At 42.1% G+C, this 72,089-nt stretch overlaps 2 protein-coding genes and 1 long non-coding RNA gene across 3 annotated transcripts; all 3 read left to right on the top strand.

Moving 5' to 3' along the window:
• Nucleotides 1-15,127: 15,127 nt before the first annotated feature.
• LOC117516360 (troponin I, fast skeletal muscle-like) lies at nt 15,128-24,047 on the top strand. The gene is made up of 7 exons (XM_034177324.1): nt 15,128-15,246; nt 16,471-16,503; nt 18,218-18,254; nt 19,186-19,314; nt 20,361-20,450; nt 21,776-21,949; nt 23,830-24,047. Exons 2-7 carry the CDS (start codon nt 16,496-16,498, stop codon nt 23,905-23,907), a joined length of 516 nt encoding a protein of 171 aa, XP_034033215.1. The 5' UTR covers nt 15,128-15,246; nt 16,471-16,495; the 3' UTR covers nt 23,908-24,047.
• A 1,799-nt stretch (nt 24,048-25,846) lies between these two features.
• On the top strand, nt 25,847-38,858 carry LOC117516362. The gene is made up of 3 exons (XR_004562374.1): nt 25,847-26,273; nt 26,657-26,840; nt 38,691-38,858. It is a non-coding gene; the product is annotated as an uncharacterized LOC117516362 (long non-coding RNA).
• A 2,267-nt stretch (nt 38,859-41,125) lies between these two features.
• LOC117516361 (troponin I, fast skeletal muscle-like) lies at nt 41,126-51,132 on the top strand. The gene is made up of 7 exons (XM_034177325.1): nt 41,126-41,270; nt 42,243-42,275; nt 49,137-49,173; nt 49,686-49,814; nt 50,231-50,320; nt 50,391-50,564; nt 50,766-51,132. The coding sequence occupies exons 2-7, from the start codon at nt 42,268-42,270 to the stop codon at nt 50,841-50,843; spliced, it is 516 nt and encodes a 171-aa protein (XP_034033216.1). The 5' UTR covers nt 41,126-41,270; nt 42,243-42,267; the 3' UTR covers nt 50,844-51,132.
• The last annotated feature ends 20,957 nt before the right edge of the window (nt 51,133-72,089 follow it).

Consider the following 72,089-nt stretch of genomic DNA (forward strand, 5'->3'; position numbering starts at 1 on the left):
ATTAAAAAATGTCCTTAAACAGTGGAATGTCCGCATAAAGTCCTCATGCCGGCCTCTTCTGAATCTTCTCTGTTCTCTCATGACGTCCTGGGTGAATTAAGCCTTAAATTAGGATGTTTTCAACTCGAAACTGGCCGACGACGGCGCCTGGAAGTGCTGCACGACGTCCCGCTCCGTGGGAAGTCCTTACACCAACAGAAACACCCCATAATCTCTCATCAGCCGTTAAACTTTTCACCGAAAACCAGCTGAATTTCTTGAATAGTATCCACTTGGATATTCCTCACAGGTCCAGAAAAAATGTTGATAAAGCAACGCGCGCCGTCTCGAGCAGCGTGTGAAACAAAGGAATTCAGCCGAGAGGGCGAGACCACATCTCACCCAAGGCCTGCCCACAGGGAAATGACGTCACCGACACGCGTGAAAAAAGGTTTCAAGCATGATTGGTGTAATCGTACGTCATTCAAATCCATATAGTTTTTTAAAAAAATAAAAAGGTAGGATAGTTTTCTAAAAGACCTCGTACTTAATGGTTTTTATTATGCTGCTGTTCTTATTTTGAAAGTTCAATAAGTGGACTGATATGTTAAACATGGTGTGAATGCCATGTGAAAGACTAAAGTAAGATAATTTTATGTTTACTGAACAAGTAGCAGAATTTTTTTATTTTTTATTTTTGTATATTGTTCTGCCACTTTTAATTACAAATTCATCTGCACACCACCTGAGTTTTCATTATCCTTCATTTGTTTGGCATTTTTTTGTTGAAAATTTGGCAGGTGAACACTGGGTGTGTTTAAAACAATATTGTGGTGCTCTTAATTCATAATGTGAAGTAAAACAGAGCATGTCATGGAAAAGAAACAGTTTGATTTTTGCTTAATAAACAGCAATAACTTGACTACAATAAACAATGTAGTCAAGACTATTTATATTTAGTTTCTTTTGTCTGTATTCTATTTGATATTGGAGTAATCCAGAAGTAATTGAAAGTAATCAAATTACATTACTTTAATATTATGGTACTTGGATTACGTTACTGACCACATTTTTCAACAGGTAATTAGTAACTGTATCAGAATACATTTTTAAAGTAACCCTCCCAACCCTGCTCATAACAATTTACTTTGTTGTGGACATTAAAAGTTAAGTATTTTCTCAGTGATTGTGCATTAAGTGGAGCTAATGGATGAAGCTACTGATAGCTGCTAAAAGTGCTAACACTGTTAACATACAACATTAAATTCGACAACAGATTGACTCAGCATTCATGAATATATTCTAACAGAGACGTCTTAGATGATCCGTTAGGACGTGTGTCCACAACAAGAAGACAGATTATTCCAGGTGTTTGCTATAAAATTCTCTAAACAAAACCAGGCTCAGGTTGCCGCTCGGCTCGTACCCATGTTCTTGTGTCAGCTGTCATGTTGGCTTTAGTTTGTGACAGACGAGAGATCAGTGTGTATCCGATGTTTTATTTGTTAAATAGTTAGCCATCCGCACCTGATCTGTCCACGTTTGCACACACGGACATGCAAGTAAAATTATACAAGATATACAGTGAGGAAAATAAGTATTTGAACACCCTGCAGTTTTGCAAGTTCTCCCACTTAGAAATCATGGAGGGGTCTGAAATTTTCATCTTAGGTTCATGTCCACTGTGAGAGACATAATCTAAAAAATAAAAAAAAATCCAGAAATCACAATGTATGATTTTTTAATAATTTATTTGTATGTTACTGCTGCAAATAAGTATTTGAACACCTGTGAAAATCAATGTTAATATTTGGTACAGTAGCCTTTGTTTGTAATTCCAGAGGTCAAACGTTTCCTGTAGTTTTTCACCAGGTTTTCACACACTGCAGCAGGGATTTTGGTCCACTCCTCCATACAGATCTTCTCCAAATTTTTCAGGTTTGGAGTTTCACCTCCCTCCAAAGATTTTCTATTGAGTTCAGGTCTGGAGACTGGCCAGGCCACTCCAGGACCTTGAAATGCTTCTTACGGAGCCCCTCCTTAGTTACCCTGGCTGTGTGTTTGGGGTCATTGTCATGCTGAAGACCCAGCCAGGACCCATCTTCAATGCTCTTACTGAGGGAAGGAGGTTGTTTGCCAAAATACATGATCCCATCCATCCTCCCTTCAATATGGTGCAGTCGTCCTGTCCCCTTTGCAGAAGAGCACCCCCAGAGTATGATGTTTCCACCCCCATGCTTCACGGTTGGGATGGTTTTCTTGGGGGTGTTCTCATCCTCTAAACATGGTAAGAGGAGTTGATTCCAAAAAGCTCTATTCTGGTCTCATCTGACCACATGACCTTCTCCCATGCCTCCTCTGGATCATCCAGATGGTCACTGGTGAACTTCAAACTGGCCTGGACATGTGCTGGCTTGAGCAGGGAGACCTTGCTGCCCTGCAGGATTTTAAACCATGACAGCATGATGTGTTACTAATGTAATCTTTGTGACTGTGGTCCCAGCTCTCTTCAGGTCATTGACCAGGTCCTCCTGTGTAGTTCTGAGGTTTCTCAGAATCATCCTTACCCCACAAAGTGAGATCTTGCATGGAATCCCAGACCGAGGGAGATTGACAGTCATCTTGTGTTTCTTCCACTTTCTAATAAATAATCATAACAGTTGTTGTCTTCTACCAAGCTGCGTGCCTGTTGTCCTGTAGTCCATCCCAGCCTTGTGCAGGTCTACAGTTTTGTCCCTGGTGTCCTTAGACAGCTCTTTGGTCTTGGCTATGGTGGACAGGTTGGAGTGTGATTGATTGAGTGTGTGAACAGGTGTCTTTTATACAGGTAACAAGTTCAAACAGGTGCAATTAATACAGGTAAAGAGTGCAGAATAAGAGGGCTTCTTAAAGAAAAATGAACAGGTCTGTGAGAGACAGAATTCTTGGTTGGTAGGTGATCAAATACTTATTTGCAGCAGTAACATATAAATAAATTATTTAAAAAAATCATACATTGTGATTTCTGGATTTTTTTTTTTTTTTTTTTTTTTTTTTTTTTTAGATTATGTCTCTCAAGTGGACATGCACCTAAGATGAAAACTTCAGATCCCTCCATAATTTCTAAGTGGGAGAACTTGCAAAACCGCAGGGTGTGCAAATACTTATTTTCCTCACTGTATCCTATTAGTTTTGAAAAGTATTGATGGTCGAAATGTGTAAAATGTGTTAGAAGCTGAACACCTGAACAACAGCAGTTATTCGTTTACTGAATTTTGTGTGAAATATGTTAATCTGGTTATGGAGATTTAAAAATGTTATTGTTACTAACTAAATAACTTAATGATGTGGCGGCTGTCTTACATCAGTGACCATATTTTGTTACCTTGCTGCTAACTAGCATATATCCTATTACCAATGAATAGTGAATGCTGATGTTTGTTTATTTATTTATTTTTTTGTTGTGTGACACGCCCACTCTCCCAGTTACCTGCCGTTTTACAAACAAACAAACCTGACAGAACAATTTATATGTATATAGTTCAGAATCAGAATAGCTTTTATTTGCCAAATATCAACAAGAATACAAGGACTTTGACTTCAGTTTGAGCTGCACTCTCTCTGTACGGCGTGTATAAATATACACTAAACACTGAATAATTCACAGTACAAATGTACAAATGAAATGTGCAATAAAAATGTGTGCAAAGGAGAAACAAACAGATTGAAGTTGTACAAGAGGTATATGAATGAGTGAGTTTTTTGCCAGGTTAAGTTGTTCATCAGTGTGACGGCCTGTGTTGTTCTGACGTACAGAGCTCTGTAACATTGACCAGAGGAGAGGAGTTTAAACAGGGTGTGTCCAGGGTGGGAGAGGTCTGCAGAGATGTTACTAGCTGGCTTCCTGGTCCTGGACCGGTATAAGTCCTGGATGGAGGGCAGGCTGGCTCCCAGACCTGACAGTTCGTTGAAGTTTGTGTCCGTCATGTTTAGAGGCAGAGGGAAACCAAACAGAGATGGAGATGCTCAGAACAGACTGGATGATGGATGTGTAGAAGATGATGAGCAGTTCCTGGGGCAGGTTGAACTTTCTGAGATGTCCGAGGAAGTACATCCTCTGCTGAGCCTTTTCCTGATGGAGTTTTTGTGGGAGGCCCACTTCAGATCTCCAGAGATGGTGGATCCCAGGAACCGGAAAGTGTCCACAGTAGGCACAATGTTATTGAGGATGGGGGGGGGGGGGGGGGGGGGGGGGAGATGGTGGGTTCCTCGTGAAGTCCACTATCATCTCCACAGTCTTGAGCAGGTTCAGCTCCAGGTTGTTATGACCACACCAGAGGACCAACTGTTCCACCTCCTGTCTGTGTGCAGCCTCATCACCATCCTGGATGAGTCCAATGATGGTGGTGTCATCCACAAACTTCAGGAGTTTAACAGAGAGGTTCTCTAAGGTGCAGTTGGTGGTGTAGAGGGAGAAAAGCAGTGGGGAGAGCACACACCCCTGAGGGACACCAGTGGTGATTGTCTGTGTGCTGGATGTGATGCTCCCCAGCTTCACCTGCTGTGTCCTGTCCATCAGGAAGTTGGAGATCCACTGACAAGTGGGAGCTGGTACAGAGAGGTTGGAGAGTTTTTGGTGGAGGATGTCAGGGATGATGGTGTTGAACGCCGAGCTGAACGACATTGATGTTGGTGACATCAACATCGCAATGCATTGTGGCCCTTTTGTAAATGTTGGGTTACAAAGCAAAATTTTTGAAACTGAGAACTCGTCAGAATGGTGAACTGTTGTGTGTTTGAAATGCCACAATCATTCACATGGTCACCATGGGAAACCGTTACAGAACAGTTGGAGTTTTTGGTTTTCCAGCTGGGAAACGGCACCAATGGGCTGAGATCATCAAGCTTACAAAGAGGAGTAAGCTGTGTTTAAAGTGGTTCCAGCAGAGACGACACAGAGCGAGCGGTGACCTAAGTTTGTGTGCACGATGCTCTTCTGGGGGCTGCACTTAAAAATCTGCGGGTCCTGGACTCTGGTGAGCTGAATGTCAGCACTGAGGGATTTAAAATTCCCAAACTGCTTGTATGTGCTGGTGTCGACACCACAAACGATGCAGGAGAAAAAGTCAGGAACATTAGCAGAGGTAGCTGGTGAAAGTCAGCAGCGCACTCTGTGCTCACATGGATTGTCTCCATTTTGTCCAAATAAACTGCTGGAGATCTCAGTCAGCCTTTAATGCAGATACTGTGAGTGGTGTATGGAGAGTCTGTGCCTTCCAGTAAAAAGTGGTGTTCATCAGGGGTGTGTTCTGGCTCCTACACTGTTCAATGCTTGCATGGACTGCGTGTTGGACTGCTTGTTGGGTGTTGGACTGGGTTTTGGGGTGGCTTGTGAAAATCAGTGACTTTGGTGCTTTTGTTGTCGAGGATATGTTTACTGACCTTGACTTCACAGATGATGCTATGATCTTTGCGGAGTCAATGGATGCTGTGGTTGCCATACTTGAGAAGCTGAGTGAGGAGTCAGAGTGTCTGGATTTGAGATGGTCCTGGATCAAAACAAAGATTCAGGCTTTTAATGACTTCCTGGACTTGGCCATCAGAAGTGTCTCTGTATGTGGTGAAGGAGTTTAACTTGTGGAGATATTTACTGATCTCAGCAGTGACCTTCATGTCTCTGGGTCTGCGGCCTTCGAGATTGAGAGGCGCCTGGGAAGAGTTTATAGAGTCATAAGGTCAGAGATGCAGATATCTTTGCAGGTGAATGAAGGTCCACGGTCTTGGTGCTGCTTGTCTTACTGTCTGGTTGTGAGACTTTGACGCTAACCGGTGACCTAAGGTGACGACTGGATGTCTTTGGTGCAAAGTGTCTTTGAAGGATCCTTGAGTACTGCTGCAATGACTTTGTATCAAATGAGTGGTTCCTGAGGGAGACTAGGATGAGGAGGATCACTTGCACTATGAGGGGTCATCAGCTATGACATTTTCTCCATGTGGCCCATTTCTCTGTACATGATCCAGCACACAGGTGCCTGAGTGTTGAGGACCCCAGTGGCTGGAGAAGGCTGAGAGGACGTTCACGTTTCACCTGGCTGTGACAGATAGATGGTTATTTTTTTAGAGATGTGGGAATGGACCAGTTGTCTGCCTGGGTGGTTGCCATCTGGGACCCAGGGTGGTTCTGTGGTGTTGTGGATGCAGCACAGCACCAGCACATGCTCTCAGACTTGACTTGACTGTCAAAATAACTCTTGTGCCTCCTTGTTGAGCTTCTTTCTGCTCTGTAACTTCCTGTGGATTTTCTCACCCAACATTATTACACCCACCAAGGACGTAATAAAATCATCAGCGTTTATTTGTTTGTCTGTCTGTCTGTTAGCAGGATTTCATCAAAACTACACCATGGAGTCTCACCACATTTTCAACACAGGTACATATTAGGCCATGGACGACTCCATAAAATTTTGGAGGTGATCCGGATCCATATTGGCAGATGTCATAAATCTCTTATTGGTCTTGTTTTTTTTTCCGTTTAGAGTTCATTTATTTCATAGCTGATTGTTTATATATATATATATATATATATATATATATATATATATATATATATATATATACACTCAACAAAATATAAACGCAACACTTTTGGTTTTGCTCCCATTTTGTATAAGATGAACTCAAAGATCTAAAACTTTTTCCACATACACAATATCACCATTTCCCTCAAATATTGTTCACAAACCAGTCTAAATCTGTGATAGTGAGCACTTCTCCTTTGCTGAGATAATCCATCCCACCTCACAGGTGTGCCATATCAAGATGCTGATTAGACACCATGATTTTTTGCTAAAGCTTATAGTTAGGGCTGGATCAGGTGACCCTGAACCATCCCTTAGTTATGCTGCTATAGACGTAGACTGCTGGGGGGTTCCCATGATGCACTGTTTCTTTCTCTTTTTGCTCTGTATGCACCACTCTGCATTTAATCATTAGTGATTGATCTCTGCTCCCCTCCACAGCATGTCTTTTTCCTGGTTCTCTCCCTCAGCCCCAACCAGTCCCAGCAGAAGACTGCCCCTTCCCTGAGCCTGGTTCTGCTGGAGGTTTCTTCCTGTTAAAAGGGAGTTTTTCCTTCCCACTGTAGCCAAGTGCTTGCTCACAGGGGGTCGTTTTGACCGTTGGGGTTTTACATAATTATTGTATGGCCTTGCCTTACAATATAAAGCGCCTTGGGGCAACTGTTTGTTGTGATTTGGCGCTATATAAAAAAATTGATTGATTGATTGATTGATGATTAGTGCACAGGTGTGCCTTAGACTGCCCACAATAAAAGGCCACTCTGAAAGGTGCAGTTTTATCACACAGCACAATGCCACAGATGTCGCACGATTTGAGGGAGCGTGCAATTGGCATGCTGACAGCAGGAATGTCAACCAGAGCTGTTGCTCGTGTATTGAATGTTCATTTCTCTACCATAAGCCGTCTCCAAAGGCGTTTCAGAGAATTTGGCAGTACATCCAACCAGCCTCACAACCGCAGACCACGTGTAACCACACCAGCCCAGGACCTCCACATCCAGCATGTTCACCTCCAAGATCGTCTGAGACCAGCCACTCGGACAGCTGCTGAAACAATCGGTTTGCATAACCAAAGAATTTCTGCACAAACTGTCAGAAACCGTCTCAGGGAAGCTCATCTGCATGCTCGTCGTCCTCATCAGGGTCTCGACCTGACTCCAGTTCGTCGTCGTAACCGACTTTAGTGGACAAATGCTCACATTCGCTGGTGTTTGGCACGTTGGAGAGGTGTTCTCTTCACGGATGAATCCCGGTTCACACTGTTCAGGGCAGATGGCAGACAGCGTGTGTGGTGTCGTGTGGGTGAGCGGTTTTCTGATGTCAATGTTGTGGATCGAGTGGCCCATGGTGGCGGTGGGGTTATGGTATGGGCAGGCGTCTGTTATGGACGAAGAACACAGGTGCATTTTATTGATGGCATTTTGAATGCACAGAGATACCGTGACGAGATCCTGAGGCCCATTGTTGTGCCATACATCCAAGAACATCACCTCATGTTGCAGCAGGATAATGCACGGCCCCATGTTGCAAGGATCTGTACACAATTCTTGGAAGCTGAAAATGTCCCAGTTCTTGCATGGCCGGCATACTCACCGGACATGTCACCCATTGAGCATGTTTGGGATGCTCTGGACCGGCGTATACGACAGCGTGTACCAGTTCCTGCCAATATCCAGCAACTTCGCACAGCCATTGAAGAGGAGTGGACCAACATTCCACAGGCCACAATTGACAACCTGATCAACTCTATGTGAAGGAGATGTGTTGCACTGCATGAGGCAAATGGTGATCACACCAGATACTGACTGGTATCCCCCCAATAAAACAAAACTGCACCTTTCAGAGTGGCCTTTTATTGTGGGCAGTCTAAGGCACACCTGTGCACTAATCATGGTGTCTAATCAGCATCTTGATATGGCACACCTGTGAGGTGGGATGGATTATCTCAGCAAAGGAGAAGTGCTCACTATCACAGATTTAGACTGGTTTGTGAACAATATTTGAGGGAAATGGTGATATTGTGTATGTGGAAAAAGTTTTAGATCTTTGAGTTCATCTCATACAAAATGGGAGCAAAACCAAGTGTTGCGTTTATATTTTTGTTTATATATATATATATATATATATATATATATATATATATATATATATATATATACTACTATTCAGTGTTCACCATGTGGAAATACAGTTCACACAGACATAAAACAAATTAACTAATAACACAAACACACCCTGTTTGTTTTGGTGAGTGCGAATTTGGCAAAAGCAATCCCAGAATGCAGTGCGTCATGACTTCGTTGCCTGTTCTCTGTTTGCTGATGCACCACAGTGACTCAGTCTTGCTCCTACTGACTTTCATTCCCCTTCTCTCCAGAGCGTATCTGCATGTCTCCAGGCTAGTCTCAGCCTGCTCTCTATCCTCACTTTCTAAGGTGCAGGTAACAATTGTTACTGCTCCTAGTGGTAATGCAGAACTGAAAACTTGCACACATGCACTTCGGTCCTTCCTGTTTGTCTCGGTATCTACGTCTTTATCAGTTTTGCCTACTTTGACCGCAAGATCGTACTGCTCCTCGTCCACTTTGCCAATGAGCGCACAGAGCACTGTGCAGGTTTCCTGGAAGAACATCCATCCATTTTCCATACCTGCTTACTCCATTGAATGTTCACGGGGGCTGGAGCCTATCCCAGCAGTCATAGGGCATGAGGCGTGTTCACCCTGGACAGGACACCAGTCTGTTACAGGGTCACATACAGACAAACAAGCACATACACACTTGCCTACTGACAATTTAAAATTTCTAGTCCACCTAACCTTCATGCCTTTGGATGTGGGAGGAAGCTGGAGCACCCGGCAAGAACCCGCACAAACACGGGGAGAACATGCAAACTCCACACAGAAAGGCCATAGGTGGGAATCAATCCCATGACCTTCTTCTTGTGAGGCATCAGTGCTAACCACTAAGCCACTGTGCTGCACTCCTGAAAGAAAAAAAGAAAAAATATTTTGCTTTGATTAGAACTTTCACTGGTGACTTCATCTTTCAGTCCTCTTTCAGCTGTTCCCGTTAAGGGGCGCCACAACAGATCATCCATCTCTATCTAACCCTGTCACACACATGTACTCAGTCTTGCTCCTACTGACTTTCGTTCCTCTTCTCTCCAGAGCATATCTCCACTTCTTCAGGCTAAACTCAACTTGCTCTCTACTCTCACTACAGATCACAATGTCATCTGCAAACATCATAGTCCATGGAGACTCCTGTCTGATCTCATCAGTCAACCTGTCCATCACCATTGTGAACAAGAAAGGACTCAGAGCTGATCCTTGGTGTAATCCCACCTCCACCTTCAATGAGTCTATTATTCCTCCTACTGCGTATCTCACCGCTGTCACACTGTCCCTGTACATGTCCTGTGCCACCCTCACATACTTCTCTGTCACTCTTCTCTTGGCATCCTGTCATAAGCTTTCTCTAAATCCACAAACACACAATGTAACGCCTTCTGGCCTTCTCAATGCTTCATCAATACTCTCAGAGCAAACATTCCATTCAGTTTCAATTTTTTAAATTTGTATAGCGCCAAATCACAACAAAGCTGCCTCACACCCCTTAGAGCAAGCACACAGGTGACAGTGGTAATACTATGATGATGATACTGAGGAAGAAACCTCAAGCAGACCAGACTCAGAGGGGGGACCCTCTGCTTAGGACATTCTAACAGTTACATGGTTTTTATAAAGTTTTATAAAGCTGAAGAACTCAAATCAACATTGTATCTGTGGTGCTCTTTCTCGGCACAAAACCATCTTGCTGCTCACAGATCTTCACCTGTTTTCTAAGTGTTTTCTCTAAATCCACAAATGCCCAGTTTAACTCCTTCTGGTCTTCTGCTTGTTTGGTTCTGCAACCTTATGCTAGATGTCCTTCCCGACACAAACCAACTCATTTTTCTGCACATGGGTCGACACTCAAAATGCACATGGCTTTGCACCCCATGAGACAGAAATTTGACATAACTGTGTGCAGTATAAAAAAATCAAAAGGAAAAAAAAAAACAAATCCCTTGTGACCCCTTTTAAAGGTTTGTTTTAAAACCAGCTTCATGTCTTAAATGATGTGAAAGTCAAAAGCAGCCATTTGTGTACTTTTTATAAACACTCTACATGCGTTGATGCCTTTTGATTTGCAAACCGTCACATTAATCACATTTGATGAGAATTTCTTTTTTGAAAAGGCAGTTGTTCCCCAGAGATACAAAAACCCAACATTTTGGCTGAAATTCACTTTGGGTACCAACACATGAATTACACAGTAGTCACTTAAATTTCTACTTATCATTATTATTAGTAGTAGTATTAGTATTAGTATTAGTATTAGTATTATGCATTATTGTAGATAAGAGGGATTGGCTGTTGTATGGCTGGGGTGCCTGGCTGCCTTTTGTTTCTGTCTTCTGTTCTGTCTTTTGTTTTTCCTTCCAGGTGGCATGCGTTCAGGACTGAGTGGCTGTGTGGCTGAGTTATCAGGACCTCACCCTGATCACCTGAAGCTTGTCATGTGCAGCTCGTCAGGACTCACAGCTGTGGTGCATCTTTATGGATTGGGGCATGGTTGCATTTAAGTCTGGAGTACACAGTGTGTATTTGCCAGAGACTCGACCTTGTGACCAGACGGGTGAGATCGTCGTCTAGAGAGCCATCTCATCATCATGGATGCAGAGACCGTACCAGGTTTGATGCCATGGTCTGTGAAAGAGGAGGGGGTGAGGTCTCATGCTCGTCAGCACACTTCCTGAGGTACTTTAGGTTTTGTGACTAACATGAGTACAGTCAGTAGATGTGGTGTCCCTCACACCTTATTATATTGAGCTGTTATGTTAGTCATTTAATCAGCTTCCACTGCAGTGGAGAATTGAACTGGGTGTTCCATGCCTGCAGGGTGGGAAGCTGATTGGTGATTAAGCCAGGAAGTGTTTGCTGTTTATGTACACCTTTGAGTGATCTCTCTGTGTGTGGAGTGGTGGACTCACATGATGGTTTCTTCTTTCACAGACTCGGTTGGTCGCGGCCACCTGGGGGTGTCGGCGGGGTCCTTGGGTCCGAACTGTTCTGGCTCCGGACCGTTTGTGCTGCTGGGAGCGCACCGTCTTTCCACCTCGCCAGACCGCGCACTTATTTGTTTGTAATTTAGCACTCACTGTTATGTTATTAAATTCTGTTATCCTTTGTACCGTGCTCTGCTTATTTTATACTGGCTCCTTCAAACGCTGGCCGGTCCTCCACCCGCGTCCGACACATAACATTGTCCATCCATCCATTTTTCTACACCTGCTTACTCCATTTAAGGGTCACAGGGAAGCTGGAGTCTGGCTCAGTGGTCATTGGGTAAGAGGCCAGGGTTCACCCTGGATAGGACACTGGTTTGTCACAGGACTTCTGACCTTTGACCTCATGACTCCATAAGATTTTCCCAAATGTCTCTTGATCTCAAAGGTCAAGCACCCAGAGACATGGACATCCCAGCTGAGTTCAGTGAACGTCTCTACAAGTTCAACACTTTGACCACACACAGAGACACTCATGATGGACGAGTACTGGCCGTCAATAAAAGTCTGTGTGACCTATGTTGTCCGTTGTGCACTGGATTTGAACTCATGACCTCGGGAATGAGGACGCTAAAATCCACGGGCTCTAGTGCCTGTTGCTTGGACCCTTTTGGTGTCAGGGTGTGAAGTAGAGAAGCTTGAATACTGTGAAAACCACCTGGACAACTGAGAGCCTACACAGAAACATCAGGGAGTGAAATTTCGTCACAGCACCTGCTGACTGCCGTTACACCTGGATCTTACTCTTGATCGAGTACAGTGTCAAACCCACACAGACAGAACCCGGACACAGGAAATCATCCCAATGTTTTCAAAACTTCTTCAGCAGGAATTAGGGCTGGATCATCCCACCCTATTTCCTGTTGAAGAAGTTTTGAAAACAGTGTTTCTCTTGAGCGCTCCTTGAAAATCAAAGCTGAACCCAGCGTGTCCCCATCTGTGTTTCAGACCCAGCAGATGGTGGATGGATATGAACCCACCTCCATAGGAACCTGAGTCCATGTAAACATACACATATAGTTATTCCGGTTTCCACATAGTGAAGGAAACCCACACGGCCGGAACGTTCCACAGCCCTGTGTCGGGTGTCTGCGATGTAAACACCTGGACATCTCTTTGACATAAGTGGACACCGACATGGCGCTGCATGCCCTGCATGCCTCTGATGCCATGACCGTCGACGTCCGTGGCTCAGCCGGCGCTGTCACCACCTTCAGCGGGAGCCTGCTGTCCTGTGGCTAAAAACCTTGCGGCTCTGCTGACACCTTTTTACTGCATTCTGCAGTACTGCTACTCGTCTTACAGGAGGTACTCACCAGTGTTTAGGTTTTTATTACATAGACTTTAAGGCGGTGTGGTTTAGACAAAGAAACACGTAGAACACGTCATATTAAGGACTTCACAGAGTCCTTCTTGCTCTTTACTGCTACTTCTGATGGACCTTCACAGGCTGGTCCTGAACCTGAATCTCCCTCTCCTTCGTCTTCCTTAAGTCTATCCCTCCATCTCTACTTCACCCTTTCACTGTTTTTCATCCACTTGTACTTTTCATCCTCATCTCTCTTTTAGCGACACACTTGACGTCTCTTCTTGTCACATGTCCAAACCGCCTCGACCTCCTTTCCTGGTCTTTCTTAGATGTTTTTGTGGTGCACACTCATTTCTTCTCCTACACTCCCTTCACTGCCCACGTCTTATAAACTTGACCTTTAACCCTCACCTGCACTGTTATGTGTCCCAGTAACTCTTCATGTCCTTGATAAAGTCTGGGTCCAGTTGGCACCATGTGAGGCTGGATTAAGATTCTCATTTTAGTGTTTTTCAGACATGGAGGCTCAAATGTGAGATAATTGATAATAATCAGGTGAGACAGAAAAACAGACGTGAAAAATTGTATCTCAAAAGAAGATGGAAAAAACCCAGGGGCGTATCCAGAAATTTTTGATGGGGTGATGGTGATGGGGGGGTTCCTGATTCATTGCAATTGAGCAATCTGCTCCTTCATGGAATGACAGCAAAATACTGTCACCGATATAAAAATTCTCATTTTTCTACACAACTCTTTCCGTCATGAATACGAATATAAAAAAAGTCAAATTTACAAAATAAAATAAAGATTTTTATTGTAAACCAAATCTTTTATAATCACCAGTGACTTTTTGACAGATTGTCCAGAAATCTCCAAAACCACTTTAATCTATAATCGTATCACACAGATCAGACGTTTATTGTCCCTTTATGGACAGATGATACAGTGTAAAAATGACGTCATAATATTGGACACAGTGAGAATTGTTCCACTTTTTTCATTGGAAGATAACAAAAAAGTTATGGCAAACATTAAATCATCATATTTTAAAGTATTCTCTTTCTTTTCTTTCTTATTTTTTCGTTGCATCTTGGGGTTTTTTTTTGGCTGATGGTGGGAGGGGGATGCCCCCCCCCCCCCGATACACCCTGTGGAATAAAAGACTAATAATTTTTAAAAAAAACGTCAGCTGCGTTCCTTTTTACGTTCTCCTTGACAGGAAGTGGACGCTGTGAGGCGGAAAGCCTTCTTGAGCGGTAACGTTACCCACGTGTTGACGTCTTGTCTGGTGGAGTTGCCATCGTGACCAGAGACCAGAGAGCACCGCGTGGAGCCAGAGAACCATCTGGAACCCATTCTGAGGTTAGATCGACGTCTTGCACTGATATTTTTAGAGGCAGAAATTTAAGCTGCTTAAACACTTTTTTTTTAGAACAATATTAAAATGTGACATCAGAGTTGCTCTGCTGCTTTGTGTCCCGTGGAGTCGGTTTCTCTTCACATGAGTCTCAAACTTTCTCCAGACCCCCAGAAAAGAGTTTTATTTATTTATTTATTCTTTTTGAGAGGAAATACCTTTTTTAATTCATACTATTAATACATCATCATTTTATATAGATAAATAAGATAAATAACAGGTATGTCAGATGTTTTATGTTTATGTGAAGGATTATAAGATTCATTACAGGAGAATACCTTAAAAATACACAGAAATACTGCAGCACCAAACATCTTTTAAATGACACAAACGTCTTTTTAATGACACAAATGTCTTTTTAATGACACCAATGTCTTTTTATGACACAAATGTACAACACCATTTCACAGTTTTCCTTGAAGATTCTTTGGTTGAAACTAATCAGTTTGTTTGGAAAAAGTTGTTGTTTGACTGGATGAGAAGTTTAAATTTTTAATGACTCAGTTAGTGTAAAACCTTGTAAAATGGAGTGAAGTCAGTTGTGAGTAATTGAATCCAGTGAAGCTTTGGACTCACTGGTTCTGGTGAACTTTGTAGAATTTGGACCCCTGATGATTTTATAGCGACCGTATCACCATCCTCTTCCTCCCTTTTATAGTTGAGTCTTAAAACGATCGCGGCCCCTCCTCGAGCTGGTTTACGGTCTGAACTTGGCAGGCTGTGATGATATTTCAGGCGCCAGCCAGCCCATTGGTCTGAGGATTTTCCATAATCAGGATCCGAGCCCTCATATATATCAACCCAGAACCTGTTCTTGCCACAGCTGCCGTCACTGCCGCCCTCCTCTTCCTCACGTTCTCGTCCCGTCGTAGGTGAGCGCTCGTTTTGCTTTTCTCCTCGCTGCCTGCCTGAACACAGCCTGTAAGTGGATCTGACGCTGCTTTTGGACTTTAAGTCTTTTTGTTAAAGTGTTAAGATGATGGGGGTCGTGGCCTCGGGGTTTGTTAATCGCCGGAGGGAAACGTGACCCGGGCAGGTTACGGCGAGGCGGGAAGTGAGTGTGAACCTTGAACCACGAATCTCATCTCACTCACAGACTGGTTCATGAAACATTTGACTTTTCAAGAGTTTACTTTCAACTAAAATTCATATTTATGGGAATAATTTTAAAACAAAGAAATTCAGGGCATAAAAAATTCTCAACATGTTCTTAGAGTTCATTTTAGTTAAAGTTAAAAGTTTACACTGTAAAAAAAAAAATCAATAACTACACTCACCATGTTTGGATTTATTTAATTCATGTTTTGGTGTTTTGAATAAATTAGTGTCTGACTGTTAATTAAATCAGTTTCGTGATAATAAAAATGTAACTTTTTGTGTATGTTGTTATATATTTATTTATAGAATTTTTTTGTATTTTAAAGGACTTTTTGACATCTGATTTTTAAAAAAGTGTTACACTTATTATTTGTCGTATGTGTGGAACGAAGTGAAATAATGGCAAAGATTTTACGCTGAATTTCAAACTTTTATCATAGTTTTTTAAGTAAAGTCTTATTTAGAATTTTTTCTGCTGATAAGGAAGGTTAAAAACATATTTTGTAATATTACCATGATTTATTTTTATTTCTGCAACATTTAGATGAATAAAAATATAAAGTAATGTTTTTGATCAAATCTGTTTACGTATTGATTTCTAAATATTAATACATGAATAAAATAAAGGTTTCTGTTATTTCTAAATTGACGGCTCACTGCACTGTAAAAACAAAATTGTTGATTTCTTTTTGTTTTGGTTTTTTCTTCCTTGTTGCTGTGAGTATTGGCAGCTAACGTGCTAACGCTGCACATTTTTGTCCAGAAATGGAGTTGAAGTGTTAATTCTCGCAGGAGATTGGGTGTTGAACACCTGTAAAGGAGATTACGGCCGCCGGCCTCCGAGCGGTGACATTTGACCCCAGCGCTCCAAACTTAGAGCTGTTGGCGCGCATCAAACACACTCGAACAGATCGCGTTACATCTGAGCGTTGCGATGACATCGGAGCTCTGACAAGCCTTTAAGTTAACATCTGTTTTATTTCCTTCTCTTTAAACAGGCTGTGACACACACAACCCACCAACATGTCTGAGTAAGTGTCACCTACTGATTACTGATGATGGTCAATAATGGAAGAAATATGTCTTTAATATGAGAAAAAATATATTAAATCTTAAAATATTGAAGGCCTTTAAAAAGTGCAGTTAAAGTTGAACGTAAACAAACTAATCAGAGAACAATAACATGTATGTATGTCAGGAAGCATTTACAAAATAAAGTGTTACACAAAGAAGGGAGGAAGACAAAACCACCTGGAAGGAAAAGAAAGAAGAGTGTGATTAAAGGAGGAGAAGAAAGAGGGTTTATTTCTTGACACTAAAATGCTTTTGTGTCTGAAGTTGTTTTTTCTGTCTGTTGAAGTTGTTTTTTTTCCTCTGTTGAAGTTGTTTATTTGTTTTTTGTGTCTGTTGAAGCTTTTTTCTGTCTGTTGAAGTTGTTTTTTTCCTCTATTGAAGTTGTTTTTTCTGTCTGTTGTTTATTTGTTTTTTTGTGTCTGTTGAAGTTGTTTTTTTCCTCTATTGAAGTTGTTTTTTCTGTCTGTTGTTTATTTGTTTTTTGTGTCTGTTGAAGTTATTTGTTTTTTTGTGTCTGTTGAAGTTTTTTTTCTGTCTGTTGAAGTTATTTGTTTTTTTGTGTCTGTTGAAGTTTTTTTCTGTCTGTTGAAGTTATTTGTTTTTTGTGTCTGTTGAAGTTTTTTTCTGTCTGTTGAAGTTATTTGTTTTTTTGTGTCTGTTGAAGTTGTTTTTTTTCCTCTATTGAAGTTGTTTTTTCTGTCTGTTGTTTATTTGTTTTTTGTGTCTGTTGAAGTTATTGTTTTTTTTGTGTCTGTTGAAGTTTTTTTCTGTCTGTTGAAGTTATTTGTTTTTTTGTGTCTGTTGAAGTTTTTTTCTGTCTGTTGAAGTTATTTGTTTTTTGTGTCTGTTGAAGTTTTTTTCTGTCTGTTGAAGTTATTTGTTTTTTGTGTCTGTTGAAGTTTTTTTCTGTCTGTTGAAGTTATTTGTTTTTTGTGTCTGTTGAAGTTGTTTTTTTCCTCTATTGAAGTTGTTTTTTCTGTCTGTTGTTTATTTGTTTTTTCTGTCTGTTGAAGTTATTTGTTTTTTTGTGTCTGTTGAAGTTTTTTTGTGTCTGTTGAAGTTATTTGTTTTTTTGTGTCTGTTGAAGTTGTTTTTTTCCTCTATTGAAGTTGTTTTTTCTGTCTGTTGTTTATTTGTTTTTTGTGTCTGTTGAAGTTATTTGTTTTTTTGTGTCTGTTGAAGTTTTTTTCTGTCTGTTGAAGTTATTGTTTTTTTGTGTCGGTTGAAGTTTTTTTCTGTCTGTTGAAGTTATTTGTTTTTTGTGTCTGTTGAAGTTTTTTTCTGTCTGTTGAAGTTATTTGTTTTTTGTGTCTGTTGAAGTTTTTTTCTGTCTGTTGAAGTTTGTTTTTTTGTGTCTGTTGAAGTTTTTTTCTGTCTGTTGAAGTTATTTGTTTTTTTGTGTCTGTTGAAGTTTTTTTCTGTCTGTTGAAGTTATTTGTTTTTTCTGTCTGCTGAAGTTGTTTGTTTTTTCCTCTGTTGAAGTTGTTTTTTTCTGTCTTTTGAAGTTATTTGTTGTTTTTTTCTGTCTGTTGAAGTTGTTTGTTTATTTTTTCTGTCTGTAGAGGTTGTTTATTTGTTTTTATTTCTGTTGAATGGGTTTGTTTTTTCCTTCTGTTGAAGTTTATTTGTTTTTTTTCTGTCTGCTAAAGTTGTTTGTTATTCTGCTCACAGGAAGAAGATGACTTCGAGCCGCAGGCATCATCTGAAGGTACACGAAGGCTTTGAGACGTGTTTCACAAACTCAAAGGAAATTAAGTGTTTTTTTAGGCCTGATTTGTGTCTTTATGATGTCACTTTTCTTCTGTTTGTTGACTTATTTCAAGAAAGAAACAAATAATTACAAGTCAGTACTTGTAGAAGAGCTGAAGTTTGGACACACAGCAGATTTCATCATCTCAAAAGGAACGCACTTTGACTGCTGTTTATGAATGAATTACATAAACATTTCAAATTCTTTTATTCTGAATAGATCTTTTATTTTTGATTGTGGTTCATGCTGACATTTGACCAGTGGCGTGTCCAGATTGTTTAAACTGGGGTGGATCTAGGGGGCTCTACTGTATGCAGGGATGACTTGAAGTATGAACACACACACATGGACACACGTCACGCTATTCATTCATTCATTAAAACAAAACCTCACATCCAGGTTTCAGAGTGATGATGAAAACACCTCTCTCTGAGCGGGGTCAGAGGTCACTGAGCCACAAACCCAAAATGACGAGTGGCGCCTCGTCACCTACAACTGACAGTTTCTTGTCAGTTCAAGTTAAGTCCCGCCTCTCACTGGCAAGATAGCCAATCATAGTTTACAGCAGTGGAGTGGTATCTGAGAGCAGCCAATCAGTTTCCAGATGCGGCATGTGCCGCCCCCTGTCAGTCCTTCTGTCTGTCCCACCGTCCATTCCTCTGTCTGTCTGTCTGTCCGTCCCTCCGTGTGTCACTCAGTCCTTCTGTCTGTTGGTTTATTCTGTGAACAGTCGACTCTTTTCTTTCAGGTTGTAGTTTTTTTTCCTCAGTGCACTGACCGATTCATTCTTAAATGTCCCTTGTTCATCCTGGTCCTTATGGTCATTGATCTAGAACCTTCTGAATGTCTTTCCACGTGACATGTCTCCTCTTTGTATGCTTTTCTGCAGAGTTTGATGCTGCAGATCGCCTTTGGTTGGATGGAGAATGAGAAAAAGGAAATTGCAGCCGCCAAGGAAGCCTACATGTCTGAGAAATGCCCCGCCCCCAATATGAGTGGAAACCACGCTGCCCTGATGGTGAGAAATATGATCTAATAAATAATTGAGCCTTATGCTACAGATTGGTGTGTGTGATGGTTCAACTCCTTGTTGATGGCACCACTTGGCTAACTTCAGTTCCCGCCCCTTTTGTGAGACCTTAAAGATAAAATTTGATTTGGTTATTCCTCTTGTGATCTTCACTCATCACTTCATCATCTTCAACCACTTATCTGGGATTGGGTCACGGGGGAAACGACTCTTGCAGGGAACCACAGACTTCCCTTTCTCATGCCACATGGAAAAGTGGAGTTGTTGAAGATCTTTATTGTGATTTTCCAATAAAACATAAATTCTCAAATTCTGTGACAGTGCTTTGTGAAAATAACATAAAATAAAGTGGTGCTGTGCTCTTGTTTTGAGTGATTTAAAGGTTTTTATTGAAGGTTAAAGCTCAGATTTGAAAGAGGTGAACATCTGTCAGTAGCAATATGGTTTCATGCTGAGAAAGAACACTACAGATCCAATGTTTGCTCTGAGAATACTGATGGAGAAGTATAGAGTAGTTGTTGTGTGTTTGTGGATTTAGAGAAAGCTTATGACACGGTGCCAAGAGAAGAGTTGTGGTATTGTTTGAGTAAGTCTGGAGAATGTGAGGGTGGTGCAGGGCATGTACAAGGACAGTGCAACAGTGGTGAGTTGCGCAGTAGGAATGACAGACTCATTCAAGGTGGAGGTGGGAGTACACCAGGGATCAGCTCTAAGTCCTTTCTTGTTCACAGTGGTGATGGACAGGTTGACTGATGAGATCAGACAGGAGTCTCCATGGACTATGATGTTTGCAGATGACATTGCGATCTGTAGTGAGAGTAGACAGCAGGTTGAGTCTAGTCTGGAGAGGTGGAGATATGCTCTGGAGAAAAGGGGAATGAAAGGAGTAAGACTGAATACATGTGTGTGACAGGGTTAGCTAGAGACGGATGATCTGTTGTGGTGCCGCCTAACAGGAACAGCTGAAAGAGGGCTGAAGGATGATGTCACCAGTGAAAGTTCTGAGTGGAGTGAAAATTTTGTTGTTCTTTCAGGAAACCTGCAAAGCACTCCATGCGCTCATCGACAAAGTGGACGAGGAGCGGTACGACCTCGAGGCCAAAGTGGGCAAAGCTGACAAAGAGGTAGGTACAGAGACAAGGACCGAAGTGTGTGTCTGCATGTTTTCAGTTCTGCACTGCCACTAGGGGCAGTAACACTTGTTACCTGTTATATCAGACCCATAAAATAAAATTCGACAAATTACACTGGTCAACACGATTTTTCTTGCATGGAGTTTTTTAAGGGATTTTGGGTAATTTGGGGGTGTTGAATCTGAATCTGTTGTTAGTTTTTTGCCAATCACATCACGTTTTTGAGACATGAAAACATATTTCTCATATCATTGAAGTAAAAGCTGCACTCTCACACACTCTTCAGCGCCATAAACGATATTACGACTCATTCACATTTCGTGAAGCTGGTTTAAACCTGGTTTGAAGCTGCTTTTGTGCGCAATCAGTGGTGTCAAACTCGTGAGTGAATCAGCAACTTTTGCATAATCCATCAATACAGATCATGCAGATTGCAAAAACAACATGATGGGATCGAGGAAATCTGAGCTCAGATTCAGACTCAGCACCACAAAATGACCCAAAATCAGTTGTCAAAGTCCATGTAAGAAATTTTGCTGTTGTTGTTGACTGGTGTTATACTGGTGTCTGGGAAAACTGGACTTTACATGTACAGTACCTTAGAAACCAGACCTAATGTTTAGGGGAAGCTGCAGGGGGCGCTGTTTCACCAGAAAAAATAAACGGTTCGGACACCAGGTGAAGCAGGTGGTTTGGCCGCTGATTAAAAAGACTCAGTCTAAAACAGCATGTCTGCTCATGTCATTTACAGTCTGGATCGTTCATTCACTGAACAGGCATAGCTCCGCCCACTCACATGACCAAATCATGTTTATGGTCATGGTTTGAACATTATCTTAATTGTGTAACAGAAAGATCAGCTATTAAGCTTAAAAATGCAAATATTTCGATAAATTTGATTCAACTTACACATTTAAGTGGATTACTGCCACCAAGTGAACTGACGTCTGATTCAGCAGACTGACGGAGATAAAAGACCAATGAGAGATTAGACCACATTAGAAATAAGAAATTAGAAATTATCCTCAGTAATTTATTTGTATGTGTATTTTACATGTATGATTTTTTAATTAAAATAAAACCAAACCAATAACCCTTTAAAATTTATTTTCATTGTTCAAATCTGTGGAAGAGGATTCTAGAACCAGATTTAGTCTGAGCATGCTGCACACAGACACTAGAATTCTTCACTTTATTGATTGTGTAATACTGCAATACTACAGCTGTACTACACCAGAACCAGTTGAAGATGTAGTGTTCGGCACCACACAGCCACCGTGGGAAGATTTGACTTTTACGTGCTTGGTGACCCTCAGATCGATGAGTTGAAGATCAAAGTGATCGACCTGGCCGGAGTGAAGAAACCTGCTCTGAGGAAGGTCCGCATGTCGGCCGACGCCATGCTGAAGGCTCTGCTGGGCTCCAAACACACGGTCAACATGGACCTGAGGGCCAACCTGAAGCAAGTCAAGAAGGAGGTGAAAGAGGAGGTGAGTGGCCCCTAAAAACCCTTTTGGCTCTGGATCCAGTTTGGGTCTGGATCTCTGCCTGATGTGTTCTCGTAGCGTCTTTCATAGTGGCACCGTCATGAGCACTTCCTGTCCTTCCTCCAGCTTTGGGGTTTTGTTCAGTTAAATTTTTGTGTTCTGGAATAAATTGCTTGAAATTCTTCGGATATTAGATTTGTGATTCATATTCAGTTCTGTGCAGTGCAGTGGTGCCTCCTAGTGTTGAGATTAAGTAACTACTGGCACTGATATTTCATAGATATGAATATATGTATATATATTTTGTGTGGTGTTTGTTTTCTTTTTTTTTTTTTTTTTTTTTTTTTTTTGCCTTTAAATAATAATTGACAGTGACATTTTGTTTGGTGTTTTTGAGATTTGTGGGGTTTTTTATTTTTATTTTTTAATAATTCACAGTTATTTTGTGCAATGTTTGGTAGAGTTACATGTTTTTTAATTACATTTTTATTTTTAAATAACAATACTCAGTGATATTTTGTACATTGTTTGGTAGAGTTCCATGTTTTTTTATTATTTTATTATTTTTTAAGTAATAATTTTGCAGTAATATTTTGTGCATTGTTTGATCGAGTTACATGTTTTTAAATTAATTTTTAAATAATACTACTTCACAGTGATATTTTGTACATTGTTTGGTAGAGCTCCATGTTTTTAAAAAAAAAATGTTTTTATATATAATCATTTGCAGTGATATTTTGTATATTGTTTGGTAGAGTACCATGTTTTTAATTTTTTTTTAAATTTTTTTAATAATTTGCAGTGATATTTTGTGCATTGTTTGGAAGAGTTACATGTTTTTTAAGTTTTTTTTTATAATAATTCTCAGTGATATTTCGTATATTGTTAGGTAGAGTTACATGTTTTTAAATATTTTATTATAATAATACTTCACAGTGATATTTTGTACATTGTTTGGTAGAGTTCCATGTTTTTTTTTAAATATATTTAATTTTTTAAATAATAATTTGCAGTGATACTTTGTATATAGTTTGGTAGAGTTCCATGTTTTTAATTTTTTAAATAATAATTTACAGTGATATTTTGTGCATTGTTTGGTAGAGTTACATGTTTTTAAATAAATTTTTAAAATAACAATACTCAGTGATATTTTGTACATTGTTTGGTAGAGTTCCATGTTTTTGTTTTTTGTTTTTTTATTATAATAATTTGCAGTAATATTTTTGTGCATTGTTTGGTAGAGTTGCAGATTTTTAAATACATTTTTAAAATAATAATAAAATAAAATAAAATAATAATAAAATAAGTGATATTTTGTATATTGTTTGGTAGAGTTACATGTTTTTAAATGTATTTTTTAAATAATATTTCACAGTGATATTTTGTACATTGTTTGGTAGAGTTACACGTTTTTAAATAATATTTTTTATAATAATACTTCACAGTGATATTTTGTACATTGTTTGGTAGAGTTCCATGTTTTTTTTAAATATATTGTTTATTTTTTAAATAATAATTTGCAGTGATATTTTGTATATTGTTTGGTAGAGTTCCATGTTTTTTTATTTTTTAAATAATAATTTGTAGTGATATTGTGTGCATTGTTTGGTAGAGTTACATGTTTCTTTTATTAATTTTTTATAATAATTCTCAGTGATATTTTATATATTGTTTGGTAGAGTTACATGTTTTTTTTTTTATAATTTTTTAATAATAATTTGCAGTGATATTTTGTGCATTGTTTGGTAGAGTTCCATGTTTTTTAAATTATTATTTTTTTTATTTTTTAAATAATAATTTACAGTGATATTTTGTGTGATATCTGGGAGAGTTCTGTGTTTTGTGACTTTCTCTCCGTCTCTCTCTCTCTGTCTCTCTCTCAGCCTGCAGATGCTGTCGGCGACTGGCGTAAGAACATCGAGGACAAAGCTGACAGAAAGAAGATGTTTGAGTCATCCTAAAAAATTCTGCTCTGCTCTTGTAGCTTGTCTGAGCTCTTTGCACTTTTTATGGAATTTCTGGGATTTTTCATGGAATTAAGACACTTTTTATTTCATTAAATCTGTCAGTTTCACATTGTTTTTTTTGTTGTTGTTTTTTTGTTTTTAATTTGTGTATTTGACTCGTAACAGTTTACTGTGTTCACTTTGACGTCTTCCTGCTCTCCATTTTTTAAATAAATGTTTTATTTCTTATGTTTTGTGTGGTGAGATATTTTGTCTTTCACTCACTGAGACACGAGCAGCGACGCATCCTCAGGCTTTTTTAAATCTCCAAAACATGTTTGGAACCTTAAAACTTCACTGATTTAGATCTCATTGTTTTTTTAGTTATGTTATGTACTTTTATTACATTTTGTTCATTCTATAAAAATATCACTATTGTTGTTTAAATTTTTATATCATCTATGTTTTTAATCTTTATATTTTCAGTGTTTTAACAGTTTTTGTGAAGCAGTTTGTAAATTTGTTTACTTTTTCAGAAATATCTTGACTATGAAAATAAGATTTAACTGTAATTAAAACACTTAAAACTCAGCAAAGCAGTTTTGCACAAAACATGCACAATAGAGTTACTGAATTTTTTTTGTATAATTTCTAAGTCTTTGAGGAGGTTGTGTTTTGTACTCGTCAGTGAGAGACGCACAAAATATTCTCAAAATTAAAGTGTTCAGGAAGCCGTGAAAAGTGAATATCTGTTATGCTGGACAGGCAGTGGTGTGCAAAAGTTTTAGGCATATTGCAAGTCGCAATTATAAAAGATGTGAAAAAAAAAATTGCATGCTACCAGAAAATCCAATTTAAACTATCCAAACATTCAAACAAACCCATTTTAAAAGTAAAAAAAACAAAACAAAAACAAATAAATAAGCTTTATTTAAAAATATTGGATACTTCATACTTTTCACTATAAATTTTTTTAGGGACATTAAATGTGCCTGAAACTTTTGCACAGTAGTGAATAAAGTGAAACAAAAAGACTGCAGGTTGACCACATGATTGACAGAAGAGGTTTGTGTTTCTAGTTTAAAGATGTTTTAACACGTCAGGATAAATTCTGTTTAAACCAGTTAACAAAGACAAAAGAAAAAAAAAAGAATCGCTGAACTCATTACAGTTCTATTTTTTGTCATGATAAAGTCTACGAAGATGTTTTCACAGTAAAAAAAAAACTTTAAAAAAATTTTAAAACCACTTGAATTACTTTTCCGCTGTAAACTCAACAATTGCCAGTGACAAAAACACATGAATAATTAAAGATTGTATGCTGATAATGAAAAATAATTTTATCATAGAAAGTGAGTTATAATTTATTAGGCTTTAATGTTTGTGTAATTTGAGGTAGTTTAACAACAGTTTAAAAAGAATTAATTATCGATGTTAAATTCCAGCATCACTTATCTTATTGTTTGTATTCATATCTTTTCTGAACTGAATTTGCTCAGATATTTTACATTTCTTTTAAAAAAAAAACCTCTCCCCCTGAATCACGTATTTCTCAAATTTCTTTTTCACAAAATAGTTTGGTTATTATTAATTTTAGATATAGTTTATGAGTAAAAAGTCTTAAATTTCTTCAACATAATTTACTGGTTCTGATTGGTCTGGTCTGATCTGGTTCTTATTGAGTTTTATGTTTACTGTTAAGTACATTTATACAAATATATATATATATATATATATATATATATATATATATATATATATATATATATATATATATATATATAGATATATATATATATATATATATATATATATATATATATATATATATATATATATAAAAAAACAGCAAAACCTTTTTGTGCTTTTATTAAAAATCAGGGCTAAAACTAATTATTCTTCATATATCGATTTTTTATATTAAATTACAGGTGCCTTTGTTTTATAAGTATAGCCACTGATGGCTATATTAATATTACCAAATGTTTACATGTTTCACTTTAATTAGGATAAATAAATATCTGCTCACAGATCAATGAAATTTGACATTCTGATTGTAATTTATGTCTTCAGTACTCACTGACAGATCACATAACATCTGATTATTTGAAAATAAACCCATAACATTATGATTTCCAGTGGATTTCACTTAATGCAGGTGGACCATTAGCACCCCGAGCAGGTAAGCTTCATTTATTTTAATGATTGTTTATTGTTAAGTTAGTCCTGACTGGACCAACCCTGAATTCCAGGGCGATTTGGTTCTTGGACTTTTAGCAGAACTCTGGTTTATTTCTGTCTCTTTTTTGTGTATTTTCAGTTTCTGTGTTTGGAATCTGACATAAAGTGAAGAATGACAAATAAAACTTCAGACATTAAAGGTACGGAGGTAAAGAATGTGTGTGAAGATAATGTGAGTCAGTGTCAGGTCATAAAATTGACCTCTGAGGAGGTCAGGAGGAGATTCAGTACCTCAGCGTGAAGACGAAAAGGACGTCACTATGACCAGAATATTTTATTGAATCTGGATTTTGTTTGCCTGCTCATCTAGAGTCACAGGATGGAATTTTAAAAAAGTTACAGAAAATTACTGAGTTTTAGTTAGTTTTAGTTATTACATTTATTCATTAATATAGATATTGTGTCAAAATGTTTGTTTGAGCTCTAAGAGTTGTCTTGGAGCATCCCGATGTTTCTGGAGTAATCGTGTCATTTTCACAGCGATAACTGATCCACAGCAACTCTGTTCCCTGTTCGCTCTCAGATTCAAACCAAGCAAGGACTGAGGATGACCTTGGACCATTTACGAGGCCAACAGTAAATAAATGAAGGTATTTCAGGACCATGTCCATAAAGAGGGACATCCAAACCCCCGACCAAGCCCATAACAGCCAGGACAGATTTGACTTTTCAGTCAGCCGGGCTCCGTCCTCATCATCATGGCCAAGGTGAGGAACTCCTTCAGCTTTTATTTAACACCAAAACTTCACTGGATTTTTTTCTCATGTTTGATTGGACAAACTGTTCATGAATGTAATGATTTTGAATTAATTTTGAACAAATGAATAATAAACATCTCATGGTCAATAAGAAATAAAGAATGGGGGATTTTAATTCGACATCCAAATGTAGGACAGGACTCCTCTAAAGTTCTTCAGAATGTTCAAAATTCCATGTATTTTTTTTCTTTTTTTTACAAAAACAATCTAAAACAAGCTTGTATTTTCTGCTTTTGTAAGACTTTAAAAATCTTTTTATTTATCCAGTTGAGTAAAACAGAATCAATCAATAAATAAAATTCATGCAAAGGTTTTCAGTTCTCTTCAGGTCCACCTTTGACTTTTGGTTTCTCAGTTGGTCGGTCAAATGACCTTTGAGTGAAAAGTGATCAGATTACTGCTGACAGAGACACCAGTCAGGACCTGAGACCAAAACCAGATCAGAGTCACACGTCTCACTGAACAATCAAATTAAACTTCAGCCCATCAACCAGCTGCCTGAGGGTGAGCTGTCCGTGGTGCTGATCCACACTGAACCCACCTTCAGGTTCCCTTATTTATTACATCAGATTGGCGCGGGTACACCATAACTGATGGTGGTCACCTGCTGACTTTATTTAGTGTGTATGGTGGCTATAAAGTGTTTTTATATATAGAGTAAGCAGGGCCATAAGTATTCGGACAGTGGTGGAATCTTTGTAATGTTGCAAAATCACCATGGAGCTGAAGTGAAAAACAAATCAAGATGCTCCTGTAGGTTTAATGCAGAGTTTAAATAATTCACAGAGCTAACATATCTGGCATTGAGGCATTCATCATGAAGGCCCAGCTCCAATGGGTTGGACATATGGTCCGGATGGACGACACGTGACTTCCGAATGGTTTTCTTCTCTGAGTTGCACTAGAAAGTCTGGACGACCTCTTAAGCACTACAAAGACTGCCTAAAGGCATCTCTTGGGGCCTGTGGCATACCCGATAATGGGTGAGAACCATTTGCCACTGACCGCAGTGCCTGGCGACTTGCCATCTACAAGGGGGTTAAGACCTTTGAAGAAAAGCGCGTGCAGGAACTGGACCGAACACGCCAGGCCCACAAAGAGAGAAGACCTGACCCAACAGCTGATTTGTCTGCCCAAAGTTGGGACGCATCTGTGCGTCTGCTTTTGGGCTGCGTTCTCACCTTCGGCGTCACTGACGTCTTTGTCAATACGACGGTCTTCCATGATGATGATTGATTCTAATAATTCACAGAGTTATGAAATAACACGCTAACTTAGCTGTTTTATGAAGTTACTCTGTTATCTGAGGCCATAAGTAATTGGACAAACTAAATATAAGGATGATTTTAATATAATAAATACACACAGTGTGGTACTGTGTGGTTAATCTGTCTGGAGGAGGCAGTTCTCAAAAACTCAGTGACTGTGCAAGTACAAAACTACTGAGGGAAGCCACCAAGACACTCAGACATTTCTGAAAGAATTATAGGCTTCTGGGCTGTGATTGGAGAAAATGTGCATCATGCACTTTTTGTCTTTTGCATCATCATTTATACAGCTTCATGGTGGGTTTTCTTGAAAAGGGGTGAATTTTCAGCGACAGTTTGCAAAAAGGCACATGGGAACCCTAAGCCTAGATTTGACCCTCAGTACATTATCTAGTATGTATGTATGTATAACCAAAACCTCAGCTGGATGTTCTGTCTGTTCTTTTATTGCAGCTTTAGTGTCCCATTTTGTCATGCATTTCGTTTAGATTTGGCCTCGTTATGGCGTTGTGTTTCTCCCTGTTGTTGCTAGCTTGTTAGCTGAGTGTAGTGATGAGTGCAAGTTGTGTTCAGGAAGCAGCCAAACTTGAGTTTGAACCACAACCAGTGGTAATTTCCAGCCATTTATTCAGCATCTGCTAACCATCTACAACTTAGCAGATGCTCGTGAGGACAGGTGCTTCCATAAACCATCCAACAGGGGGCGCCACATCTACATGATATGACATAGTGGGCTTTTTAAAATCAGTCTAGTGCATCAAAGTTCAGCAGAAGCATTCAGGTTTGTCCCGTAGACTGTATCTATCCTGGGCCAAGCTTGCGTGATGTCACCTGTAGGCTTTCTAAACAGACCCGGAACAGCTCATTTGACGTCAGTATCTGGCGTTGACATATTGAGAGCCCCTCTGCACTGATTCAAGATGAACTCATTAATGCATAAAGGGGCAAAATGTGGGTGTCTCAGTGTCTGATGAAAGCCGCCTGAACACGCCCCTCTCTTCGAATCTGAGCCAGCTAAGCTAATAGGCTAACCAGGGTTTAGGTGTTTATTAAATAATATTTTTGGTGACTGTGTGGTGGTTCTCCTAATGATTTACTTTGGTGTGGGCATTAAAAATTATGAGCCGCTTATTTCTTTGTAATTGTGCATCAAAGGCTCCTAATGGATCAGGCTGCAACAGCTGCTAAAAGTGCTAACACATTAGCATACAACATTAAATGAGAGGAGGGTTTCACTCATCACAAATACTGCAGCCGGGACGTCTTAGGTGATCCACTAGGACGTTTCACCGTACAACAAGCTGTATTATTCCAATAATAATAAAATAAAATAAAATAATAAAATACTCCAAACAGACAGACACAACAGCGAGCAGCATTACTGAGCAGGTAATGAGCTAAAGATGCGACGAGCAGCGTTGCCAACTCCTCAGTAAGAAAAGTAGCTATTGGCTGTCCTAGAAGTCGCTAGAAGTAGCTAAATGATGTCATCATCCAATTAGCATATTATTTGCATAGTATGACCATAACAGATGCTGTACAAAAAAAACATGGGAGAGATCATTGAATACATTATCAACGTTGTTATATTGTTTGGTAAATTCCATATTCATGAATGCAGAGTATTGAAAAGGAATTTACAGACTTCTGGCTGAATTTGAAGAATATATAAGCAGTATTAAGCTTATAGATTCTCCCAAATGTCATAAAACTTTCACGCTCTATAAGGATTTTTTTTTTTAAATAAAAAGAGAATTAATGTTAAAGAATCCCTTTTGTTATTGTACAATTAATTTTTTTTCTATCTCTTTCTATTTATAATGATAATACTGTGACTGTTATTGTGGCATTGTCCTTTGTTTGTTTACTGTTAATGTATTTGTTGAAATTACATTAAAAAACTGTTAAAAACTGTGGGAGAGATAAAAAAAAAAGTGAGTAAGACACCTTAATATTTAGAACTACAAAAAAAAAAAAAAATAACTTGATTCTTGGTTTGTTTGTTAATTTTGCCATTAAAATGGCTATTGCTCCTCAAAATAACTTGTCAAAGTCTGGAGACTAATTAGTCACAGCGCAGCAAATGAGGTAAGTAGGCTGACTGAGTCTGAGCCAGGTTAGCTATCCCTCCGCTCAGTGCTTTGCAATAGGGCTTTGTGGCTTTGCAGCTGCAGCGGACTGAGTGGAGGCGGGGGGACCCGCGGGGGGGCTGCTGCTCAGTGACAGCAGCGACTAGATCAATACGTGCTTTCACTTTTGAGTCGCCAAACACCTGAAAAGTCTCCAGTGGCGCCAGGAACAATAGCTAGAGTTGTCGCTAGTCACTTGTGAGAAAATAAGTCGTCAAGAGGGTTTGGAAAGTCGCCACATTTAGTTAGAAAGTCACGAAGTTGGCAACACTGGCAACGAGAGTCAAGATGCTAGACTCAGCTGCTGTCACTCAAAGCACACCACACCCACAATTATACAGAAATTTATGGCTTAAAACATCTTAAACTAAGAACGATAATCCGTTAGGACATTTGTCCACAACAAGAAGACAGATTATTCCAGGTGTTTGCCATAAAATTCTCTAAACAAACACCATTTCCACGACCAGCCACATCAGGCCAACAACGAGCTAAAGACGAGACGTGGAGATGCTCCACTCAGCAGCTGTCACTCAAAGTGACCACACCCCTAAATTTACAGAACTTTATGTCTTAAAACATAGAAAAAAAAACATCCTGTACAGTCATCATGGAGGAAACTATCCAGAGTCCAAATCTGTTTTTATTCCAGGCTGTTAACATATTTATTTCTGCTCTAAAGTTGGACATTTTAACATGGACTCCTATGAGAATGCGCTCTGTTTTGGAGTCAACCTCAAGTGGCCAGTCAAGGAACTGCACCTTTTTCTTCTTCTGGTAGGGCTTCATTTCAGACCATCAAAATCTCGCTTGGTTTGTCCTCAGAATGCATAACTCACTCACTCACTCACTCACCCACTCACCTATATTTTTGCTGTCCTGGCGTTACATTGTTAGCAGCACATGTAACATGTATAATACAGATTGTGATTCTGTGCTGCGTCTGAATGAATCGTATAAATGAGCACATTAATCTACGACCTTTTTATAGTTTTTTTTTTTCATTTGAAATGCTTTTTGGAAACTTCTTTGGTGAATGTTCTTCTGATAGAATGTGGAATCAATGTAGCTTTAAGACACTTTTGGAAAGCAGTTTGTGGGTCAGACACAGTGTGTAATAATGAATGAACATCTGCACGCCGCGAGGAACGCAGCACGCCTCAAAGACCATCAGCTGCTGTTCAGGCGTGTCAAAACACCTCATCAGAAATGTCGCTGCTGACCTTTAACCCTGAGCCACAGTTACTGTGGCACAAGTTCTTTTTCACATTCAACATCTTCAGCTTCAGTTACACAAATCGGATCAGAATGCTTCACACTGAAACAAAAAAGAACCTTCATCGAGACGCTTCTGCATTTACTCAAGTTAAAGATGTGTCATTTCATAAAGTTCAAGGTCACTGGGTCAAAGTTCAAGGTCACTGGGGTCAAGGGTCAGGTTTCCATCACCGAACATTCATAAGTTGAGTAAAAGTCTAAACGTCTATGCAGATGGTCATTTTGAGTTTTGTATTCTCGGGGTTCATGTCCTAATTGAGCCCCTTGAACCCGTGTGTGCGGCTGTTTGGGACTCATTTATCCTGATAACGACACATTTAGAACGAGTCTACTTTGTTTCTGTCATATTTCGGTCCTGATTGTCTTTTTGTGATCATCAACAGTCTCTGAAGACAAACAGAAACAAAGATGTCTGAGTGAGTCTGACTTCAATAATCTCAAACACTCTCACACACGTTTTTGGACATGTGGACATCTTGACTTTAGGTTTTAGTCCATTTATCAATTTAAATAGAAGCATGACTTTCATCAGAGCTTCTTCAGCAAAGTTTGACTGGAACATTATGAGAATTCACAGCTGACTGTCTGGTTCTAAGACTTGGACTCTAACCAGTGACCCCAGGTGAGGACGGGATGTCTTTGGTCCCAGGTCTCTGTGGAGGATCTTTGGGTCTCGCTGGAATGACTTTGTGTCCAATGAACATTTACAGTAGTGTTCAGAATAATAGTAGTGCTATGTGACTAAAAAGATTAATCCAGGTTTTGAGTATATTTCTTATTGTTACATGGGAAACAAGGTACCAGTAGATTCAGTAGATTCTCACAAATCCAACAAGACCAAGCATTCATGATATGCACACTCTTAAGGCTATGAAATTGGACTATTAGTAAAAACAAAGTAGAAAAGGGGGTGTTCATAATAATAGTAGCATCTGCTGTTGACGCTACAAACTCAAAACTGTTATGTTCAAACTGCTTTTTTAGCAATCCTGTGAATCACTAAACTAGTATTTAGTTGTATAAACACAGTTTTTCATGATTTCTTCACATCTGTGAGGCATTAATTTTGTTGGTTTGGAACCAAGATTTTGCTGGTTTACTAGTGTGCTTGGGGTCATTGTCTTGTTGAAACACCCATTTGAATATCATAATATCAAGCATATCATGAATGCTTGGTCTTGTTGGATTTGTGAGAATCTACTGAATCTACTGGTACCTTGTTTCCCATGTAGCAATAAGAAATATACTCAAAACCTGGATTAATCTTTTTAGTCACATAGCACTACTATTATTCTGAACACTACTGTATGTAGTGAGACTCATGAGGAGGATCACTGACACTGTGAGGGAACATTTAGTCCATGTGGTGAGTTTCTCTGGACATGATCCAGGACACAGTTGTCTCAATGTTGAGGACCCCAGAGACTGTAGGTCAGGGACACGCCCACATGTCACCTGGCCAAGGACATGGCCATGTTCCCACTCAGCACCGTAATCACAGTAATCAACAGTGTAATTACAGTAATCATCACAGCAATTACAGTAATCAAGAGTAATTACAGTAGTCACCACAGTAATCGTAATAGAGTAATTATAGTAATTACACAGCAATTACAGTAATAATTAGAGTAATCACAGTAATAAACACAGTAATCATCACAGTAGTCACAATAATCATCACAGTAATCAGTAATCAGAGTAATTATAGTAATTACACAGTAATTACAGTAATCAACAGTGTAATTACAGTAATCATCTGAGTAATCACAGTAATCATCACAGCAATTGCAGTAGTCATTAGAGTAATAACAGTAATCATCACAGTAATCACAGTAATCAACAGAGTAATTATAGTAATCATCACAGAAATCATCACAGGAATCAACAGAGTAAATACGGTAATCACCAGAGCAATCACAGTAATCATCACAGCAATTGCAGTAGTCATTAGAGTAATAACAGTAATCATCCCAGTAATCACAATAATCAACAGAGTAATTATAGTGTTCACCACAGAAATCATCACAGTAATCAACAGAGTAAATACGGTAATCACCATAGTAATCACAGTAATCATCAGAGTGATCACAGTTATCACAGTAATTACAGTAATCAACAGAGCAATCACAATAATCATCACAGCAATTGCAGTAATCAACAGTGATCACAATAATCATTGCAGTAATCACAGTAATCAACAGAGTAATTATAGTAATCATCACAGTAATCAACAGAGTAAAAACAGTAATCATCAGAATAATCACAGTCATCATCACTGTAATCATCAGAGTAATCACAGTTATCACAGTAATCATCAGGGTAATTACAGTCATCATCACTGTAATCATCAGAGTAATCACAGTTATCACAGTAATCAACAGAGTAAATACAGTAATCATTAAAGTAATCACAGTAACATCACAGTAATCACAGTAATCATCAGAGTAATCACAGTCATCATCAATGTAATCATCAGAGTAATCACAGTTATCATCACAGTAATCATCAGAGTAATCACAGTTATCATCACAGTAATCAACCGAGTAAATACAGTAATCATCAGAGTAATCACAGTAATCATCAGAGTAATCACATTCATCATCACAGTAATCATCAGAGTAATTACAGTCATCATCACTGTACTCTTCAGAGTAATTACAGTTATCACAGTAATCATCAGAGTAATCACAGTAATCATCAGAGTAATCACAGTCATCATCAGAGTAATCACAGTCATCATCACAGTAATCATCAGAGTAATCACAGTCATCATCACAGTAATCATCAGAGTAATTACAGTCACCATCACTGTAATCATCAGAGTAATCACAGTTATCACTGTAATCATCAGAGTAATCACAGTCACCATCACTGTAATCATCAGAGTCATCACAGTTATCATCACAGTAATCATCAGAGTAATCACAGTAATCATCAGAGTAATCACAGTCATCATCAGAGTAATCACAGTCATCATCACAGTAATCATCAGAGTAATCACAGTCATCATCACAGTAATCATCAGAGTAATTACAGTCACCATCACTGTAATCATCAGAGTAATCACAGTTATCACTGTAATCATCAGAGTAATCACAGTCACCATCACTGTAATCATCAGAGTCATCACAGTTATCATCACAGTAATCATCAGAGTAATTACAGTCATCATCACTGTAATCATCAGAGTAATTACAGTAATCAACAGAGTAATTACAGTAATCATCACAGTAATTACAGTAATCAACAGTCAACAGCGTTATAATTTTTGTCAAAAGCATTTCCTTTCAGACATTAATGGCATGAATGTCACTCCGTAACTCTGAGCTCAGCCGGCTGCACATCAGCATCAATGTAATGTAATTGTAATTTATTGTTTGTATTGCAGTGTTTGGAAAGAGGTGTCATTTGATTTAAAAAGGTGATTTGCTTTGAAGTTATTAATTCTGGCTGGACTCTAACTTGACTCAGCGGAGAGTGGCGTAGCGTTTGGAGCTGCGCCGCGGAGGACGGAACGGAGGACGATTTTCGTTTCTTACCTCCAGCAATACCAGAGGCCCAGTTAGTGACTTTAATCCACACAAAAGTGACTCACAATTGACATCTTTAAATGGCTTGAGAGGGGTTACGAAGCGGATATGCTGCTTCTGAAAAGCAGCGAAGCAATGAACCAATGAAGCAGTGCTTTGTTGATTCATTGCTTCAAGAACAGCTGTTGCAGAAGCAGTTGATTACAGACCCTCTGCAGGGTCTGTAATCAGTCTGTGGGGTCTGCAGTAATCAAACACAGTAGTTACAGTAATAAAACAGTAATTTAATTACAGTAATCATCATAGTAAATACAGTATTCAACAGAGTAATCAACACAGTAATCAATAAATCAATCAACATTGATTGATTTTGTCCTTTCCAGCAGCCATACTGTGTCCAAAGGGTTTTACAGTAAAATCAAAGTGTAAAATTCAGGAGAATAAAAGTAAACATACAGTATAATGATCCAGGACAAAGTGAACAGGATGTGAGTGGACCCCTGCCTGGTCACTTGGATCTCCAGCTACCTCACCGACAGGCTGCAGTATGTCAGGCTGAGGGACATCATGTCTGACACTGTGATCAGCACCGGAGCACCCCAGGGCACGGTGCTGGCCCCTCTTCTCTTCACCCTGTACACCTCTGACTTCTGCTACAATTCTGAGCTGTGTCACATCTAGGAATGGGTATCGAAAACCGGTTCCTTTCGGGTATCGTTAAGAAACGATTTGATCCACCGACATCAATAACCTTTTTGCTTAACAATTCCCTTATCAGTCCTTCAGAGTGGCTGTTGTTTTTGGGGGTGTTTGTCAGGAAAATCTCTACGTTGATCCCAGTTAGTGACTTTAATCCACACAAAAGTGACTCACGATTTCACATATTCAGGGATGAAAGTGGTGAAAAACAAAGAAAGCTGAAACCCAAAATTACCCCCAACACCACCTGCATGAAAATGTTTGAATTCTAGAAGCTCTGAAATACAATTTGGGACTATTCCAGACAATAAACTGGAGTGAGTGCAGCATCCATTTAGTGAGAAAAAATACAACTTTCCTTATTCAAATTCATTCCAGTAGTATTCTGCTCTTACTAGGATGCAGCAGTTTTCTAGTTTGGCAGATAGTTCTGGAGGAAATCACTGAAGAAATTAACACACTGAAAATATGGTTTGACTGAAACAAACTGTCATTAAACTTAAATAAAACAGGGATGAAGTGGAGGTGTGAGAGTCACTAGGTGTTCACAGGAAACACTTATTTATTTCTATATGTATGTATTTATTTTCATTGTTAGTTGGTTTGATCTTTTCTTTTGTTTTGTTTCATCAGGTTCTTTTCGTCTCTTTCTCTAAAATTGTATTGTTGCTATTATTATTAATATATGAACAAAAATACATTTAAAAAAATTACAATTTGACTTTTACAACAACAAATGCTGACCCATTAATTATTATACAGAAAAGAAATGCACACAAACATGCTGAGATGTGAACAGCTTAATGCTAACTTTAACATTGAAAATGCCATAGACATGCTAACGCGTTAGCATCGGTCCCGTTTATAAGTTATAAAATACATCTATCAACTGTTTCAGAAGACCATAACAGGTCGATTTAACATAAAAAAGGTAAATATTACTCACAGACGTGCTCTGTAGGATTTTAGCTGGGAAAAATTAAGATAAAGCGAAATAAAACAAAGAATCACGAAGCAGCAGAACGAAGCACTGCTTCATTGATTCAAGGTTCAAAGTAAAGCCGCGCTACAGAAATGGTCGATTACAGACTCGCTGCAGGGTCTGCAATCAATGTAGGGAAATGATCATATTCCTGACAAACACCCCTAAAACTAACGGCCACTCTGAAGGCCCGATAAGGGAATCATTAAGCAAAAAGGCTGTTGATGTCGGTGGATCGAATCATTTCTTAACGATACCCGAAAAGAACCGGTTCCTGATACCCATCCCGATTGTAGACCACAGGTGCAGGTATGGACGCCAGTGAGGCTGCTGACAGCCCCAGTGGTGGAACACCGGAATTACTGGTGGCCGCGTCTGATGTAGACTGAGGATTCAGTCAGCTGACATTTATGTGCTTACTGACAACATGAAAGAGTCCCGGCGTTTACCTAGCTCACTAAACCTGGACCTAAGCGCAGTGAGCTGGTCTTCCTCCTGTGAGCCTGCTGTGTCCATTGCTGGCCAGATTGATCTGACAGGCGGGTTGGTCCAAGACGGTTGGACACAAATGCAAGGCTCACACAAACAAAAGACTTTGGCGGTGTGGATAGCAGAGGTTGTACACAAGTAGGCAGTCCAAAAAACACAACAGTACAAAAATCACCAGGCTTTGGTGAGGTTGTTCAAACAGGCAGGAGGTCCTAAACACAACAAGGCAGGCAGAACTGTGGAACATGTGATAGAGAGCTGGAGAGAAGGCACAAGGTGCATCAATCTGGCGAGGAGCAAATGCACCCAGTGATCTTACAAGTATATAACCCAGGTGATGAGCTGCAAATTATGAACGGGTGTGTGTGGAAAGCACCAGAACAAAGGCGTGGCCAGAGAGAGAGAAACGCCCACCACCAAGAACCCAGGGACAGACAAGAGAGATCGAGGCTGAAAAACCCAGCAAAAGAATAAGCCACACAGAAAACCAATGAAACAATGAAAACAACAAAACAGATAAAAAAAACAAAACAAAACAAAAAACAGACAAGCAAACCAAAATTCAAACCCTGACATAAGTGAGGAGAGTTCAGATCTCAGGTTGGACGCTGCCTCCTGCTGTAGTTATTTATTATTTCTACTGTCTAATTGTAGTTTGATTTAAAATGGGTTTGGTGTATCTGAAACTGAATGGTTTCTACTTAATATTCATTCATTCATTTCCTCTTGCTTCTCTGGTCCGGGTCACAGTGGCACCCCACCTGGGTGACGTGTTTTTCATTCTGTGTGTGTGTGTGTGTGTGTGTGTGTATGTGTGTGCGCGCGCGCGCGTGTGTGCGTTTCCTTTTTCACCTGAGCTTGTACGGGTGGCACCGGCTGATTGGTCCAGCAATGGCGGCTCCAGCTTTTAAAGGAGGGCTGAACCCTCCATCAAAGTTTCCACCTTCTTCCGGCTCCCAACAGATGATTTTTTTTTTTTTACTCTTGTAACTTTTAGAACCATTTAGTTTTTGTAAAGCAGCCCAGCCTTTTTCTTGAGAAGTCATTTTATTTTTGACAACATTTTCTCCCGTTTCTTCCCTGGGAGTTGGTTTTTTTTTGTGGTGGTTTTATTTTAATAACTAAGAGCAGGTGTGTGGTACATTGTTTTGTTTATTTTTCTCACCCTGAAGTCTTTTGTTTAAGAAGAATAAATTTGTTATATTGTGTCCTGGTGGTTGGTCCTCCTTGGCAGTGAGGAAAGACGGGGAGTCACCTTCATGCTGTGCCGTAGTTCAGCCCTAGGCCAGGGTGTGACCGCCCCTACTTCCCAAATAAATTCTCAGACTGTCCCTGAGGTTTTCCTCTGGCGTTGTAGACATGTGTGATGTGAAGTCCTGGCGCTGGTCTGGGTTTGGGCTTTGAGCTGCTGATGCTGTTTGCAGATCATGGATCTGAAGCTGAAGGTCGTTGACCTGGCTGGAGTGAAGAAACCCACCCTGAAGAAGGTCCGCATGTTGGCCGACGCCATGCTGAAGGCTCTGCTGGGCTCCAAGGACACGGTCAAACTGGGCCTGAGGGCCAACCTGAAGCAGGTCAAGAAAGAGGTGAAAGAGGAGGTGAGGATCAGCTCCACACTGATGTGGGCACGGCGGTGGGCATCTGCTCTGTGTGGCTTTGTGACCTTTGTGTGTTCCACAGCCTGCTGAGGCCGTCGGCGACTGGCGGAAGAACATTGAGGACAAAGCGGACCACAAGAAGATGTTTAATGCTTCTTAAAGACTCACAGCTCTGTTGATATGATGTTGATGGCTGCACCGTTTTCTGTGTGGGAACAGTTTGTTACAAAAAATCTTCTTTGTTTTTGGGGAAAAGTCCAGACTCTGACACTTTTTTCCCTGATGATGTTTGGAGGTTTAGACATGGATCTGTTTTTGGAGGTGATGTCGGGCAGGACACAGACTGCAGCTCCAGTTCTCGTTGAAGGTCGTCTGATATCTTCACTGGGATCAGGGATTTCTCACATGTTCAATTTAGGCAGAACACAAATCGAGAAAGTGTCAGATTTTAGATTAAAAAAAAGTGAATTTTAAATCGTTCTCACACTGAACCACCAGATGTCAGCAGAGAGCTTCTCTACCCCCCCCCCCCCCCCGCCCTTTTTACCTGCTTGAACATTTGAGACAGTTGATTTAAAAATACATTTCTTTCTGAATATTGACGGCTTTGATCGACTTTTCCGTCGTCGTCATTCTCTCAAAAGATGCTGCAGTTTCATGAAGTTCCACAAAAGGTAAATAATCTTTTTTTGAAATGACAGTTTTACTTCTTTGTCAGTATCTTTAATATTTATATTTTCTGATTTATATTTCAGTCTAAATTCTAGAAGGTGAACCATCTGAGTAACATTTCCAGAGTTGTTATTCTTGAGAAAGATCTCTGATTGTTGTCATATCCTGTGTCAGTCTTTGTGATGTCATAAGGTCTGTTTTGGGAAAAGAAAAGGAAAAGAACAAAATCGTGTCTCAGATCCAGATTTTCCTCCGGGTTGAGGAGCTGCTATCAGCTTTTCACATTGCTGCCCACTGGGAGGCGCTACTGAGCCATAAAACCCGCACCTGCCTACCTGGAACCAGTTTTTAACCAGAACAGTGGCTGAAATGAACTCTGGGGAAAAGGTGAGAAATCTGCAGCATTGTGAATACTATGAGCATGTGAAAATACTACATGTACATGGACGCGTCTGCTTTATGGTTTTCTTTTATACACATTACTGACTGAAAATATTTTCCTCCCACATTTGTGTGCTTTTGTTGTGTCACTGTGTGTTTTTGCCATTCATTGTCTTGTTCAAGGGCACTTCAGCACTCACCATCAGGAGTTAAACCCACCAAGCTTTTGTTTGTGGGACGACAAAAATCTACTGGTTTGTAATATTTAGTGGTGCTCAGGAGGAAGAAACTGATTCCTAAAACTGCTCAGAGACCAGACAAACTCTGAGGACAACTTCATATTTGTGGAGACATACAACGTTTCCTTTGATCTGTTTCTTCTGTGCGAGTTCAGGTTTCCTTTGATCTGTTCTTTTGTCTTGTGTTCAGTTTTTCCTTGATCTGCTGATTTTTTTTTTCATGAGCTCAGTTTCTGTTTAATCAGCTTTCTTCCTTCACCCTGAGCTCAGTTTTCCTTTGATCTGTTTTTTTTTCTTAACCTTGAGTTCGGTTTTTCTTTGATCTGTTTCCTTGTCTTGAATTCAGGTTTCCTTTAATCTGTTCTTTTGTCTTAAGTTCAGGTTTCCTTTGATCTACTTTTTTCTTTTTCCAGAGTTCAGTTTTCCCTTGATCTGCTGATTTTTTTTTTCATGAGCTCAGTTTCTGTTTAATCAGCTTTCTTCCTTCACCCTGAGCTCAGTTTTCCTTTGATCTGTTTTTTTTTTTTGTTATCTTGAGCTCAGTTTTCTTTTCCTTCCTTTCCTTCATGAGTTCTGTGTTCCTTTGATCTTTGTCGTCATTACAAGTTCAGTTTTCGTTTGATCTGTTTGGCGCAAATCTACGTTAAAGCCAGCACATGCGTGCGGTGGGTGTGGCTGTGGCTCCTCTGGCTGAGGCCTGCACTCTCTGAGTGCCCTTTTGCTTTGCTGCTTTCAAAACGTGTCAGTTTGAGGACTATTCAAAGTAATTCTAGAACTATTGGAGGGTAAATTTAAAAGGAAAATCATGAGGACATTTTGAAGACACTGAGGGTCACAAACACTAAAAGCTTTTTATTTTGTGCCGCTGTGTCCTCGCTGTCTGCACTCGTCTTAAAGCCTTTAAATGATTTTCTAGCCGGGGGGTGTGGGGGGCCGGGCCCGGTGTATTTCAGGATCTCGCGGGCTCATTGGTCCGAGTCGGACTGCGTTTCCTTAAAGAGGATGAGGGCATTTTGCTGAGGCATCGTAACTCTCCATATATACTCTATTAGATTTTTCCCTGTGCGGCTTTGGCAGCGTCTCCTCGTCTTCGTCTTCATCGTCCCCTCGGCAGGTGAGACATTGGTCCTTATTCCTCCTTTTTTTGAATGAAATGGTCTCTGCTGTGGTCTTTTTCCTCCTTTGACCCTTTGTGACATCATGAACACACATTCCATGTTTGTCAATGACATTTGACCTTTTACTTCCAGCTCAAATTCTGAGGTCAGAAACAAAATAACTCAAACTTTGATTGATAGTTTTTTTTTTTAAGTTTTGAAGTTCTTTTTTCCCCACTGACATGACTATTTTTTATGCTTGTAGGAAAATGAAAATGTAAATATTTAAAGCTGATTATTTAAATATTGTCAGGGACAAACGGTATAATTTTGACATTTGGGCAACATTAACATGAGGATGCTGTTATATTTGTGTTAAACAGCTTATTGGATTAATTTCTGCAGAATTTGATTGAGGCTTATTTATCTTAATACTTTAATTTCTTTCTTTTGTTTTCAAAATGTTTTTATTAAATTTTCCAAAGCGAATATATAAAAAAGCAGCAGTGGCACATTAGAAATGTACATTACAAATATAATAACGACAACAATTAATTTCTTTAAAAACATAATCATGTCAACGTAATCATTTTATGTTCACGTTGAACATTTTTTATTTGTTTGCATTTATTTGTTTGAAACATTAATTTAAAATCTGAATCACAAAGGAGCACATTTTTAAACCCTGAAATAAATGGAGTCGTTTATTTTACACTCTTATAGAGACTGATGGTGATGATGAAGGTGAAGATATTCCTCCAGATAGTTATTCTAATGAGCTCTTCACTGGATCTGGTTTTAAAATGTGGAGATGTGACACCTGATCCTGATCCAAGTTTAGTTCAGGCTCTTCAGCTGTGGATTCAGATCCGCTTTCACCTCAAATATTCTTACCTGCTGATGTCAGAACTTCATACTGACAGCTGAACATCTACGGGCTTCATTGTGGCTCAAAAAGCTTCACACCGTCTTTCTGTGTTTTCATGCAGGTTGTGAACCAGAAAATCCACCAGAATGTCTGAGTAAGTATGAACGCCGCCATCAGTCTGCTAATAAATCAGATCACAGGCCTCATCAGTGGGTCAGAGGTTTCCATACCCCCAGGTTCAACAGCAGAAAGTTCCAGAAGATTACAGAAATTGATGGAATTACTTCCAGGGTTTATATATATATATATATAAAGACAAATCTTCAGGAGCATAATTCTCCATCTCCACAGGCCTGGTTCCTCCTCAGGAACCAGACCTGTACCAGGACAAGGTCCTGGTACTGTGAGGGACTGTACTGTTACAGGGTGAAAGGCGTCAGACAGCTGATGCAGACGTGCACATTCCCAACAAACATAACTTCCTTTTCTGGCTTCATCATAACGCCACTTATTCAAGATTCAAAGTGTTTATTGTCATATAGAACAAGAAGAAAGTACTTTCTCTATGCAATGACATTCTTACTTTGCTGTCCACACTGGTGCAGAGTTATAAATAGTAAAAAAAAGTGGGATGTAAAAAAAAAAATACAATAAGTAAAAATACAGTGCATCTGGAAAGTATTCATAGCTCTTCTCTTTTTCTTTTTCTTTCTTTTGCAAACAATTTCCTTTGGGATTAATAAAGTTATTCTGATTGATTTGTTATGTTACACCCTTGTCCCAAAATTGAAGAAATTATTATTATTATTATTATTATTATTATTATTATTGCCTCAAAAATCTACACACAATACCCCATAATGACAATGTGATTTTTTTCAATTTTAGCAAATTTATTAAAAAAAACAAAAAACAAAAACAAAATACAAAAACTAAGAAATCACATGTACATAAATAGTCACAATCCTTCCCATTAAGCTCAACATTGAGCTCAGGTGCCTCCTGTTTCTACTGATCATCCATGACATGTTTCTACAGCTTCATTAGAGTCAATTCAGTTGATTGGACATGATTTGGAAAGACACACACCTGTCTACATATAAGCTCCCACAGTTGACAGTCAGAGCACAAACCAAGCATGAAGTCAATGGAATTGTCTGTAGACCTCGAGGCACAAATCTGAGGCAGGGTACAGAAACATTTGGCCTCCATTATCTGTAAATGAAGAAGTTCAGATCCACCAGGACTCTTCCTAGTGCTGGCTGCCCATCTAAACTGAACGACTGGGAGAGAAGGGCCTTAGTCAGGGAGGTGACCAAGAACCTGATGGTCACTCTGTCAGAGCTCCAGCATTCCTCTGTGAATAATGGAGATCCTTCCAGAAGGACAACCATCTCTGTAGCAATCCACCAATCAGGCCTGTATGGTAGAGTGTCCAGACGGAAGCCACTTCTTAGTAAAAGGCACATGGCAGCCCACCTGGAGTTTGACAAAAGGCACCTGAAGGACTCTCAGACCAGGAGAAACAAAATTCTCTTGTCTGATGAGACAAAGATTGAATTCTTTGGCGTCATGTTTGGAGGAAACCAGGCACCATCCCTACAGTGAAGCATGGTGGTGGCAGCAGGAACTGGGAGACTAGTCAGGGTTGAGGGAAAGATGAATGCAGCAATGTACAGAGACATCCTGGATGAAAACCTGCTCCAGAGCGCTCTTGACCTCAGACTGGGGCGACAGTTCATCTTTCAGCAGGACAAAGAGTCAGAGCTCTATTGAGCTGAGTATTCCATTAACTTTAACTAGTAATGACTTCATGACTTTCTTTGCTAACAAAATTTTAACTATTAGAGAAAAAATTACTCATAACCATCCCAAAGACGTATCGTTATCTTTGGCTGCTTTCAGTGATGCCGGTATTTGGTTAGACTCTTTCTCTCCGATTGTTCTGTCTGAGTTATTTTCATTAGTTACTTCATCCAAACCATCAACATGTTTATTAGACCCCATTCCTACCAGGCTGCTCAAGGAAGTCCTACCATTATTTAATGCTTCGATCTTAAATATGATCAATCTATCTTTGTTAGTTGGCTATGTACCACAGGCTTTTAAGGTGGCAGTGTTATGTGTCGGACGCAGCTCGGAGAACCGACCAGCGTTTGAAGGACCCAGTATGAAATAAGCAGAGCACGGTACAAAGGCTAACTGAATTTAATACATAACAGTGATAATATAACAACAAAAGGTGCGGCCTGGCGTGGTGCGCTCCCAGCAGCGCTAACGGTCCGGAGCCAGAAGTTGTTTCGGACCCAAGGACCCCGCCGACACCCCCCAGGTGGCCGCAACAACCGAGTCTGTGAAAGAAGGAACCATTATGTGAGTCCACACTCTACACACAGAACACTTAAAGGTGTACAAACAGCAAACACTTCCTGGCTTGATTACTGATCAGCTTCCCAACCTGCAGGCATGGAACATCCAGTTCACAAAACTCCACCGCAGTGAAAGCTGATACATGACTAACATACAGCTCAATACAATATGGTGTGAGGGACACCACATTTACTGACTGTATAACTGTTAGTCACAAAATCTAACGTACCTCAGGAAGTGTGCTGACGAGCGTGAGACCTCACCCCCTCCTCTTTCACAGACTGTGCATCAAACCTGGACGTTCTCAGCATCCACTGCTGATGAGATGGCTCCCGAGACGACGATCTCACCTGTCTGGTCACAAGGTCGAGTCTCTGGCAAATACACACTGTGCACTCCAGTCTTAAATGCCAACATGTTCCAATCCATCCAGATGCACCACAGCTGTGAGTCCTGACGAGTCGCAGGTGATCAGGGTGAGGTCCTGACAGCCTCAGCAACACAGCCACTCAGTCCCAAATGCACGCCACCTGGGAGGAAAACCAAAAAACAGAAACAAACCGGCAGCCAGGCCCCCCCAGCCATATAACAGGCAGTAATTAAACCATTACTTAAAAAGCCATCACTTGACCCAGCTATCTTAGCTAATTATAGGCCAATCTCCAACCTTCCTTTTCTCTCAAAAAATTCTTGAAAGGGTAGTTGTAAAACAGCTAACTGATCATCTGCAGAGGAATGGTCTATTTGAAGAGTTTCAGTCAGGTTTTAGAATTCATCATAGTACAGAAACAGCATTAGTGAAGGTTACAAATGATCTTCTTATGGCCTCGGACAGTGGACTCATCTCTGTGCTTGTTCTGTTAGACCTCAGTGCTGCTTTTGATACTGTTGACCATAAAATTTTATTACAGAGATTAGAGCATGCCATAGGTATTAAAGGCACTGCGTTGCGGTGGTTTGAATCATATTTATCTAATAGATTACAATTTGTTCATGTAAATGGGGAATCTTCTTCACAGACTAAAGTTAATTATGGAGTTCCACAAGGTTCTGTGCTAGGACCAATTTTATTCACTTTATACATGCTTCCCTTAGGCAGTATTATTAGACGGTATTGCTTAAATTTTCATTGTTACGCAGATGATACCCAGCTTTATCTATCCATGAAGCCAGAGGACACACACCAATTAGCTAAACTGCAGGATTGTCTTACAGACATAAAGACATGGATGACCTCTAATTTCCTGCTTTTAAACTCAGATAAAACTGAAGTTATTGTACTTGGCCCCACAAATCTTAGAAACATGGTGTCTAACCAGATCCTTACTCTGGATGGCATTACCCTGAGCTCTAGTAATATTGTGAGAAATCTTGGAGTCATTTTTGATCAGGATATGTCATTCAAAGCGCATATTAAACAAATATGTAGGACTGCTTTTTTGCATTTACGCAATATCTCTAAAATCAGAAAGGTCTTGTCTCAGAGTGATGCTGAAAAACTAATTCATGCATTTATTTCCTCTAGGCTGGACTATTGTAATTCATTATTATCAGGTTGTCCTAAAAGTTCCCTGAAAAGCCTTCAGTTAATTCAAAATGCTGCAGCTAGAGTACTGACGGGGACTAGAAGGAGAGAGCATATCTCACCCATATTGGCCTCTCTTCATTGGCTTCCTGTTAATTCTAGAATAGAATTTAAAATTCTTCTTCTTACTTATAAGGTTTTGAATAATCAGGTCCCATCTTATCTTAGGGACCTCGTAGTACCATATCACCCCAATAGAGCGCTTCGCTCTCAGACTGCAGGCTTACTTGTAGTTCCTAGGGTTTGTAAGAGTAGAATGGGAGGCAGAGCCTTCAGCTTTCAGGCTCCTCTCCTGTGGAACCAGCTCCCAATTCAGATCAGGGAGACAGACACCCTCTCTACTTTTAAGATTAGGCTTAAAACTTTCCTTTTTGCTAAAGCTTATAGTTAGGGCTGGATCAGGTGACCCTGAACCATCCCTTAGTTATGCTGCTATAGACGTAGACTGCTGGGGGGTTCCCATGATGCACTGTTTCTTTCTCTTTTTGCTCTGTATGCACCACTCTGCATTTAATCATTAGTGATCGATCTCTGCTCCCCTCCACAGCATGTCTTTTTCCTGGTTCTCTCCCTCAGCCCCAACCAGTCCCAGCAGAAGACTGCCCCTCCCTGAGCCTGGTTCTGCTGGAGGTTTCTTCCTGTTAAAAGGGAGTTTTTCCTTCCCACTGTAGCCAAGTGCTTGCTCACAGGGGGTCGTTTTGACCGTTGGGGTTTTACATAATTATTGTATGGCCTTGCCTTACAATATAAAGCGCCTTGGGGCAACTGATTGTTGTGATTTGGCGCTATATAAAAAAATTGATTGATTGATTGATTGATTGACAATGAACCAAAGCACACAGCCAATATATCAAAGGAGTGTCTTCAGGACAACTCTGTGAATATCCTTGAGTCGTCCAGCCAGAGCCCAGACCTGAATCTGACTGAACATCTCTGGAGAGATCTGAAAATGTCTGTGCACCGACGCTCCCCATCCAACCTGATGGAGCTTGAGAGGTGCTGCACAGAGGAATGGACCAAACTGCCCAAAGATAGGTGGACCAAGCTTGTGGCATCATATTCAAGAAGACCTGAGGCTGGAATTACTGTCGAAGGTGCATCACCAAAGTATTGAGCAAAGACTGTGAATATTTATGTAGATGTGATTTCTTAGTTTTAAATTTTCAATAAATTTGCAACAACAAAAAAAAATCATGCTATCATTATGGGGTGTTGTGAGCATAATTTTGAGGGGAAAATAAATTTAATCCATTTTGGAATAAGAATGTAACATAAAAAATGTGGAAAAAGTGAAGTACTGTGAATACTTTCCAGATTCTCTGTATCTAATATATATAAAGTGTCTGATACCTACAATATAATGTCCAACACAGTTGTGCAAAATGCAAGTGTATACAAAATGTACAGTGATGAGGTCGTCCACAGTTGTGACTTCTGTCAGGAGTATGATGGCAGAGGGGAAAAAGGGTTTTTTTTAGTCTTGATGTTCTGCATTTCACACTTCTGTACATCCTTCCTGAGGGTAGAAGTGAGAACAGTCCGTGTGGTGGGTGGGTGAGGTCTCTGAGCATGGAGGCAGCTCTCCCGTGGACTCTGCGGTGGGAGACGCTCTGCAGAGAGGGCAGTGGAGTCCTGCTGATCCTCTCAGCAGTCCTACCTGCTCTCTGCAGGCGGCTGCGGTCCGCAGCAGTAGTGCTGTCGCACCACGCCATGATGCAGATGGTTAAGATGCTCTCAACAACGCAGCTGTAGAAGTTGCTGAGGATGTTGGGCGACATGTCAAACTGCATCAGCCTCCTCACGAAATACAGCTGTTGTTGTTGATAAAGACGTTGGAGGCATCAGATAGAAAAATGACGTCAGCCGTCATCAATGTGATTATCGAGGAAGACACAACTCCAAAACTGACATAAAGGACGTCCAGACTTTGTCCTGTGATCAGCTGTAAGAATGGTTGGACTTCCTGTTTGGCTGTGAGGTCATTGTGATGGAGCCTTATCTCATGCTGTCACTGATGCCCTGACCCGCTCGGGTCGTAGGGGCACTGGATGGTGCTTCATGTACTCTTAAAATCTTAAAACCTCTTCAAATCTGATGCCTGAATCTCTTTGATCTGTTCCTTCAGAATTATTTTTTAAAGCTTCTGGGTGGCTCATTGTTGGATGATGTAAAATCTGTTTGGTTGCAAGCTTCTTATGTTTCTGTTTTATAGATTTTACAGTTCTTTGTGTTACCATGAACCTTTTAGAAATGGTTCTCCAGAAGGAACCTGACTTGTGGAGATCCAGATTTCCGGCCCAAAAGCCTTGGGTTCATCTTTCACATGGTTGATCTTTTTCTCTCTGTGGTGGTTGTTCTACATTTAGGTTTTTACATAAGACAAATTTTAATAAAAAAAATTATGACAGTTAGTAATTTAGAAGCTTTTAAAAAGAATTCCATTCATTTCTGGACTCCAAAAGTTAGTTTGAATCAGTTTTAAGTTTTTGAAGTGTGCCGTGTTCACACTCATACAGTAGTGTTCAGAATAATAGTAGTGCTATGTGACTAAAAAGATTAATCCAGGTTTTGAGTATATTTCTTATTGTTACATGGGAAACAAGGTACCAGTAGATTCAGTTTGAACACATAATAGTTCTGAGTTTGTAGCATCAACAGCAGATGCTACTATTATTGTGAACACCCCCTTTTCTACTTTCTTTTTACTAATAGCCCAATTTCATAGCCTTAAGAGTGTGCATATCATGAATGCTTGGTCTTGTTGGATTTGTGAGAATCTACTGAATCTACTGGTACCTTGTTTCCCATGTAACAATAAGAAATATACTCAAAACCTGGATTAATCTTTTTAGTCACATAGCACTACTATTATTCTGAACACTACTGTCGCATCACATCATCAGCATAACATTGAACTTAAATACTTAAAAGTGGTTGCAGTTTTTTTCCTTCTTGTGATTGTTACAAGTAAATGTTATTTATATTATGAATATGAGCTGTGTTGAGTTGCAAACATAAACAGAGCTTTTGATTAATGATGCTTTTAATCTCACTCAACAGGAAAAAGATGACTTCCAGCCGCAGGCATCACCTGAAGGTAACGAACACAACAAAGTGAAAGAATGAACGCAGCGCATCCCATTAATCAACTTTTAAAACTCATTTTAACATAAAATTTAATGCAGCTTTACTTTTTTAAAGTGTGTTATGAGGTCCCATAAAATCTCAGAGCTAAGAATTATTTATATGAACTTTTTCCAGCCTTATTTAGGACTTTGGGCTCCTGTGGGTCCTGATTAAATTGTCTAATCTGTCTTTGTCAAAGCATGATGTGGTCATTGTTTTATGGAAACTTCATGGATGTTGTTTGTTTGTTTGTTTGGTGAGTTTTGTAAATGTTTGGTTTTGCCTTTCATTGCATTTTTCATGTTCTGTAGTTATTCTGGATTGTTCTCTGAAGCCCAAAACACGTCCAAGGATAATGTTTAATTTTGTGAGATAAATATCAGAACGAGTTCATTCCAATAATCAACAATAATGTTTTTCAAAGACAAAGACTTTAAGTTAGGACTTAGTTTAAGACGAGTCTGTTTGTGTTTTTTGTTCCAGAGTGTGATCCTGCAGATCGCTCTGAACTGGATCGAGCAGGAGAAGAAGGAAATCACAGCGGCGAAGGAAGCCTACATGGCAGAACATTGTTCCGAGCCGGACACGAGTGGCGATCAGGCTGCGCTGATGGTCAGAGTCACCGCCGTAAATGAACATGCCTTTAACATATACATATTTTTTAAAGCATACGTTTTAAAGCTTGAATTAATGTTGGGTTCACTTTACAGTCTGTTAGCTTTGGATTCTGTTAGCGTTCCATTTAGCGAGCGTCACTTTTAGCTACTTGAAGATGTTTTGTTTGTATTTTTGTGTTTAATTTCCATCTTCACTTAATTATAATCAAATTAGACAGTCAAATTTAGTGAGACAAGAAATTATTTTTACAATTAAGTTAGAAGAAAGCAGAAATAACAAAGGTTTGTTTATTTCCCACATCACTGCAGAATTTTTACATTTAACTTTTTAAAAACTTTTTAATGTACATGTAAATTATTTTATTTTTGGTCAATAAAATGTGACCTGTTGCCATTTCTGTGTCTCATCAGGATGTCTGCAAGCAGCTCCACGCCCTCATTGACAAGTTGGACGAGGAGCGCTACGACGCCGAGGCCAAAGTGCAGAAGGCCGACAAAGAGGTAGCGCCCTCTATGACATCACAACAGCCACCAGCTTCAGACGCGCTCTTAAAGCTTTTCTTGCTCGCAGATTGAAGAACTGAAGATCAAAGTGGTGGATCTGAGAGGCGTGAAGAAACCAGCACTGAAGAAGGTGCGAATGTCAGCTGACTCCATGCTGAAGGCGCTGCTGGGGTCCAAGCACACGGTCAACATGGACCTCAGGTCCAACCTCAAGCAGGTCAAGAAGGAGGTCAAAGAGGAGGTGAGCTCATTACCACTTCATAAGCCCTAAAACCACGTGAGGACAGATAAGCCAAAATAAGATGCTACTGGACGTCAGAATAATGAAGTTAAACTCACAGAACAGAATTGATGCATAAAACAACATAGAAATTGTGAAATACCTGTATGAAGGACAAAGTTCCTGATTTGTGGAGTAAAACGTGTTTTTGTTTGGCTGCAGCCGACGGAAGCGGTGGGCGACTGGCGTAAGAACATCGAGGACAAGGCTGACAGAAAGAAGATGTTCGAGAGTTCTTAAACGCATCACGAGTCTTTCTGCTTTTATGAACTCAAACAGGATGTTTTTTTTTGTTTTTGTTTCATTAAAGTGGCACAGCGCTAGCAGCAGGTTAGCGTGTGGGTGGCCTTTGTGTTGTTTTGGGGTATTTTTGCACTTTGTCTGGACAGATGGGAGGAGCGACGCCATTTTCTGCAGGTTCACACATTAACACACAAACGCAACGTCTTAAATTCCACACAGTCTTAAAAAACATTCAAACAAGCAAACTGTGACAAACAATAAAGTTAGTGTTGAAGAAAATCAGTGATTTTATTTTATTGTGTCTCATATTTTTGTGTAGCGGTTGCACTCTGCGTTGTGTTGTTATGACTCCGCCCATTCGCTCCCCTCAGGACGCGAACTCACAAGCTCCGGCATGGGAGTCGGACTCTCTAACCAGAAGGCTAAAACCCAGGGCTCTGGCCTTGTGACCAGAGAATGCTTTTGAGCTGTTGGGAGTGAGGTTTACTAACTACATCTACACAGCGACACCTGCTGGCCTCCGTTACATTTATTTAACATTTTAGTACCTCGATGGCTGAGGTCCAGATGCTAACGACGCTAATGATGTGCAAAGCTATGCTTACTCAGTGCTAATGTCTGTGTCCACTAACATTTATGACAAATTTGGTTGAATTTCAGTGAAATTTATTGCAAATCACACAAAAAATAAACCATGAGAACCTTCAATGACCAAACAGGATCAATGATTTAACTGTCAGAACATGAACGTAAACGTACAAAATATTAGCTTGCTGTCACACCAAAACCTTTATAAATTTCTGTCTTGGTGAAGTATAAAGTGTTACAAAAATATTACAAATATACAAATCCGCTAATAAACAGTTTGTAATTTGGTGTTTGCATTGTGACTGTATTAGCTAGTTAGCTTAGCCCAGTGCCAACAGTGGATTGTCTAGTTAGCATGTAGCTGCTGAAAAATGAACCTGTTGAATAGTGAACACGTGCCCGTATTTACTGGGGTCAGAGGTCACATCCTCCTTGACCTTTAGGAACTTTTAAAAGAAATGACAAAATTCTTTATAAAGTTGGTGACTGAGTGACCACAAGTCAGGTCAGGGATCATGTGCTGGTGCCAAACGACGCCACATCTACCACACAACACTGCTGCCCTGGGTCCTGGATGGCATCCACCCAGGCAGAACCTAAGTCCATCCCCACATCTCTAAAGTAACCATCGATCTGCTGCAGCCAGGTGAAACGTGGGCGTGTCCTTGTCCTTCTCCAGTCTCTGGGGTCCTCCACACTGAGACACCTGTGTCCTGGATCATGTCCATAGAAACTCCCCACATGAACTAAATGCAAGGTTGGGTAGGACTACTTTGAAATGTAATCCAAAAGTAATCAGATTACAAGTAATCCAAATGTATGTACTGTACATACACTCAACAAAAATATAAACACAACACTTTTGGTTTTGCTCCCATTTTGTATGAGATGAACTCAAAGATCTAAAACTTTTTCCACATACACAATATCACCATTTCCCTCAAATATTGTTCACAAACCAGTCTAAATCTGTGATAGTGAGCACTTCTCCTTTGCTGAGATAATCCATCCCACCTCACAGGTGTGCCATATCAAGATGCTGATTAGACACCATGATTAGTGCACAGGTGTGCCTTAGACTGCCCACAATAAAAGGCCACTCTGAAAGGTGCAGTTTTGTTTTATTGGGGGGGGGATACCAGTCAGTATCTGGTGTGACCACCATTTGCCTCATGCAGTGCAACATATCTCCTTCGCATAGAGTTGATCAGGTTGTCAATTGTGGCCTGTGGAATGTTGGTCCACTCCTCTTCGATGGCTGTGCGAAGTTGCTGGATATTTGCAGGAACTGGTACATGCTGTCGTATACGCCGGTCCAGAGCATCCCAAACTTGCTCAATGGGTGACATGTCCGGTGAGTATGCCGGCCATGCAAGAACTGGGACATTTTCAGCTTCCAAGAATTGTGTACAGATCCTTGCAACATGGGGCCGTGCATTATCCTGCTGCAACATGAGGTGATGTTCTTGGATGTATGGCACAACAATGGGCCTCAGGATCTCGTCACGGTATCTCTGTGCATTCAAAATGCCATCAATAAAATGCACCTGTGTTTTTCGTCCATAACAGACGCCTGCCCATACCATAACCTCACCGCCACCATGGGCCACTTGATCCACAACATTGACATCAGAAAACCGCTCACCCACACGACGCCACACACGCTGTCTGCCATCTGCCCTGGACAGTGTGAACCGGGATTCATCCGTGAAGAGAACACCTCTCCAACGTGCCAAACGCCAGCTAATGTGAGCATTTGCCCACTCAAGTCGGTTACGACGACGAACTGGAGTCAGGTCGAGACCCTGATGAGGACGACGAGCATGCAGATGAGCTTCCCTGAGACGGTTTCTGACAGTTTGTGCAGAAATTCTTTGGTTATGCAAACCGATTGTTTCAGCAGCTGTCCGAGTGGCTGGTCTCAGACGATCTTGGAGGTGAACATGCTGGATGTGGAGGTCCTGGGCTGGTGTGGTTACACGTGGTCTGCGGTTGTGAGGCTGGTTGGATGTACTGCCAAATTCTCTGAAACGCCTTTGGAGACGGCTTATGGTAGAGAAATGAACATTCAATACACGAGCAACAGCTCTGGTTGACATTCCTGCTGTCAGCATGCCAATTGCACGCTCTCTCAAATCTTGCGACATCTGTGGCATTGTGCTGTGTGATAAAACTGCACCTTTCAGAGTGGCCTTTTATTGTGGGCAGTCTAAGGCACACCTGTGCACTAATCATGGTGTCTAATCAGCATCTTGATATGGCACACCTGTGAGGTGGGATGGATTATCTCAGCAAAGGAGAAGTGCTCACTATCACAGATTTTGACTGGTTTGTGAACAATATTTGAGGGAAATGGTGATATTGTGTATGTGGAAAAAGTTTTAGATCTTTGAGTTCATCTCATACAAAATGGGAGCAAAACCAAAAGTGTTGCGTTTATATTTTTGTTGAGTGTACATACATGTAATCCACATGTATTCTTTCAAAGTAATCCTACCCAACCTTGACTAAATGTGGTGTCTGATGTTCCCTCACAGTGTCAGTGATCCTCCTCATCTGAGTCTCACTAAGTAACCGTTCATTGGACACAAAGTCCTTCCAGCGGGACCCAAAGATCCTTCACAGAAAATGTTTCGCCGAGTTCACCTGCCACATTCCGGTGATCAGTGATCCAAAGATCATTACTTCAGATTGGACCCTCCCTTTCATGTGCACACACACACACACACACACACACACACACACACACACACACACACACACACACACACACACACACACACACACACACACACACACACACACACACACACACACACACACACACACACACACACACACACACGTATCCTGAAGGCTGACCTTGTATGGTGGCTGCTGGTGACCCCGGGTGGCAGCAGGAACGTGAGGAGACCTGTTCTATTTGGACGATGTAACGTCATCAGAGGCCCTTTAAAAAAAAAAGCCCTTTTCTCAGCGTCACCATTCTGAATGCAGGGTTCAGTGTGAGTCAAGTTCAGTGCGAGCCGTCTCGGGATCCGTCATGAATGGCATCCGATGTAAATACTGCCAGACATAACAATGTCGATCACAAATGTAATTTCCATACCAAAGGTCAAAGCCTGGCTTAGCAACATCTGTCAACGGTGTCTTTGTCCAACAAATTGGGAGTTGGGTTACTAGCTACAAGATTATATTAAGAGCGTGTTGGCAATTAAGCGAGTGTTTGACAGGAGTGTGTTGAAAAGGTGGGGGTGAGTATTTTGAGGAGGTGATGAATGAATAAAATGAGTGAGAATAAATAAGCAAGTGTCCAGGATGAGTAAGGATGAAGTGGTGACAGCTGTGAATAAGGATATAGGAAATAAAAGGAAGAACGGAAAGGCAGTTAGTCCAGATGGCATCCCAGTGGAGGCATAGAAATGTTTAAGAGAATTGGCAGTGGAGTTCTTGACCAGACAGTTTAATAAAATCTTGGCAAGTAAGAGCATGCCTGAGGAGTCAAGAAGAAGTGTGCTGGTTCTGATTTTTAAGAACAAGGGTGATGTGCAGAGCTACAGTATCTACAGAGGCATAAAGTTGATCAGCCACTGTATGAAGCTATGGGTCGAAGTAGTAGAATCTAGGCTAAGAAAACAGGTGAAGATCTGTGGGCAGCAATATGGTTTCATGCTGAGAAAGAGCACTACAGATGCAATGTTTGCTTTGAGAGTATAGAGAAGGCCAGAAGGAGTTACATTGTGTGTTTGTGGATTTAGAGGAAACTTAGGAGAGGGTGCCAAGAGAAGAGTTGTGGTATTGAATGAGGAAGTCTGGAGCGGCAGAGAAGTATGTGAGGGTAGTGCAGGACATGTACAAGAATAGTGTGACAGCGGTGCTGGATCACGTACAAAGAAACACACTACTTGACCTCAATGCCGAAGCTGATGTTCCCTCAAAGTGTCAGTGATCCTCCTCATTTGTCTCTCACCAAGTGTCTGTTCATTGGACAGAAAGTTGTACCAGTGTGACTTGAGGATTCATGGTTCCTGCCCTGGCACAGATGTGTGACATTAAACTCTGAGTAACAGCAAGCTCTTGGGTGGAGAAGATCTGGCTGAGGAAAAGGGACTTGAACATATTCAGGGATCTTTTGGAGTTCCATGGATCATTAGTCGTCCTGTCGCTGTGATAATCTTTCCCTCCATTACGTTGTCTCTCTGCAGCGTCCTGACGCTAACCTGAGAAGGTTGTGAGACCAGACTTGGCCTGTAAAGTCATACGTTCAGACTGCGTGCGGAGGTCGCTGTAAACGCTCATTAAATTTAGCACCTCGTCAACATCTCATTAACTTTCCTGATTTGAGTTCCACATGGTTTCACTTTGTCCGTACTGGAGCCTACAGATGTGGACAATCAGTTCCTTGATGTGCTGGTTGTGGACCGGGGGAGAGTTCAGTACTTCTTGGGTCACTCTTTTCATTCATCATGGACCCGAAGCAGCTCAGATTTTTATGTCTTTAAAGTAGAAGTGGTTCATTTTGTCTCCTCTCTTTTTTTCTCTGGATCACCACAGCAGATCCGATATGGATTTGGATGTTGATTTGGCTGAGGTTTTAAGGTGGGTATTCTTCTTGATGCAGCTCCAGATGTACCTGGAGAACAGGAGGAAGCAAAGACACAAACCACTTGTGCTCCCATGAAGAAGCTGCATTACATTTCTGTTTTTCCAACTAGATGCTCAAAACACCTTACAATGATGCCTCACATATTTTTCCAGCCACGGTTGGTACTGTACTACCCCCTCATGACAAAAATCTCAAACCCAAAAAGATCTAAAGTGAGTATGGAGATTGTTCCACCTGGAATGTTGGCTGAACCAGTGTGACAGAGATGAACGAGAGCTGGAGTTCTCAGAGACATTTAATTTTACGTGAACCAATGCCCCTCGTGCATCAACCTTGTTGGAAACCCCTGTTAGATTTCTCAAATGTCTTTTACTTTGATAGACTCACCTCAGGGTTCCATGTCAGAATCAGTAAGCACTCCCAAATCCAGATATGTATGTTAAACTCCTGAATCTCGCCTGGATGTAAATCAGTACAGGTTCATGAGAAGAATGAATGACCAAAAAACAACCAAATGGAGCTATGGGCTGCGCCCATATGTACAGTAGTGTTCAGAATAATAGTAGTGCTATGTGACTAAAAAGATTAATCCAGGTTTTGAGTATATTTCTTATTGTTACATGGGAAACAAGGTACCAGTAGATTCAGTAGATTCTCACAAATCCAACAAGACCAAGCATTCATGATATGCACACTCTTAAGGCTATGAAATTGGGCTATTAGTAAAAAAAAAGTAGAAAAGGGGGTGTTCACAATAATAGTAGCATCTGCTGTTGACGCTACAAACTCAAAACTATTATGTTCAAACTGCTTTTTTAGCAATCCTGTGAATCACTAAACTAGTATTTAGTTGTATAACCACAGTTTTTCATGATTTCTTCACATCTGCAAGGCATTAATTTTGTTGGTTTGGAACCAAGATTTCGCTGGTTTACTAGTGTGCTTGGGGTCATTGTCTTGTTGAAACACCCATTTCAAGGGCATGTCCTCTTCAGCATAAGGCAACATGACCTCTTCAAGTATTTTGACATATCCAAACTGATCCATGATACCTGGTATGCGATATATAGGCCCAACACCATAGTAGGAGAAACATGCCCATATCATGATGCTTGCACCACCATGCTTCACTGTCTTCACTGTGAACTGTGGCTTGAATTCAGAGTTTGGGGGTCGTCTCACAAACTGTCTGCGGCCTTTGGACCCAAAAAGAACAATTTTACTCTCATCAGTCCACAAAATATTCCTCCATTTCTCTTTAGGCCAGTTGATGTGTTCTTTGGCAAATTGTAACCTCTTCTGCACGTCTTTTATTTAACAGAGGGACTTTGTGGGGGATTCTTGCAAATAAATTAGCTTCACACAGGCGTTTTCTAACTGTCACAGCACTTACAGCTAACTCCAGACTGTCTTTGATCATCCTGGAGCTGATCAATGGGTGAGCCTTTGCCATTCTGGTTATTCTTCTATACGTTTTGATGGCTGTTATCCATTTTCTTCCATGAGTCTCTGTTTTTTAAAAAAAAATCCATTTTAAAGCACTGGAGATCATTGTAGATGAACAGCCTATAATTTTTTGCACCTGCGTATAAGTTTTCCCCTCATCAATCAACTTTTTAATCAAACTACACTGTTGTTCTGAACAATGTCTTGAACGTCCCATTTTCCTCAGGCTTTCAAAGAGAAAAGCATGTTCAACAGGTGCTGGCTTCATCCTTAAATAGGGGACACCTGATTCACACCTGTTTGTTCCACAAAATTGACAAACTCACTGATTGAATGTCACACTACTATTATTGTGAACACCCCCTTTTCTAATTTTTTTTTTTTACTAATAGCCCAATTTCATAGCCTTAAGAGTGTGCATATCATGAATGCTTGGTCTTGTTGGATTTGTGAGAATCTACTGAATCTACTGGTACCTTGTTTCCCATGTAACAATAAGAAATATACTCAAAACCTGGATTAATCTTTTTAGTCACATAGCACTACTATTATTCTGAACACTACTGTATCAGAGGTGTCCAATCACAAATCACTCCATATCCTACACTGTCCCTGTTGTGTGGGCTGCTGAAGAGGAGGTACTGCTGGCCCACCACCACCAGATGGCGCCCTGCTTGGAGTGCGGGCTTCAAGCACAAGAGGGCGTCAGAGCCACTGGGAGTGACAGCCGTCACTCATCCTCAACACCAGCTGTCACTCATTCATCTCATCACCATCACCATAAAGGCCGGACGGCAACTCCACCTCCTCGCCGAGAAATCTTCTACGATTAGAGGTAATTCTCTGCTGTGATCACGTATTAATCTACTATTGTTCTGTGTGCAGTTGCAAACCCGTGAAGACCCAGGAGAGGGACAAACGGGAGCTTCACAAGTAAAGACGTTCCTGGAGGTGGAGGTTATCCCTCCCGGAGGAATCACTAATCAAGGTTGCTGGGTGTGAGGACTCACACTCACCACCTTCTGTTTCTGTCTGCCAGCAGTACCAGGGCCGACAACAGAGGACAGAGACCACCTGGGGACTCAGGGCTTGGCGGCTTCGGTGTTCTTCAGGCCGTTGGTGGTAGAAGCGGTGTGGGCCCCGGCTCTTCGTTCATCCGAGGTCTCCTATCTTCAAGCCTGCCCGCAGTCCTCTTGTGTATGATTGGCATTACTCTTGTTTATATTCCGTTGTGTTTTTTCGCAACATTAAATTGTTACTCCTTCTCTTATCCATTGTCCGTTCATTTGAGCCCCCTGTTGTGGGTCCGTGTTACGACACCTTCCCAACAGGATTTCTCGGCCATTCGTCATGGATCCCGAGGGGCGTCAACCACAGCTTGAACAGCCAATGGGAGAACAAGGAGCGCAGGCGTCAGCAGGAGGCGTGGTAAGTGATCTGCAGCAAATCCTTACCGCTTTCACTACTCAGTTACAGCTGGTAACCGAGCAAAATGCAATCCTCAATCAGAGGATGGAGGCTCTCACCGCCAGAGTGGAAGCACGCGAGTCGAGCGTCACTGCAGTGTCTCCTCCTGCTGGCCCGGGGCCCAATGTAGATGTTCCATTGGCCGTTCAACTACCCCCCCCACCGTCCCCTGAAGCTTACATAAGTCCTCCCGAACCGTATGGAGGCTGTGTGGAAACATGCGCAGACTTCTTAATGCAGTGTTCGCTCGTTTTTGCACAGCGTCCAGTCATGTACGCAGCAGACGCCACCCGGGTGGCTTATGTAATTAATCTGCTTCGAGGTGAGGCACGCGCTTGGGCTACAGCGCTCTGGGAACAGCAGTCATGGCTTCTGACGTCATACGCTGGGTTTATACGGGAATTCAAACAGGTGTTTGATCATCCCAACAGAGGCGAGACCGCCTCGACCGTGCTGCTGTCACTGAGACAGGGGCGTCGGAGCGCAGCTGATTACGCTGTCGACTTCCGCATCGCGGCTGCGAGGTCGGGTTGGAATGACGTTGCGCTCCGCGCTGCCTTCATAAGCGGACTGTCTCCAGTACTGAAGGAGCATTTACTGGCTAAGGACGAACCGCAGACTTTCGACGGGCTTGTCACTCTGGTTATACGCTTAGACAACCACTTGAATGAACAGCGTCGGGAGCAGGCCGGGGGGCGTGGCCGGGCACAAGCCGTCCCTCTCTCTTCTGGGTCTGAAAGGGTGACGTCGTCCCCACGCTCCATTGCCAGTGGGCTCCGTGTGGCAACAGCCCCCCCTGCTGACGAAGCTATGGACACGAGCAGGGCCAAAGTGAGATCTGATATCAGACAAAGGAGACTGGCCCGCGGGGAATGTTTTTACTGTGGCTCATGTGAACACATGTTAAAAGACTGCCCCAAACGGTCAAACACCAACGCCCGTCCTTAGAAACTGGGCTAAGGGTGGGCCATAACATGTGCACGGGGAAACCCCGCAAATCAGCACGAATCCCAGTGTTAATCCTGAGTGGGGATTTAACCCTTCACGCCCCAGCACTGGTGGACACGGGGTCCGAAGGGAATCTGTTGGATAGCAGATGGGCAAAGGAAGTGGGGCTCCCTCTAGTGGCTCTGCCTTCGCCCTTGAAGGTACGGGCACTAGATGGCACTCTACTCCCGCTAATCACACACCGGACCCAGCCTGTGACCCTGGTTGTGTCTGGGAATCACCGGGAGGAGATAGTGTTTTACGTGACACCTTCTACCTCCCGAGTGATTTTGGGTTTTCCTTGGATAGTGAAGCACAATCCCCGGATCGATTGGCCGTCTGGGGCCGTGGTGCAGTGGAGCGAAACCTGCCACCGGGAGTGTTTAGGATCCTCGGTTCCTCCCGGGATCACGGCTAAGGAGGAGGTTAAAATCCCTCCCAATCTGACGGCGGTGCCAGGGGAGTACCATGATCTAGCTGACGTCTTCAGCAAAGATCTGGCGCTCACTCTTCCACCGCACCGACCGTACGATTGTGCCATTGATTTGATTCCGGACGTTGAGTACCCGTCCAGTAGACTGTACAACCTCTCACGTCCGGAACGCGAATCAATGGAGACCTACATCCGGGACTCCTTGGCCGCCGGGTTGATCCGGAACTCCACCTCCCCGATGGGTGCTGGTTTCTTTTTTGTGGGTAAGAAAGACGGCGGACTTCGTCCATGCATCGATTACAGGGGATTGAATGAGATCACGGTTCGCAATCGATACCCATTGCCCCTCTTGGATTCGGTGTTCACACCCCTGCATGGAGCCAAGATATTCACCAAACTCGATCTTAGGAATGCGTACCACCTAGTTCGGATCCGGAAGGGAGACGAATGGAAGACGGCATTTAACACCCCGTTAGGTCATTTTGAGTACCTGGTCATGCCGTTTGGTCTTACCAATGCGCCCGCGACGTTCCAAGCATTGGTTAACGACGTCTTGCGGGACTTCCTGCATCGGTTTGTCTTCGTATACCTGGATGATATACTCATCTTTTCCCCGGATCCTGAGACCCATGTCCGACATGTACGTCAGGTCCTACAGCGGTTGTTAGAAAACCGGCTGTTTGTGAAGGGCGAGAAGTGTGAGTTTCACCGCACTTCTTTGTCCTTCTTGGGGTTTATCATCTCCTCCAACTCCGTCGCCCCGGATCCGGCCAAGGTTGCGGCGGTGAGGGATTGGCCCCAACCAAAAAGCCGTAGGAAGCTGCAACAGTTCCTCGGCTTTGCAAACTTCTACAGGAGGTTCATTAAGGGTTACAGTCAGGTTGTTAGCCCCCTGACCGCCCTGACCTCCACCAAAGTCCCCTTCACCTGGTCGGACCGGTGCGAAGCCGCGTTTAGGGAGTTGAAACGCCGATTTTCGTCTGCTCCAGTTCTGGTGCAGCCTGATCCTACTCGCCAGTTTGTAGTGGAGGTGGACGCCTCAGACTCAGGAATAGGAGCCGTGCTGTCCCAGAGCGGGGAGTCCGATAAGGTTCTCCATCCTTGTGCCTACTATTCCCGCAGGTTGACCCCCGCTGAACGGAATTATGACGTGGGCAATCGAGAACTCCTCGCGGTGAAGGAGGCTCTAGAAGAGTGGAGACACCTGTTGGAGGGAGCTACGGGGCCTTTCACGGTTTTTACGGACCACCGGAACCTGGAGTACATCCGGACCGCCAAGCGGCTGAACCCCAGGCAAGCCCGCTGGTCCCTGTTCTTCGCGCGCTTTGACTTCCGGATCACCTACCGCCCCGGGACCAGGAATCAACGATCCGATGCATTGTCCCGGGTGCACGAAGAGGAGGCCAAGGCCGAGTTGTCGGACCCCATCGACACCATCCTTCCCGAGTCCACTGTCGTGGCCACCCTCACCTGGGACGTGGAGGAGATCGTCCGGGAGGCCCAGGCAAAGAACCCGGACCCGGGAGACGGTCCGAAGAACAGACTCTACGTCCCACCAGAGGCTAGGGCTGCCGTCTTGGACTTCTGCCACGGATCCAAGCTCTCCTGTCATCCCGGAGTGCGTAGGACCGTGGCAGTAGTCCAGCAGCGCTTCTGGTGGGCGTCACTGGAAGCCGACGTCTGGGACTACGTCCAGGCCTGCACCACCTGTGCCAGGGGCAAGGCGGACCATCACAAGACCAGGGGTCTGCTCCAACCCCTGCCTGTGCCTCATCGCCCCTGGTCCCACATCGGCCTGGACTTCGTCACGGGCCTCCCGCCGTCCCAGGGCAACACCGCCATACTGACGGTAGTGGACCGATTCTCAAAGGCGGCCCACTTTGTGGCCCTCCCGAAGCTCCCGACGGCCCAGGAGACGGCAGACCTCCTGGTCCACCACGTCGTGCGTCTGCATGGGATACCGTCGGACATCGTCTCGGATCGTGGTCCCCAGTTTTCCTCACAAGTCTGGAGGAGTTTTTGTAAGGAGCTGGGGGCCACCGTACGTCTCTCGTCCGGGTATCACCCACAGATGAACGGCCAGGCAGAGCGGGCGAACCAGGACCTTGAACAGGCTCTTCGTTGTGTCACCTCCGCGCACCCGGCGGCCTGGAGTAACCATCTGGCCTGGATCGAGTACGCTCACAACAGCCAAGTATCTTCTGCCACCGGCCTCTCCCCCTTTGAAGCGTGTCTGGGCTACCAGCCCCCGTTATTCCCACTTGTGGAGGGAGAGGTCGGGGTACCCTCGGTCCAGGCCCACCTGCGGAGGTGCCGCCGGGTGTGGCGGACCGCCCGCTCTGCCCTGTTGCAGGCCCGGATGAGGGCCAAGGCCCATGCAGATCGCCGGCGTTCCCCGGCCCCTGCATACCAACCGGGGCAGGAGGTGTGGTTATCCACCAAGGACATCCCGCTCCAGGTGACATCCCACAAACTCAAGGACCGTTTCATCGGGCCGTTCCCCATCGCCAAGATCCTCAGTCCGGCCGCAGTGAAGCTGACACTCCCGGCTTCACTGCGGATCCATCCGGTTTTAAATGTTTCCAAACTCAAGCCATACCACACCTCACCGCTCTGCACCCCTGGACCCGACCCACCTCCTGCCCGGATCATCGACGGGGAGCCGGCATGGACTGTTCGTCGGCTCCTGGACGTCCGTCGGAAGGGTCGGGGTTTTCAGTACTTGGTGGACTGGGAGGGTTACGGACCCGAAGAACGCTCCTGGGTGAAGAGGAGCTTCATCCTGGACCCGGCCCTTCTGGTCGATTTCCACCACCGACACCCGGACAAGCCTGGTTGGGCGCCAGGAGGCGCCCGTTGAGGGGGGGTCCTGTTGTGTGGGCCGCTGAAGAGGAGGTACTGCTGGCCCACCACCACCAGATGGCGCCCTGCTTGGAGTGCGGGCTTCAAGCACAAGAGGGCGCCAGAGCCACTGGGAGTGACAGCCGTCACTCATCCTCAACACCAGCTGTCACTCATTCATCTCATCACCATCACCATAAAGGCCGGACGGCAACTCCACCTCCTCGCCGAGAAATCTTCTACGATTAGAGGTAATTCTCTGCTGTGATCACGTATTAATCTACTATTGTTCTGTGTGCAGTTGCAAACCCGTGAAGACCCAGGAGAGGGACAAACGGGAGCTTCACAAGTAAAGACGTTCCTGGAGATGGAGGTTATCCCTCCTGGAGGAATCACTAATCAAGGTTGCTGGGTGTGAGGACTCACACTCACCACCTTCTGTTTCTGTCTGCCAGCAGTACCAGGGCCAACAACAGAGGACAGAGACCACCTGGGGACTCAGGGCTTGGCGGCTTCGGTGTTCTTCAGGCCGTTGGTGGTAGAAGCGGTGTGGGCCCCGGCTCTTCGTTCATCCGAGGTCTCCTATCTTCAAGCCTGCCCGCAGTCCTCTTGTGTATGATTGGCATTACTCTTGTTTATATTCTGTTGTGTTTTTTCGCAACATTAAATTGTTACTCCTTCTCTTATCCATTGTCCGTTCATTTGCGCCCCCTGTTGTGGGTCCGTGTTACGACACCTTCCCAACAGTCCCACTGTCTGACCGGATTTCAGTGGCTGTGTAGAGATCTGAGGCAAAAACTACAGCCCCAATTCCAATGAAGTTGGGACGTTGCGTAAAATGTAAATAAAAACAGAATAGTACAATAATTTTCAAATCCTCTTCAACCTACGAGGGCTGTCCATAAAGTATAGGTCCTTTTTATTTTTTTCAAAAACTATATGGATTTCATTCATATGTTTTTACGTCAGACATGCATGAACCCTCGTGCGCATGCGTGAGTTTTTCCACGCCTGTCGGTGACGTCATTCGCCTGTGAGCACTCCTTGTGGGAGGAGTCGTCCAGCCCCTCGTCGGAATTCCTTTGTCTGAGAAGTTGCTGAGAGACTGGCGCTTTGTTTGATCAAAATTTTTTCTAAACCTGTGAGACACATCGAAGTGGACATGGTTCGAAAAATTAAGCTGGTTTTCAGTGAAAATTTTAACGGCTGATGAGAGATTTTGAGGTGACACTGTCGCTTTAAGGACTTCCCACGGTGCGAGACGTCGCGCTGCGCTCTCAGCCGCCGTCGTCAGCCTGTTTCAAGCTGAAAACCTCCACATTTCAGGCTCTATTGATCCAGGACGTCGTGAGAGAACAAAGAAGTTTCAGAAGAAGTCAGTTTCAGCATTTTATCCGGATATTCCACTGTTAAAGGAGATTTTTTTAATGAAAGACGCGCGGACGGCGGCACAGGAAAAACACCTCCGTGTTGATAACCATTTGTAAAATCCAGGCGGCTTTTGATGGCTTTCAGTGGAGTGAGTATATGAGAAATTGTTTAACAGCTGGACATGTTCCAACTTGTCCTTAAAGCTTCCAACAGAGGTGTTTTTCCTGTGGCGGAGCGTCGCGGTGGCTGCGAGCCGATGCGCGGACCCGTCCGCACGTCTTTCATTAAAAAAATCTCCTTTAACAGTGGAATATCCGGATACCGAAACCGACTTCTTCTGAAACTTCTCTGTTCTCTCACAACGTCCTGGATCAATAGAGCCTGAAATGTGGAGGTTTTCAGCTTGAAACAGGCTGACGCCGCCGCCTGAGAGCGCTGAGCGACGTCTCGCACCGTGGGAAGTCCTTAAAGCGACAGTGTCACCTCAAAATCTCTCATCAGCCGTTAAAATTTTCACTGAAAACCAGCTTAATTTTTCGAACCATGTCCACTTCGATGTGTCTCAGAGGTTTAGAAAAAATTTTGATCAAACAAAGCGCCAGTCTCTCAGCAACTTCTCAGACAAAGGAATTCCGACGAGGGGCTGGACGACTCCTCCCACAAGGAGTGCTCACAGGCGAATGACGTCACCGACAGGCGTGGAAAAACTCACGCATGCGCACGAGGGTTCAAGCATGTCTGACGTAAAAACATATGAATGAAATCCATATAGTTTTTGAAAAAAATAAAAAGGACCTATACTTTATGGACAGACCTCGTATATTCAATTGAATACACCACAAAGACAAGATATTTAATGTTCAAACTGATAAACTTTATTGTTTTTGTGCAGTTTGGGCAGTTTACAGGTGAGTTACAGATATTAAAGGGTACCTGGGGGTTGAGTGCGCGCGCGCGTGTGTGTGTGTGTGTGTGTGTGGTTCTAAGGAATACAAACAGTAAATAACAATAATGAATGTAACAGATTCAGTCATATAATATGAAAAGCTGCTACATTTCTACTACACAGGTTAACATAACATAATCAGAACTCAATAATCTAAACTAATGAAATAGCTGAACAATAAACCCCAATCAACCAGATCATCATCCTCACAAACTACACAATGCTGTAAACAATAAACCACGAAGGAAAAATGAGGGTCTGCTGCGGCAGACCTGTCAATCAAACACACCGTACCAACAGTGCACTTTCTACGAGGTCTATTAGAAAAGTATCTGACCTTATTATTTTTTCAAAAACCATATGGATTTGAATCACGTGTGATTACATCAGACATGCTTGAACCCTCGTGGGCATGCGAGAGTTTTTTCACGCCTGTCGGTTACGTCATTTGCCTGTGGGCAGTCTTTGAGTGAGGAGTCGTCCACCCGCTCGTCGATTTTTTTCATTGTTTAGGAATGGCTCAGAGACTGTTGCTTTGTTTGATAAAATTTTTTTCAAAACTGTAAGGCACAACTGAGTGGACACCATTCAATAAATTCAGCTGGTTTTCGGTAAAAATTTTAACGGCTGATGAGAGATTTTGGTCTGGTAGTGTCGCTTTAAGGATGGTCCACGGCGCCTGACGGCGATCTGCGCTTCGAGGCGGCAGCGTCTCGCCGTTTCAAGTTGAAAACTTCCACATTTCAGGCTCTGTTGACCCAGTAAGTCGTCAGAGAACAGAGAACTTTCAGAAGAAGTCGGCATGAGGAGTTTATTCGGACATTCCATTGTTAACGGACATTTTGTAATGAAAGAACGTGCGGGCAGAGTCGCATGTCGGGCTGGACCCGACCACGGGGGGTCGCGGCAGGAAAAACACCTCCGTTGGAAATCTTAACGGGCAAGTTGGAACATGCCCAAGCTGTTAAACAATTTCTCAGTTACTCACTTGTTGAAAGCCATTAAAAGCCGCCTGAATTCTACAAATGGTTTTCAACACGGAGGTGTTTTTCCTGTCGCGGCGCACACAGATTTGCCGAGTTGTCACGGAAACGACTCGGCGAATTTGCGCGTACGTCTTTCATTAAAAAAATGTCCTTAAACAGTGGAATGTCCGCATAAATTCCTCATGCCGGCCTCTTCTGAATCTTCACTGTTCTCTCACGATGTCCTGGGTGAATTAAGCCTTAAATTAGGATGTTTTCAGCTCGAAACAGGCCGACGACAGCGCCTGGAAGCGCTGCAGGACGTCCCGCTCCGTGGGAAGTCCTTACACCGACAGAAACACCCCATAATCTCTCATCAGCCGTTAAACTTTTCACAGAAAACCAGCTTAATTTCTCGAATAGTGTCCACTCGGATATTCCTCACAGGTCCAGAAAAATTTTTGATAAAGCAACGCGCGCCGTCTCGAGCAGCGTGTGAAACAAAGGAATTCAGCCGAGAGGGCGGGACCACATCTCACTCAAGGCCTGCCCACAAGGAAATGACGTCACCGACACGCGTGAAAAAACTCACGCATGCGCACGAGGGTTCAAGCATGATTGGTGTAATCGCATGTCATTCAAATCCATATAGTTAAAAAAAAAAATAAAAGGGTCGGTTTATTATCTAAGAGACCTCGTATTCTCTCTAAATGGACCACAGGCCCTTCACACGTTACTAAACTGAAGAATGCACTCACATTCAACAATGACACTGCACAGAGTTTTGGTGAAAGAATGAATCTGACTTGTCGATAGTTAACTTCTCTGGCTCGTTTTGTCCAACAATGCAACACATCGCTCTCTTCAGGTGGCACCGGTAAACATTACACCTCCGCTCTTAAGGTGGACTATTGACACAACAAACATAAACACTGAGAGCCTTTCTAACAACATTGGTATCATGGCTGTTTACTTTCTGGACTCTATGTTGGTGTCGTGGCTGTTTACTTTCTGGACTCTATGTTGGTGTCGTGGCTGTTTACTTTCTGGACTCTACATTGGTGTCCTGGCTGTTTACTTTCTGGACTCTACGTTGGTGTCCTGGCTGTTTACTTTCTGGACTCTACGTTGGTGTCATGGCTGTTTACTTTCTGGACTCTATGTTGGTGTCCTGGCTGTTTACTTTCTGGACTCTTACTTGGTGTCCTGGCTGTTTACTTTCTGGACTCTATGTTGGTGTCCTGGCTGTTTACTTTCTGGACTCTACGTTGGTGTCCTGGCTGTTTACTTTCAGGACTCTACATTGGTGTCATGGCTGTTTACTTTCTGGACTCTATGTTGGTGTCGTGGCTGTTTACTTTCTGGACTCTACATTGGTGTCCTGGCTGTTTACTTTCTGGACTCTACATTGGTGTCCTGGCTGTTTACTTTCTGGACTCTATGTTGGTGTCCTGGCTGTTTACTTTCTGGACTCTACATTGGTGTCATGGCTGTTTACTTTCTGGACTCTACGTTGGTGTCCTGGCTGTTTACTTTCTGGACTCTACGTTGGTGTCATGGCTGTTTACTTTCAGGACTCTACATTGGTGTCATGGCTGTTTACTTTCTGGACTCTATGTTGGTGTCGTGGCTGTTTACTTTCTGGACTCTACATTGGTGTCCTGGCTGTTTACTTTCTGGACTCTACATTGGTGTCCTGGCTGTTTACTTTCTGGACTCTACGTTGGTGTCCTGGCTGTTTACTTTCTGGACTCTACGTTGGTGTCCTGGCTGTTTACTTTCTGGACTCTACGTTGGTGTCCTGGCTGTTTACTTTCTGGACTCTATGTTGGTGTCGTGGCTGTTTACTTTGACTCTACATTGGTGTCCTGGCTGTTTACTTTCTGGACTCTACATTGGTGTCATGGCTATTTACATTCTGGACTCTACGTTGGTGTCGTGGCTGTTTACTTTCTGGACTCTATGTTGGTGTCGTGGCTGTTTACTTTCTGGACTCTATGTTGGTGTCGTGGCTGTTTACTTTCTGGACTCTATGTTGGTGTCCTGGCTGTTTACTTTCTGGACTCTACGTTGGTGCCCTGGCTGTTTACTTTCTGGACTCTACATTGGTGTCATGGCTGTTTACTTTCTGGACTCTATGTTGGTGTCATGGCTGTTTACTTTCTGGACTCTACATTGGTGTCATGGCTGTTTACTTTCTGTACTCTAAATTTGTGTCCTGGCTGTTTACTTTCTGGACTCTATGTTGGTGTGGTGGCTGTTTACCTTCTGGGCTCTACATTGGTGTGGTGGCTGTTTACTTTCTGGACTCTATGTTGGTGTGGTGGCTGTTTACTTTCTGGGCTCTACATTGGTGTGGTGGCTGTTTACTTTCTGGACTCTATGTTGGTGTGGTGGCTGTTTACTTTCTGGGCTCTACATTGGTGTGGTGGCTGTTTACTTTCTGGACTCTACATTGGTGTCCTGGCTGTTTACTTTCTGGACTCTATGTTGGTGTCCTGGCTGTTTACTTTCTGGACTCTACATTGGTGTGGTGGCTGTTTACTTTCTGGACTCTACATTGGTGTGGTGGCTGTTTACTTTCTGGACTCTACATTGGTGTGGTGGCTGTTTACTTTCTGGACTCTACGTTTATGCTGTCACTGTTTACTTTCTGGGCTCTGCATTGGTGTGGTGGCTGTTTACTTTCTGGACTCTATGTTGGTGTCGTGGCTGTTTACTTTGACTCTACATTGGTGTCCTGGCTGTTTACTTTCTGGACTCTATGTTGGTTTCATGGCTGTTTACTTTCTGGACTCTACATTGGTGTCATGGCTGTTTACTTTCTGTACTCTACATTTGTGTCCTGGCTGTTTACTTTCTGGACTCTATGTTGGTGTGGTGGCTGTTTACCTTCTGGGCTCTACATTGGTGTGGTGGCTGTTTACTTTCTGGACTCTATGTTGGTGTGGTGGCTGTTTACTTTCTGGGCTCTACATTGGTGTGGTGGTTGTTTACTTTCTGGACTCTACATTGGTGTCCTGGCTGTTTACTTTCTTACTCTATGTTGGTGTCCTGGCTGTTTACTTTCTGGACTCTACATTGGTGTGGTGGCTGTTTACTTTCTGGACTCTACATTTATGCTGTCGCTGTTTACTTTCTGGACTCTATGTTGGTGTCGTGGCTGTTTACTTTGACTCTACATTGGTGTCCTGGCTGTTTACTTTCTGGACTCTACATTGGTGTCGTGGCTGTTTACTTTCTGGACTCTACATTGGTGTCATGGCTATTTACTTTCTGGACTCTACGTTGGTGTCGTGGCTGTTTACTTTCTGGACTCTATGTTGGTGTCGTGGCTGTTTACTTTCTGGACTCTACATTGGTGTCATGGCTGTTTACTTTCTGGACTCTACATTGGTGTCCTGGCTGTTTACTTTCTGGACTCTACGTTGGTGTCATGGCTGTTTACTTTCTGGACTCTATGTTGGTGTCGTGGCTGTTTACTTTCTGGACTCTACATTGGTGTCCTGGCTGTTTACTTTCTGGACTCTACATTGGTGTCATGGCTGTTTACTTTCTGGACTCTATGTTGGTGTCGTGGCTGTTTACTTTCTGGACTCTACATTGGTGTCATGGCTGTTTAATTTCTGGACTCTACATTTGTGTTCTGGCTGTTTACTTTCTGGACCCTATGTTGGTGTGGTGGCTGTTTACTTTCTGGACTCTATGTTGGTGTGGTGGCTGTTTACCTTCTGGGCTCTACATTGGTGTGGTGGCTGTTTACTTTCTGGACTCTACATTGGTGTCCTGGCTGTTTACTTTCTGGACTCTATGTTGGTGTCCTGGCTGTTTACTTTCTGGACTCTACATTGGTGTGGTGGCTGTTTACTTTCTGGACTCTACGTTTATGCTGTCGCTGTTTACTTTCTGGGCTCTACATTGGTGTGGTGGCTGTTTACTTTCTGGACTCTACATTGGTGTCCTGGCTGTTTACTTTCTGGACTCTATGTTGGTGTCCTGGCTGTTTACTTTCTGGGCTCTACATTGGTGTGGTGGCTGTTTACTTTCTGGACTCTATGTTGGTGTGGTGGCTGTTTACTTTCTGGGCTCTACATTGGTGTGGTGGCTGTTTACTTTCTGGACTCTACATTGGTGTCCTGGCAGTTTACGTTCTGGACTCTATGTTGGTGTCCTGGCTGTTTACTTTCTGGACTCTATATTGGTGTCCTGGCTGTTTACTTTCTGGATTCTACATTGGTGTGGTGGCTGTTTACTTTCTGGACTCTACGTTTATGCTGTCGCTGTTTACTTTCTGGGCTCTACATTGGTGTGGTGGCTGTTTACTTTCTGGACTCTACATTGGTGTCATGGCTGTTTACTTTCTGGACTCTATGTTGGTGTGGTGGCTGTTTACTTTCTGGACTCTATGTTGGTGTGGTGGCTGTTTACCTTCTGGGCTCTACATTGGTGTGGTGGCTGTTTACTTTCTGGACTCTACATTGGTGTCCTGGCTGTTTACTTTCTGGACTCTATGTTGGTGTCCTGGCTGTTTACTTTCTGGACTCTACATTGGTGTCCTGGCTGTTTACTTTCTGGACTCTACGTTTATGCTGTCGCTGTTTACTTTCTGGGCTCTACATTGGTGTGGTGGCTGTTTACTTTCTGGACTCTACATTGGTGTCCTGGCTGTTTACTTTCTGGACTCTATGTTGGTGTCCTGGCTGTTTACTTTCTGGGCTCTACATTGGTGTGGTGGCTGTTTACTTTCTGGACTCTATGTTGGTGTGGTGGCTGTTTGCTTTCTGGGCTCTACATTGGTGTGGTGGCTGTTTACTTTCTGGACTCTACATTGGTGTCCTGGCTGTTTACTTTCTGGACTCTATGTTGGTGTGGTGGCTGTTTACTTTCTGGACTCTACCTTTATGCTGTCGCTGTTTACTTTCTGGGCTCTACGTTGGTGTGGTGGCTGTTTACTTTCTGGACTCTACGTTTATCCTGTCGCTGTTTACTTTCTGGGCTCTACATTGGTGTGGTGGCTGTTTACTTTCTGGACTCTACATTGGTGTCCTGGCTGTTTACTTTCTGGACTCTACATTGGTGTCATGGCTGTTTACTTTCTGGGCTCTGCGTTTATGTTGTAGCTGTTTACTTTCTGGACTCTACATTGGTGTCATGGCTGTTTACTTTCTGTGCTCTGCATTTATGTCGTGGCTGTTTACTTTCTGGACTCTACATTGGTGTCATGGCTGTTTACTTTCTGGACTCTACGTTTATGTCGTCACTGTTTACTTTCTGGACTCTGTTTTTATGTGGTGGCTGTTTACTTTCTGGACTCTGCGTTTATGTGGTGGCTGTTTACTTTCTGGACGCTACGTTTATGTTGTCACTGTTTACTTTCTCGACTCTACGTTTATGTCGTCACTGTTTACTTTCTGGACTCTACGTTTATGTCGTGGCTGTTTACTTTCTGGACTCTACGTTTATGTCATCACTGTTTTCTTTCTGGACTCTACGTTTATGTCGTGGCTGTTTACTTTCTGGACTCTACGTTTATGTCGTCACTGTTTACTTTCTGTACTCTATGTTTATGTCGTGGCTGTTTACTTTCTGGACT

Source organism: Thalassophryne amazonica, chromosome 8 (genome assembly GCF_902500255.1).
Source record: "Thalassophryne amazonica chromosome 8, fThaAma1.1, whole genome shotgun sequence".
In the NCBI taxonomy this organism is placed as follows: Eukaryota; Metazoa; Chordata; class Actinopteri; order Batrachoidiformes; family Batrachoididae; genus Thalassophryne; species Thalassophryne amazonica.

What these genes read in the sequence shown, in the direction of transcription:
- LOC117516361 (XM_034177325.1), top strand. An exon ending in GCCGCAGGCATCACCTGAAG is followed by an intron (nt 49,174 to 49,685) that starts GTAACGAACACA and finishes TTTTTGTTCCAG; the next exon opens with AGTGTGATCCTGCAGATCGC. An exon ending in TGCAGAAGGCCGACAAAGAG is followed by an intron (nt 50,321 to 50,390) that starts GTAGCGCCCTCT and finishes TCTTGCTCGCAG; the next exon opens with ATTGAAGAACTGAAGATCAA.
- LOC117516360 (XM_034177324.1), top strand. An exon ending in GAAACCACGCTGCCCTGATG is followed by an intron (nt 19,315 to 20,360) that starts GTGAGAAATATG and finishes TTGTTCTTTCAG; the next exon opens with GAAACCTGCAAAGCACTCCA. An exon ending in AGAAGGAGGTGAAAGAGGAG is followed by an intron (nt 21,950 to 23,829) that starts GTGAGTGGCCCC and finishes TCTCTCTCTCAG; the next exon opens with CCTGCAGATGCTGTCGGCGA.